The 72,089-nt window shown below is 39.0% G+C and overlaps 4 protein-coding genes, 1 long non-coding RNA gene and 1 pseudogene across 6 annotated transcripts; 4 read left to right on the top strand and 2 right to left on the bottom strand.

The window, feature by feature from the left end:
* Window positions 1–15,394: 15,394 nt before the first annotated feature.
* Window positions 15,395–16,522, top strand: LOC123879917. The gene is made up of 2 exons (XR_006799105.1): window positions 15,395–16,172; window positions 16,331–16,522. It is a non-coding gene; the product is annotated as an uncharacterized LOC123879917 (long non-coding RNA).
* Window positions 16,523–17,530: 1,008 nt separating this feature from the next.
* On the bottom strand, window positions 17,531–24,095 carry LOC123879798 (WW domain-containing oxidoreductase-like). The gene is made up of 6 exons (XM_045927691.1): window positions 23,944–24,095; window positions 23,069–23,201; window positions 21,731–21,984; window positions 19,837–20,016; window positions 18,210–18,477; window positions 17,531–17,752 (listed from the first exon to the last, which is right to left on the bottom strand). Exons 1-6 carry the CDS (start codon window positions 23,973–23,975, stop codon window positions 17,531–17,533), a joined length of 1,089 nt encoding a protein of 362 aa, XP_045783647.1. The 5' UTR covers window positions 23,976–24,095.
* Window positions 24,096–25,392: 1,297 nt separating this feature from the next.
* On the top strand, window positions 25,393–27,397 carry LOC123879797 (ubiquitin-conjugating enzyme E2 G2-like). Its single transcript, XM_045927689.1, has 3 exons — window positions 25,393–25,742; window positions 26,377–26,458; window positions 27,271–27,397. Exons 1-3 carry the CDS (start codon window positions 25,697–25,699, stop codon window positions 27,395–27,397), a joined length of 255 nt encoding a protein of 84 aa, XP_045783645.1. The 5' UTR covers window positions 25,393–25,696.
* A 5,047-nt stretch (window positions 27,398–32,444) lies between these two features.
* LOC123879962 (autophagy-related protein 13 homolog) lies at window positions 32,445–36,045 on the top strand. Its single transcript, XM_045927818.1, has 6 exons — window positions 32,445–32,878; window positions 33,299–33,650; window positions 34,209–34,395; window positions 34,656–34,821; window positions 35,064–35,189; window positions 35,483–36,045. The coding sequence occupies exons 1-6, from the start codon at window positions 32,687–32,689 to the stop codon at window positions 35,696–35,698; spliced, it is 1,239 nt and encodes a 412-aa protein (XP_045783774.1). The 5' UTR covers window positions 32,445–32,686; the 3' UTR covers window positions 35,699–36,045.
* A 6,832-nt stretch (window positions 36,046–42,877) lies between these two features.
* Window positions 42,878–61,341, bottom strand: LOC123879796 (annotated as a pseudogene).
* Window positions 61,342–66,798: 5,457 nt separating this feature from the next.
* Window positions 66,799–70,060, top strand: LOC123879965. 2 transcript variants are annotated; one of them, XM_045927822.1, is made up of 6 exons: window positions 66,799–66,998; window positions 67,131–67,331; window positions 67,590–67,769; window positions 68,542–68,788; window positions 68,998–69,030; window positions 69,613–70,060. In XM_045927822.1, the coding sequence occupies exons 2-6, from the start codon at window positions 67,131–67,133 to the stop codon at window positions 69,801–69,803; spliced, it is 852 nt and encodes a 283-aa protein (XP_045783778.1). In that variant the 5' UTR covers window positions 66,799–66,998; the 3' UTR covers window positions 69,804–70,060. The 2 variants fall into 2 exon arrangements, with proteins under 2 accessions (XP_045783778.1, XP_045783779.1); XM_045927823.1 differs by lacking the exon at window positions 67,590–67,769 and having other exon boundaries at window positions 66,800–66,998.
* Window positions 70,061–72,089: the final 2,029 nt, after the last annotated feature.

Raw genomic sequence — 72,089 nt, 5'->3', positions numbered from 1 at the left:
TAATTATTGTAATGTTTCTGGTTTACGGAGGTTTACTGACTGAGGGGACGCTGATGTCCGGTCCACTAGTGTTGAGTGGTTGAGGGGACATTGATGTCCAGGTTTAGAATGAGAAAGATGTTCATTGACAGTTAACTGCTAGTCAGGATAGACGAGCGGTATAGTGATTTTGTGGTTATGGTTTTGTCCTCACATGCTTTGTGACATTTAGCGTACGAGGACGTACGCAGGTCAGAATGGCCGTGTCGGCGGTACCGACTTTTAGCTGTCAATACTTTGCTCACTGAGCATTACGTCATCTCCCCACTGTCGTCGTTGGACTATAAAATCAGACACGCTGTGCGTAGCGAGGCATTATTCGTCCGGTTGTTGCCGAGGACACTTCTCAGTAGGAATAGTCTGTCGTACTGTAGGTTTTAGAGTAGTGGTTACCTAAAGTGGTACTGTTGGTTAAACGAGTTGTTATTATGGCGGTTAGGTTAGATGGTTGGTTTGGGACCGGTGTAAGGGGTGGAGGAGCCGGTCTAGGTAGGTTAGGTTAGGTTTACCTAGTTACGCTGGTAGTTGTGACATGCAGTAAACGGAAGTATTGTTCTTAACACGTCTGAAGATCGCCTAGTGATCGAAGCAGACCCTAAGGATCTCCGCCTGCCTTCATCTATTCTTAAACGATCCTCGGCTCGATCCGACATATAATACTAGTTTTTGCTCGGTGCGCGAGCTGCTAAAGCAGCTCACGTGACGTGGTAAGGTTAACTTTTTTATTATATAAAACCAAATTGATTTATTAAGATAATTCACCCCGAAAAACCCCATAAAATGACAGGCATTTCTATTTTTTGTAGAAAATGTAAGTCCGCAATCTTGGATTTGAAAATAAATGTCATTATCAAAATCAGCACCCTGGAAACCCTGAAAACGATATCCATATTATTTTTTGTAAATTAGGATAATAAGTTAGTAGGGTGCGTGGGTGCGCGGACCACTAAAGTGGTCCGCGAGCATGCAGCGTTTGTTCCACCGAGTAGACCTTCGGACCCTGATCATCTTTTGCCAAGAAACCACTCTTCCATCTTTTATAGCCTCCGAGATAGACACCGACGAAATTTGTACGGCGGCCATTTTGTTTTTCCAAAATTTTCCACTTTTTCTATTAATCGTTTAGTACATTCTTCAAAGATTGCGAGTTTCAACGAAATCGGTTGGAAAACAAAAGAGTTGCAAAAATCACGTCGGTCGCCATCTTGTTTTTCTGAAATTTCATAATTTTCCCCTACTCATATCGCGCATCCGAACATATCTCCCAAACATCAATGTATCGTTTTCCGTCTCTTTCTAGGAGAATGAGACATTCATAATCGCCATACAAAATGTATGGAAAAATAAATTCCGCCATTTTGAATTTTTTTTCTATTCATCGAGTAGACCTTCGGATCTTGATTCTCTTTTGCCAAGAAACCACACTTCCATCTTTTATACCCTCCGAGCTGGACACCGGTGAAATTTGTATGGCGGCCATTTTTTCTTCGCCATTTTGAATTTTTTTTCAGCTTTTTGGCAATTGGATGACGTCATGAATGACATTTGGTCGAGCACCCCCCACCTATCTTCAATACCTTGAGCGGACCCTTCACCCGTCTCCGACATCCTCGATCATCAGCTATTTCCAAATTTTTCCTCGATTTTTTTTTTGTTTTCTATATGAAACCATCAGTGAAAAAAAATAATTTCATACAAAATTTTACAGGAGGAGTTTTTGGGGAAAATCTCGAAAATTTCCCCAAATGTGGCAACACTGTTTACATATTTCGATACTGCTGGTTGAGTCACACAATCGATTGATACATGTCGACTTTCCAAAATGTTGCCAACTGCCTCAAAAACGTGATCAAAATTTCGGAAAATTTAAAGAAAATACAAAATGGCCGCCAAATCGTTTCACAGAAAGATTTTACACGCTTTCATAATTTTCCTATTAACTACAGGATATGCCGCTCCCGACAACGTTTCAATCTCTCCTCTCGCTCGCACCCACGCGAAAGGGGATTCCGTGAAAAAGACCGTGTCGAAAATCACTTTTACTTTGATAAATTCCAGTGTTGCCAGTCTCTGGTAACAAAAGTACCTAAATATCATTTGCACGAGCAAAACACATAATCGCTCATACTCGGATTTTGCTAAAAGTGCGTATTTGAATTTTTTACAATTTCCCGAAAATCTTGAAATTTCCCTAAAAATGGGGTAATTTTTTTCCTCCAATCTATACTTCGAGCCTATACGTACAACCGCTTCATAGAAGCCGAATCGCTCCGATGTTGCCAACTTTGAGATATTTAACTTTTAAAATTGCGTTTTTTCGTACCTCTAACTTAACGGCCGCCATGACAGCCGCCACCTTGAATTTTTAAAAACCACTCCGTTTTTGTCAAAATACAGGATAATCGTGGGCGAAACCAGAAAAAATAATTATCCTCGATTACCCCGTTTCGGATCTGTGGCGCCGCGGTTCGGGGTCGAAAAATGAAAATTTTGAAAACTCTCCAGCTCGGCCGCCATTTTGTTTTTCCAATTTTTTCGACATTTCCCATTAATCGTTTACTATTTTCTTCAAATATTGCAAAATTCAACGAAATCGGTTGGAAAACAACAGAGCTGCAAAAATCACCTCAGCCGCCATCTTGTTTTTCTGAAATGTCATAATTTTTCCCCAGAGGACTCCCGAATCCGACCACATCTCCCCTACATCATTATATCATTTTCCGTCTCTTTCTAGGAGAACAATTATGTCAATGAGTGAGTGAGTGAGTGGTAATCGAGCTATATATAGTATAACTAGTGTTTTGCTCGGTGCGCGAGCTGCTAAAGCAGCTCGCGTGACGTGGTTATGTTTACTTTATTATATTTAACCAAATTTATTTAAACCCACAAAACGACATCCATAACATTTTTTTCTTAAGAAGTGCATGTTTGCCATCTTGGATTTGAAAATGAATGTCGTTATCAAAACCATCACCCTGGAAAACTCTGAAAACGACATCCATTCATTTTTTTGTAAAAACGGGGTAGTTGAGGTTAATAAAGTAGGGTGCGTGGGTGCGCGGACCACTAAAGTGGTCCGCGAGCATGCAGAGTTTGTTCCACCGAGTAGACCTTCGGACCCTGATCATCTTTTGCCAAGAAACCACTCTTCCATCTTTTATAGCCTCCGAGATAGACACCGACGAAATTTGTACGGCGGCCATCTTGTTTTTTCAAAATTTTCCACTTTTTCTATTAATCGTTTACTACATTCTTCAAAGATTGCGAGTTTCAACGAAATCGGTTGGAAAACAAAAGAGTTGCAAAAATCACGTCGGCCGCCATCTTGTTTTTCTGAAATGTCATAATTTTTCCCGACTCCCATCCCGCACCCAAACATATCTTCCGAACATCATTGTATCGTTTCTTGTCTCTTTCTAGGAGAATGAGGCATACAATATTCGTCATACAAAATGTATGAAAAAATAAATTCCGCCATTTTGATTTTTTTTTCTATTCATCGAGTAGACCTTCGAATTTTGATCCTCTTTTGCCTAGAAACCACACTTCCATCTTTTATACCCTCCGAGCTGGACACCGGTGAAATTTGTATGGCGGCCATCATTTCTTCGCCATTTTGAATTTTTTTTCAGCTTTTTGGCAATTGGATGACGTCATGAATGACATTTGCTCGAGCACCCCTATTTTCCTATTAACTACAGGATATACCGCTCCCGATGACGTTTCAATCTTTCCTCTCGCTCGCACCCACGCGAAAGGGGATACCGTGAAAAAGACCACGTTGAAAATCACTTTTTCTTTGATAAATTCTAGTGTTGCCAGTCTCCGGCGACAAAAATACCCAAATGTCATTTGTACAAGCAAAACACATAATCGCTCATACTCGGATTTTGCGAAAAGTCCGTATTTCGATTTTTTACAATTTCCCGAAAATCTTGAAATTTCCCTAAAAATGGTGTAATTTTTTTCCTCCAATCTATACCTCGAGCCTATACGTACAATCGCTTGATAGAAGCCGAATCGCTCCGATGTTGTCAACTTTGAGATATTTAACTTTTGAAATTGCGTTTTTTCGTACCTCGAACAAAACGGCCGCCATGGCAGTCGCCATCTTGAATTTTTAAAAACCACTCCCGTTCTGTCAAAATACAGGATAATCGTGGGCGAAACCAAAAAAAAATAATTATCCTCGATCACCCCGTATCGGATCGAAACCCCGCGGTTCGGGGTCGAAAAATCAAAAATTTTAAAACGCTACGGCTCGGCTGCCATCTTGTTTTTCCATTTTTTTTCACATTTTCTCTTAACCGTTTACTACATTCTTTGACAATTGCGAGTTTGAACGGAGTCCCTTAAAAAACAAAGGAGCTGCAAAAATCACATCGGCCGCCATCTTGTTTTTCCGAAATATCATAATTTTTCCCCAGAGGGTTCCCGAATCCGAACACATCTCCCCTACATCATTATATCATTTTCCGTCTCCTTCTAGGAGAACAATTATGTCAATGAGTGAGTGAGTGAGTGGTAATCGAGCTATATATGTATAGTATAGTATATATACTAGTGTTTTGCTCGGTGCGCGAGCTGCTGAAGCAGCTCGCGTGACGTGGTTGGGTTGACAAGTATTAAAACGATAGTATTTATTAAGATACAAAATTAACCGCGAAAACACAATAAAACGACACCCATATCGATTTTTTTCTTAAAAAATGCATGTCCACCATCTTGGATTTCAAAATAAATGTCGTTATCAAAATCAGCAACCTGGAAAACTCTGAAAACGACATCCATATCATTTTTTGTAAAAACGGGGTAGTTGAGGTTATTAAGTAGGGTGCGTGGGTGCGCGGACCATTAAAGTGGTCCACGAGCATGCAGAGTTTGTTCCACCGAGTAGACCTTCGGACCCTAATCATCTTTTGCCAAGAAACCACTCTTCCATCTTTTATATTCTCCGAGATAGACACCGACGAAATTTGTACGGCGGCCATCTTGTTTTTCCAAAATTTTCCACTTTTTCTATTAATCGTTTACTACATTCTTTAAAGATTGCGAGTTTGAACGAAATCGGTTGGAAAACAAAAGAGTTGCAAAAATCATATAGGCCGCCATCTTGTTTTTCTGAAATGTCATAATTTTTCCCTACTCATATCGCGCACCAAAACATATCTCCCGTACATTATTGTATCGTTATCCGTCTCCTTCTAGGAGAATGAGACATTCAATATTCGCCATACAAAATGTATGTAAAAATAAATTCCGCCATTTTGAATTTTTTTTCTATTCATCGAGTAGACCTTCGGACCCTGATCATCTCTTGTAAAGAAACCACACCTCCATCTTTTATACCCTCCGAGCTGGACACCGGCGAAATTTGTATGGCGGCCATCTTTTCTTCGCCAATTTGAATTTTTTATCAGCTTTTTGGCAATTGGATGACGTCATGAATGACATTTGCTCGAGCACCCCTATCTATCTTCAATACCTTAAGCGGGGCCTTCACCCGTCTCCGACATCCTCAATTATCAGCTCTTTCCAAATACTCCCTCGATTTTTTTTTTGTTCTCTATACGAAACCATCAGTGAAAAAAAAAATTTTCATACAAAATTTTACAGGAGGAGTTTTTGGGGAAAATCTCGAAAATCTCCCCAAATGTGGCAACACCGTTTGAATATTTCGATATTGCCAACCAAGTCACACAATCGATCCTCACATGTCAACTTTCCAAAATGTTGCCAACTGCCTCAAAAACTTGATCAAACTTTCGAAAAATTAAAAAAAATACAAAATGGCCGCCAACTCGTTTCACAGAAAGATTTTACACGGTTTCAAAATTTTCCTATTAATAACAGGATATACCGCTTCCGATGTCGTTTCAATCTCTCCTCTCGCTCGCACCCACGCGAAAGGGGATTCCGTGAAAAAGACCATATCGAAAATCACTTTTTCTTTGATAAATTCCAGTGTTGCCAGTCTCCAGCGCCAAAAATACCCAAATGTCATTTGTACAAGCAAAACACATAATCGCTCATACTCGTATTTTGTGAAAAGTCCGTATTTCGTTTTTTTACAATTTCCCGAAAATCTTGAAATTTCCCCAAAAATGGGGTATTTTTTTACCAATCTATACCTCAAGTCTATACGCACAATCAATTCATAGAAACCGAAACGGTGCGACGTCGTCGACTGGGATCAATAACGTGATCAAACTTTCGAAAAATTAAAAAAAATACAAAATGGCCGCCAACTCGTTTCACAGAAAGATTTTACACGGTTTCATAATTTTCCTATTAACTACAGGATATACTGCTCCCGACCACGTTTCAATCTCTCCTCTCGCTCGCACCCACGCGAAAGGGGATTCCGTGAAAAAGACCATATCGAAAATCACTTTTTCTTTGATAAATTCCAGTGTTGCCAGTCTCCAGCGCCAAAAATACCCAAATGTCATTTGTACAAGCAAAACACATAATCGCTCATACTCGTATTTTGTGAAAAGTCCGTATTTCGTTTTTTTACAATTTCCCGAAAATCTTGAAATTTCCCCAAAAAATGGGGTATTTTTTTTTACCAATCTATACCTCAAGTCTATACGCACAATCAATTCATAGAAACCGAAACGGTGCGACGTCGTCGACTGGGATCAAAAACGTGATCAAACTTTCGAAAAATTAAAAAAAATACAAAATGGCCGCCAACTCGTTTCACAGAAAGATTTTACACGGTTTCAAAATTTTCCTATTAATTACAGGATATACCGCTTCCGATGTCGTTTCAATCTCTCCTCTCGCTCGCACCCACGCGAAAGGGGATTCCGTGAAAAAGACCATATCGAAAATCACTTTTTCTTTGATAAATTCCAGTGTTGCCAGTCTCCAGCGCCAAAAATACCCAAATGTCATTTGTACAAGCAAAACACATAATCGCTCATACTCGTATTTTGTGAAAAGTCCGTATTTCGTTTTTTTACAATTTCCCGAAAATCTTGAAATTTCCCCAAAAATGGGGTATTTTTTTTTACCAATCTATACCTCAAGTCTATACGCACAATCAATTCATAGAAACCGAAACGTTGCGACGTCGTCGACTGGGATCAATAACGTGATCAAACTTTCGAAAAATTAAAAAAAATACAAAATGGCCGCCAACTCGTTTCACAGAAAGATTTTACACGGTTTCATAATTTTCCTATTAACTACAGGATATACTGCTCCCGACCACGTTTCAATCTCTCCTCTCGCTCGCACCCACGCGAAAGGGGATTCCGTGAAAAAGACCATATCGAAAATCACTTTTTCTTTGATAAATTCCAGTGTTGCCAGTCTCCAGCGCCAAAAATACCCAAATGTCATTTGTACAAGCAAAACACATAATCGCTCATACTCGTATTTTGTGAAAAGTCCGTATTTCTTTTTTTTACAATTTCCCGAAAATCTTGAAATTTCCCCAAAAAATGGGGTATTTTTTTTACCAATCTATACCTCAAGTCTATACGCACAATCAATTCATAGAAACCGAAACGGTGCGACGTCGTCGACTGGGATCAAAAACGTGATCAAACTTTCGAAAATTAAAAAAAATACAAAATGGCCGCCAACTCGTTTCACAGAAAGATTTTACACGGTTTCAAAATTTTCCTATTAATTACAGGATATACCGCTTCCGATGTCGTTTCAATCTCTCCTCTCGCTCGCACCCACGCGAAAGGGGATTCCGTGAAAAAGACCATATCGAAAATCACTTTTTCTTTGATAAATTCCAGTGTTGCCAGTCTCCAGCGCCAAAAATACCCAAATGTCATTTGTACGAGCAAAACACATAATCGCTCATGCTCGTATTTTGCGAAAAGACCGTATTTCGTTTTTTTACAATTTCCCGAAAATCTTGAAATTTCCCCAAAAAATGGGGTATTTTTTTTCACCAATTTATACCTCAAGTCTATACGCACAATCGCTTCATAGAAACCGAAACGGTGCGACGTCGTCGACTGGGATCAAAAACGTGATAAAACTTTCGAAAAATTAAAAAAAATACAAAAAGGCTGCCAACTCGTTTCACAGAAAGATTTTACACGGTTTCATAATTTTCCTATTAACTACAGGATATACTGCTCCCGACCACGTTTCAATCTCTCCTCTCGCTCGCACCCACGCGAAAGGGGATTCCGTGAAAAAGACCATGTCGAAAAATCACTTTTTCTTTAATAAATTCCAGTGTTGCCAGTCTCCGGCGACAAAAATACCCAAATGTCATTTGTACAAGCAAAACACATAATCGCTTATACTGGGATTTTGCTAAAAGTGCGTATTTCGATTTTTTACAATTTCCCGAAAATCTTGAATTTTCCCTAAAAATGGGGTAATTTTTTTCCTCCAATCTATACCTCAAGCCTATACGTACAATCGCTTCATAGAAGCCGAATCGCGTCAATGTTGCCAACTTTGAGATATTTGAATTTTAAAATTGCGATTTTTTGTACGTCTAACTTAACGGCCGCCATGACAGCCGCCATCTTGAATTTTTAAAAACCACTCCCGTTCTGTCAAAATACAGGATAATCGTGGGCGAAACACGAAAAAATAATTATCCTCGACTACCCCGTCTTGGATCTGTGGCGCCGCGGTTCGGGATCGAAAAAACAAAAATTTTGAAACGCTACGGCTCGGCCGCCATTTTGTTTTTCCAAATTTTTCCACATTTTCTGTTAACCGTTTACTACATTCTTTAATAGTTGCGAATTTGAACGGAGTCCCTTTAAAAACAAAGGAGCTGCAAAAATCACGACGGCCGCCATCTTGTTTTTTTGAAATGTCATAATTTTTCCCCAGTCGAATCCCGCATCCAAACACAATTCCTCTACATCATTATTTCATTTTCCGTCTCTTTCTAGGAGAACAATTATGTCAATGAGTGAGTCAGTGGTAATCGAGCTATATATATATACTAGTGTTTTGCTCAGTGCGCGAGCTGCTAAAGCAGCTCGCGTGACGTGGTTGGGTTAACTTTATTATACTAAACCAAATTTATTTATTAAGATACACAATTCACCCCAAAAAACCCACAAAACGACACCCATATAAATTTTTTCTTAAAAAGTGCATGTCCGCCATCTTGGATTTTAAAATAAATGTCGTTATCAAAATTAGCACCCTGGAAAACCCTGAAAACGACATCCATATTATTTTTTGTAAAAACGGGGTAGTTAGGGTTAATAAAGTAGGGTGCGTGGGTGCGCGGACCACTTAAGTGGTCCGCGAGCATGCAGAGATTATTTCACCGATAGACATTTAGATCCTGATCATCTTTTGCCAATAAACCACTCTTCCATCTTTTATAGCCTCCGAGATAGACACCGACGAAATTTGTACGGCGGCCATCTTGTTTTTCCAAAAAATTCCACTTTTTCTATCAATCGTTTACTACTTTCTTCAAAGATTGTGAGTTTCAACGAAATCGGTTGGAAAACAAAAGAGTTGCAAAAATCACGTCGGTCGCCATCTTGTTTTTCTGAAATGTCATAATTTTTCACTACTTGCTTCCACCAGCCAAACACATCTGTCCTACATTATCGTATCGTTTTCCGTCTCTTTCTAGGAGAATGAGACATTCAATATTCGCCATACATTTTCTATGGGGAAAAAAAATCCGCCATTTTGAATTTTTTTTCTATTCATCGAGTAGACCTTCGGACCCTGATCATCTCTTGCCAAGAAATCACACTTCCATCTTTTATACCCTCCGAGCTGGACACCGGCGAAATTTGTATGGCGGCCATCTTTTCTTCGCCATTTTGAATTTTTTTCCAGCTTTTTGGCAATTGGATGACGTCATGAATGACATTTGCTCGAGCACCCCCCGCCTATCTTCAATACCTTAAGCGGGCCCTTCACCCGTCTCCGAAACCCTCAATCATCAGCTCTCTCCATAATTTTGGCTTACTAAGTTTTTGTTTTCTATCTGATGCCATCAGTAAAAAAAAAAATTTTCATACAAAATTTTACAGGAGTTTCTTAGTTGAAAATCTCGAAAATCTCTCCAAAAGTGGCAACACCGATTGCATATCTCCATACTGCCAGCCGAGATACACAATCGATTCATACATACTGACTTTCCAAAATGTTGCCAACTGCCTCAAAAACGTGGTCAAAATATCGAAAAATAAAAAAAAATACAAAATGGCCGCCAACTCGTTTCACAGAAAGATTTTACACGGTTTCATAATTTTCCTATTAACTACAGGATATACCGCGCCCGATGACGTTTCAATCTTTCCTCTCGCTCGCACCCACACGAAAGGGGATACCGTGAAAAAGACCGTGTCGAAAATCACTTTTACTTTGATAAATTCTAGTGTTGCCAGTCTCCGGTGACAAAAATACCCAAATGTCATTTGTACGAGCAAAACACGTAATCACTCATACTCGGATTTTGCTAAAAGTGCGTATTTCGATTTTTTACAATTTCCCGAAAATCTTGAAATTTCCCTAAAAATGGGGTAATTTTTTTCCTCCAATCTATACCTCGAGCCTATACGTATAATCGCTTGATAGAAGCCGAATCGCTCCGATGTTGCCAACTTTGAGATATTTAACTTTTAAAATTGCGTTTTTTCGTACCTCGAACAAAACGGCCGCCATGACAGTCGCCATCTTGAATTTTTAAAAACCACTCCCGTTCTGTCAAAATACAGGATAATCATGGGCGAAACAAAAAAAAATAATTATCCTCGATCACCCCGTATCGGATCTGTGGCGCCGCGGTTCGGGGTCGAAAAATCAAAAATTTTAAAACGCTACGGCTCGGCCGCCATCTTGTTTTTCCAATTTTTTTCACATATTCTCTTAACCGTTTACTACATTCTTTGATAATTGCGAGTTTGAACGGAGTCCCTTAAAAAACAAAGGAGCTGCAAAAATCACATCAGCCGCCATCTTGTTTTTCCGAAATGTCATAATTTTTCCCCAGAGGGTTTTGGAAACCAAACACAACTCCCCTACATCATTATATCATTTTCCGTCTCCTTCTAGGAGAACAATTATGTCAATGAGTCAGTGAGTGGTAATCGAGCTATATATAGTACTAGTTTTTGCTCGGTTCGCGAGCTGCTAAAGCAGCTCACGTGACGTGGTAAGGTTAACTTTATTATATAAAACCAAATTGATTTATTAAGATACATAATTCACCCCGAAAAACCCCATAAAATGACACGCATTTCTATTTTTTGTAGAAAATGTAAGTCTGCCATCTTGGATTTGAAAATAAATGTCATTATCAAAATCAGCACCCTGGAAAACCCTGAAAATGACATCCATATTATTTTTTGTAGATTAGGATAATAATTTAGTAGGGTGCGTGGGTGCGCGGACCACTAAAGTGGTCCGCGAGCATGCAGAGTTTGTTCCACCGAGTAGACCTTCCGATCCTGATCATCTTTTGCCAAAAAACCATTCTTCTATCTTTTATACCTTCCGAGATGGACACCGACGAAATTTGTATGGCGGCCATCTTGTTTTTCCAAAATTTTCCACTTTTTCTATTAATCGTTTGGTACTTTCTTCAAAGATTGTGAGTTTCAGCGAAATCGGTTGGAAAACAAAAGTGTTGCAAAAATCACGTCAGCCGCCATCTTGTTTTTCTTAAATGTCATAATTTTTCCCTACTCATATCGTGCACTTGAACATATCTCCCGAACATCATCGTATCGTTTCTTGTCTCTTTCTAGGAGAATGAAGCATTCAATATTCGCCATACAAAATGTATGGAAAAATAAATTCCGCCATTTTGATTTTTTTTCTATTCATCGAGTAGACCTTCGGATCCTGATCATCTTCTTCCAAGAAACCCCACTTCCATCTATTATACCCTTAGAGCTGGACACCAGCGAAATTTGTATGGCGGCCATCTTTTCTTCGCCATTTTGAATTTTTTTTCAGCTTTTTGGCAATTGGATGACATCATGAATGACATTTGCTCGAGCACCCCCCACCTATCTTCAATACCTTAAGCGGGCCCTTCACGTGTCTCCGATATCCTCAATCATCAGCTCTCTCCATAATTTTGGCTTACTAAGTTTTTGTTTTCTATATAACACCATCAGTGAAAAAAAAATTTTTCATACAAAATTTTACAGGAGTTTCTTAGTCGAAAATCTCGAAAATCTCCCCAAAAGTGGCAACACCGGTTGCATATCTCGATACTGCCAGCCGAGATACACAATCGATTCATACATATTGACTTTCCAAAATGTTGCCAACTGCCTCAAAAACGTGGTCAAAATTTCGAAAAATTAAAAAAAATACAAAATGGCCGCCAACTCGTTTTACAGAAATAAATTACATCGTTGTACAACTTTTCCAATAACTACAGGATATACCGCTCCCGATGACGTTGCAATCTCTCCTCTCGCTCGCACCCACGCGAAACGATCGCCCCTGAAAAAACACCACGTCGAAAATCACTTTTTTTTTGATAAATTCCAGTGTTGCCAGTCTTTGGCCACAAAAATACCCAAATGTCATTTGTATGAGCAAAACACGTAATCGCTCATACTCAGATTTTTCAAAAAGCCCGTATTTCGATTTTTTACAATTTCGCGAAAATCTTGAATTTTCCCCAAAAAATAGGGTAATTTTTTTCCTCCAATCTATACCTCGAGCCTATACGTACAATCGCTTGATAGAAGCCGAATCGCTCCGATGTTGCCAACTTTGAGATATTTAACTTTTAAAATTGCGTTTTTTCGTACCTCTAACATAATGGCCGCCACGACAGCCGCCATCTTGAATTTTTAAAAACCACTCCCATTCCGTCAAAATTCAGGATAATCGTAGACGAAACCAGAAAAAAATTATTAGTTTCAATTTCCCGTTTTGGATCTGTGGCGTCGCGGTTCGAGGTCGAAAAATCAAAAATTTTAAAACGCTACGGCTCGGCCGCCATTTTGTTTTTCCAATTTTTTCTACATTTTCTGTTAACCGTTTAATACATTCTTTAATAGTTGTGAGTTTGAACGGAGTCCCTTAAAAAACAAAAGAGCTGCAAAAATCACGTCGGCCGCCATCTTGTTTTTCCGAAATGTCATAATTTTTCCCCAGTCGACTCCCCCACCCGAACACATTTCCCCTACATCATTATATCATTTTCCTTCTCTTTCTAGGAGAACAATTATGTCAATGAGTCAGTGGTAATCGAGCTATATATAGTATAACTAGCTTTTGCTCGGTGCGCGAGCTGCTAAAGCAGCTCACGTGACGTGGTAAGGTTAACTATATTATATAAAACCAAATTGATTTATTAAGATATTCACCCCGAAAAAACCCATAAAATGACAGGCATTTCTATTTTTTTGTAGAAAATGTCCGCCATCTTGGATTTGAAAATAAATGTCATTATTAAAATCAGCACCCTGGAAAACCCTGAAAACGACATCCATATTATTTTTTGTAGATTAGGATAATAATTTAGTAGGGTGCGTGGGTGCGCGGACCACTAAAGTGGTCCGCGAGCATGCAGAGTTTGTTCCACCGAGTAGACCTTCGGACCCTGATCATCTTTTGCCAAGAAACCACTCTTCCATCTTTTATAGCCTCCGAGATAGACACCGACGAAATTTGTACGGCGGCCATCTTGTTTTTCCAAAATTTTCCACTTTTCCTATTAATCGTTTACTACATTCTTCAAAGATTGCGAGTTTCAACGAAATCGGTTGGAAAACAAAAGAGTTGCAAAAATCACGTCGGTCGCCATTTTGTTTTTCTGAAATGTTATAATTTTTCCCTACTCGCCTTCCCCACCCAAACACATCTCCCCTACATTATCGTATCGTTTTCTGTCTCTTTCTAGGAGAATGAGACATCCGATATTCACCATACAAAATGTATGGGAAAATAAATTCCGCCATTTTGAATTTTTTTTCTATTCATCGAGTAGACCTTCGGACCCTGATCATCTCTTGCCAAGAAACCACACTTCCATCTTTTATACCCTCCGAGCTGGACACCGGCGAAATTTGTATGGCGGCCATCTTTTCTTCGCCATTTTGAATTTTTTTTCAGCTTTTTGGCAATTGGATGACGTCATGAATGACATTTGCTCGAGCACCCCCCACCTATCTTCAATACCTTAAGCGGGCCCTCCACCCGTCTCCGAAACCCTCAATCATCAGCTCTCTCCATAATTTTGGCTTACTAAGTTTTTGTTCTCTATACGACACCATCAGTGAAAAAAAAAATTTTCATACAAAATTTTACAGGAGTTTCTTAGTTGAAATTCTCGAAAATCTCCCCAAAAGTGGCAACACCGGTTGCATATTTCCATACTGCCAGCCGAGATACACAATCGATTCATACATATTGACTTTCCAAAATGTTGCCAACTGCCTCAAAAACGTGATCAAAATTTCGAAAAATTCAAAAAATTACAAAATGGCCGCCAACTCGTTTTGCAGAAATAAATTACATCGTTGTACAACTTTCCCATTAACTACAGGATATACCGCTCCCGATGACGTTTCAATCTCTCATCTCGCTTGCACCCACGCGAAATGATCGTCCCTGAAAAAAGACCATGTCGAAAATCACTTTTTCTTTGATAAATTCCAGTGTTGCCAGTCTCCGGCGACAAAAATACCCAAATGTCATTTGTACAATCAAAACACATAATCGTTCATACTCGGATTTTGCACAAAGTCCTTATTTCGATTTTTTACAATTTCCCGAAAATCTTGAAATTTCCCTAAAAAATGGGGTAATTTTTTCCCACCGATCTATACCTCGAGTCAATACGTACAACCGCTTCATAGAAGCCAAAAGGCTCCGATGTTGCCAACTTTGAGATATTTAACTTTTAAAATTGCGTTTTTTCGTACCTCGAACAAAACGGCCGCCATGACAGCCGCCATCTTGAATTTTTAAAAACCACTCCCGTTCTGTCAAAATACAGGATAATCGTGGGCGAAACCAGAAAAAATAATTATCCTCGATTACCCCGTTTCGGATCTGTGGCGCCGCGGTTCGGGGTCGAAAAATCAAAAATTTGAAAACGCTACGACTCGGCCGCCATCTTGTTTTTTCAATTTTTTCAACATTTTCCGTTAACCGTTTACTACATTCTTTAGTAGTTGCGAGTTTGAACGGAGTCCCTTAAAAAACAAAGGAGCTGCAAAAATCACGTCGACCGCCATCTTGTTTTTCCGAAATGTCATAATTTTTCCCCAGTTAACTCCCCCACCCGAACACATCTCCCCTACATCACTATATCATTTTCCTTCTCTTTCTAGGAGAACAATTATGTCAATGAGTCAGTCAGTGGTAATCGAGCTATATATAGTATAATATAATAATAATAATAATGCCTCCAAGTTATCCAACAATGGTTGTGTTGGTGCTGCCTGCTGGATTCCAAAATACAAGATAGTCCTTCAATACAAATGCCCCCCTGAAACATCGGTATTTACAGGAGAGTCTATTGCTATATTAGAAGCTACCCTTTTTATAGAGTCCCATAACGTACAACAGTCAATTATACTGACCGACTCTTTAAGTTGCCTGCAAGCACTTAAAGGAAATCCCTTCCGTAGTAAAGCTCTGATCTCCATCATCTTTAAAATCAAAGAAACTCTATACTCCTGTCATCAAAAAGGTCTCTCTGTTACATTGGCATGGATCCCAGGTCACTCTGGTATAAAAGGTAATGAGAGTGCAGACTCCTATGCAAAGCTCGCCACTGAATCAGGTTCTCTAACATATTTTAAGAATCACTCCCAGGATCTGCGTGCTCTTGCAAAAACTGAACTTATTAATTCTTGGAACACATTGTGGATTGAATCAAAATCGGTTAAAGGTAAATATTATGCTTCTTTGCAATCTGAAATTCCTCGAAGACCGTGGTTCTTTTTTCATCAAAATATGGTTCGTTGGGTTGCTTCAACTATCACCCGGTTACGTATTGGGCACTCTTGCACTCCAGTCCATTTGGCCAAACTGAGAATTAGAGATCACTCTTTGTGCGAATGCGGTTTGGATGAAGGGTCACCCTCCCATATCCTCTTTTCCTGTCCAAGACTTGTATATAAACTTTATGATGTTCTCCCTACTAAGATCCCTCGCCCCCTAAGTGTTGAATGTCTCTTAATGTTTGTGTTTAGTTCCTATGTAAAATTTTTGTGTAAATATATTAAGTCTAACAAAATAAAATTGTAAATTTGTTAATCTATTAAGTTTAAAATATTCTGTATATATTATTGTTTATGTAAGTACATGTACATAATATTTTTTTTTTGTGTTGTTGTAGGTTATTTACTAACATCATAACCCATCTAGTCCAGTTACCACAAATCGGACTGGGATTGTCCAGAAAAGACTTGGGTGTAAATAAACTGTTCAGCCTCCTTTGTGTTTTCTCCAAACAACGCGTCTTTGGCGAAGTGAATTGTGCTGTGTGGCACAACAAAAAGCCACTAAAATAAACAACAACAACAACTACTAGTCTAGAGATAATAACATCCTACTCTATGGGCGAAACTATCATAATATATTATAGGTACCTATTCTTTGCTGATTTTATCTTCGTATAAACCACAGAGCAGGCTCGAACTAACGTTGTTTAGTAAAAAAAATCTCAGCGTTTTATCAAAAAAATAAATCAGTCTAGTAGGTACATTCCGTTACAAAGTTAACGGACCTCCATAGCTGTCATTAAATGTAATGCCTCGTTAAGGAAGTTAATGCCTCGTTTGTGCATGGTGGGACATTCATTTTCATTAACAGTCTGGTAAACCCATAAATTTAGTATGTAGGTACTAGCGTAATCGTAAGTCTATGGGTAAACCATTTCACAGGATGTTAAATTGGCAAACGGAGTATAGTGAAATTAGGGCTAAGTTAAATTGTATGATCAACACGAGGATCAACATAATATCATTTAATCAATGCAATTATTGTGTACATTTTTGTTTCTGATGGGTGGTGTACATAACGGAGCGTAGCAGCGGCAGATTTAAAACTTCAACTGTCAAATGACTAAATTCGTACTTGTATTTCGTAACTCTGTTTCCTTTTTCTCAACAAGTTTCTCAATTGACGGACCTATGGACTTAATGGACTTTCAACCAAAATACTCCAATATCACACTAATATTATAAAGGCGAAAGTTTGTAACTATGTGTGTGTGTGTGTGTGTGTGTATGTTTGTTACTCCTTCACGCAAAAACCACTGGACGGATTTGGCTGAAATTCGGAATGGAGATAGATAATATCCTGGATTAGCACATAGGCTACTTTTTATCCCGGAAAACCAAAGAGTTCTCCCGGGATTTCAAAAAACCTAAATCCACGCGGACGAAGTCGCGGGCGTCAGCTAGTTAATTGAATAATACTGACAACAAAGTGATCCTGTAAGGGTTCCGTTTTTCCTTTTGAGGTACGGGACCTAAAAAATGAAATACTTATTACAGCTTCAACTTTTTATATTTTATTACAAACATTCAGTGTCTTACATACTTTTACTAGAGTTAAAGGCACACATTAGTTTATCGAAATCATCCAGACGCTCACGTAATATTTCAAGTATGAGATCGTGAATTCTATATGACAAGTAATAATTTTTAGCAAGTACACTTTCGTCATGGGGTTTGCAGTCTTTAAAATATGCTGCAGTTAATCCTTTAAGATCCGGAGAGGTTGCACAATAAATGATCGTACTAGCGCCTTGTACCTGGAAACATCATTTCATCACCATCTTAATCATCTTTTTTTATTCAGATAGGAGTTAGCCCTTGACTGCAAGTGATGATGCAGACTAAGATGGAAGCGGGCTAACCTGGAAGGGGTGTGGCAGTTTTTATTAAGCCCATACCTCTTTGATTTCTACACCGCATCGTATCGGAATTCGGATCGCTTAATCGCTTGGCGGCACGTCTTTGGGTATTGGGATTGGGTACCTCCCGCTAACTGCGCCAGGGAGGTGGTCAAATCTTCGGCCAATAAGTAAGTAGGTATATATATGCGCCCAATATTGGACATGGACCACTTTTTAAACAGCGCCAACGTGCTCTATCTTCGACTTTTCACATCCAATTGATAGAATAAAATAGAAAAGTCAGTATTTTTACCTAGTTACTATCCCCAAAGGAAGTTGAAAAGGGGAAGAAAGTAAAAAAGCAGATACTCACAGCAGTCTTAGTAAATGGAAGCATAAGGTTATACAGTATTTCATAAAACCACCAGTTGCGACATAGGCCGGTTTTTATGAAGGAACCGGGATGTGCACAGAATACAGACTTGCCAGTGCTGCTCCATTGATTGCTCAAGTAGTGCATCAGTAGAACTCCACACAGCTTCGAAATATTGTACGACTTTATGGAAGTGTACTTATGTTTGGGTAGGGACAGATTTTCCAAAACGGGCGTAAATATATTTTCCGTTGGCCAATTTATGTTCCTAAAAATTGATTAATTTTATAAATAAATCATCATCATCATCAGTCGTGTCGTCCACTGTTTATGTCCGGGCGTGGTAGCCCTCCCTAAAGAGCGCCACCACACCTGCTCCTCAGCCTTCATTATCGTTATTATTGTCCTACCTATAAAAATCTAATTATCTTAATAAATAAATTGCCTTATTTTGTCATTTTAGCGATTTAGTATTTTAAAACCCGCAACGTTCGTAGACCTCTAGCGTCCGTCAGTCAGATGTTTTATTTGCAATATATTATATTGTGAACTTTAATGACATGACAAAGTCTGCTTCTTTGCAGTGAACTCCCCAGAATCGTCAACGCCAGCATGGCAGGCCGAGGCGACGAACGTGTGATGAATTAGGTAAAATAGGTAGTTACGTGGCCCGAAAAGACACAGAATAGAGGATGGTGGTGGAAAAACCGGAGAGAGGTGGGACAGTACAGGCTATTTGATTAAATTAGACTTAATTACATAACCGCGCCATCTCCACGGGCGAGAATATCGGCGATAGTATCGCAGTGCTACCAAATTCGATACAACTTATGTATATCTCCACAGAGCGATATGATCCAGGCGATACGACAAGCGACTGGACGCGTATAACGCGACGGACTCGTTGCATCTCGCGGCGATACCATTGATACCTAATTACACGTATTCACAATCATTACTATGAGGCCTCATGGTGAGACTCTGACTTTGCTTAGACTTAAGACGGAGTTAAAACGAGACAGTGTATCTCTCACATAAACTTGTCTCGTTTTAACTCAATCTTGAGTCTGAGCAAAGTCATAGTGCGCTCAATAAATCTCACTCTAATAGTACGCTCGAACGCACAGTGTAGGTTCCACCAATCAGATGACTGTGCCACGTCAATTTACAATGATTTGATTGGTGGAACCTACACTATGCCTTCGCGCACTGTGAGACCTCATAGCACACCTCATAGTAATTATTGTGAATACGGGCGTTAGTCTCGCGACGATACCGCCACGTTACGCCACAGTTGAGGCGCACGTCACGTGGCGGTCCGTTGAGGTTTCGTGGCGTTTCGTTGGCGTCACGCTGGTGGAATAATAGGCTACTTTTTATCCCAGAAAGTCAAAGAGTTCCTATGGGATTTCAAAAAATCGAAATCCACGCGGGCATAGCCGCTGGCATCCCCTAGTATATTTATAATGAAATGATAAGATTGTATTCATGATTGTATTATTGTACTTATTATTGCATACCGTAGGGTAGAATTAGGCAGAATAAAGATAATTAAATTGAATTGATAATAGGATGAGCTCGTTGCGATTCTCTCATCCATGAAGATAGCGATTAGGATGCTACTCACTTATGAGATTCGGCCGAGGTAAATACAATACGTGCATCAGGAGCGAGAAGATTTGTTACAAGAAGCAACAAATAGTACTGGCTCAGAAAATTTACTTGGAACGTTGTTTCAAGTTTATCCTCCGTCAGTGTCCAGGGTATACCAAATGTGGCTGCGTTCAAAATAACAATGTCGATTTTCCTAAAAATAACATCTTGATATAATTTTCCATCATAATTCATAACAAAATGTTGGTAAGTGCCTAGATTCATTTAATAAGAAGAAAGAAAGGAAATACGTGTTCAAAACGTTTATTTTGGAAGTTGTACCACATACATATCAATGACCACACATCATTAAGAGGGCTCTCTCCGTCACTCGTTTCATACAATCGTAGTTCCAATTTCATCTGAATATTAAACAACCAAAGTCCATGAAATTTTGCAGACATATTCTAGAAACTAATATCTGTGTCTGTGGTTTTCCAGATTTCTGTTAAAATATTCGGTTTCAAAGTTACGCGGTCTTAAAAATTTTCATACAAATCTTTGAGCCCCTGTAATTTTAAAACTACATATTTTTAGAAAAATCTAAAACACCACAGACACAGATATTAGTTTCTAGAATATGTCTGCAAAATTTCGTGGACTTTGGTTGCTTAATATTCAAATGAAATTGGAACTACGATTGTATGAAACGAGTAACGGAGAGAGCCCTATTAATGTTTAGATGCGACGGGTCTGCCTGCGAAAGTCAAACTTTATTTGGTTTTTCGCAATTTGTAAACTTATACGACAAAGTAGGCTTTAAGCAAGCAAACTACTCGACTAATAGTCGATATTATAGCTAATTTCATAAACTGGACCCTTTTAAGTAAAGATTTTTATATAAACACGTGGAGTTGATACTGTTATTGTCGCAACTAGAATGCCATAAGCCTACTTTGTCGCATTAGTTTACAAATTGCGAAAAACCAAATAAAGGAATTTCGCGGGTAGACCCGTCGCATCCACCTTAAGGGTTGGGTTATCCCAGCGCTTTCATGACTTGATGCTATCATAATCATCATGATCAACCCATCGTTGCGTCGGCTCACTACAGAACACGGATCTCTCAGTATGAGAAGGGTTTGGCGAGAGCCGACCACGCCAGTCAAGTGCGGATTGACAGACTTCACACACCTTTGAAAATATTATAGGGAACTCTCAGGCATGCAGGCCGCCTCGCGATGTTTTCCTTCGCCGATGAAGTAAGTGACATTATTTCATTGCTTAAAACACACAACTCCGAAAAGTTAGACGCACATACCCGAGATCAAACCTCCGACCTCCTGAATATGAGGCGGACGTCCTAAGCACTACGCTATCAAGGCTCTAGCTTAAACTACTTGAGTAGCCAAAATACCTCAAGCAGAAGAAGTGCCGGAACAAACTGTGTCATCTATACTAATATTATAAAGAGGAAACCTTTGTATTTTTGTATGTTTGTATTGAATAGGCTCAAAAACTACTAGACAGATTTCAAAATTTCTTTTACCGTTATTTAGAGGGATTCTTCCGAATCCGTATAGGCTATATTTTATCCCGGAAAATAGAAAAAATAAATGTCCACCCGTGCGAAGCCGGGGCGGGTCGCTAGTGTATGATACAACCAGTAACTACATAATAATTTATTAACAAACTAGCTGATACCCGCGACTTCGTTCGCGTGGATGTAGGTTTTTTAAAATTCCCGTGGGAACTCTGATTTTCCGGGATAAAAAGTAGCCTTGTGCTGATCCAGGGTATAATCTATCTCCATTCTAAATTTCAGCCCAATCCGTCCAGTAGTTTTTGCGTGAAGGAGTAACAAACATACACACACACACACACACACACACATACAAACTTTCTCCTTTATAATTTAGTGTGATTACTTTTCATTTTTAACTATACGACTTGCACACTCCTTAACTGAGGCCAGAGAAGCCAGGTTCACATCGTAGTAAATGAGTCGATCGCTTTTTTCGCAGATGCGTTTTGCGTTTTGCGATGCCTTGTAGATATTGCGGCAGGCCATGAGGACATTGCAGTCGCGCAAACTCAGACAGCGCGCCAACTGCATCCCAATACTTCCGCTTGCACCGGTTATGAGGCACGTTTTGTTTTCCAAATTTACATCTCTCACTACCTGAAATCAGGAATTAGGAGTGTTGGTTTATGTAACGCTTAGTTACAAAAATTAATCTTATTTTATTTTATGAATAAAAATATACTAAAAACTATTTTGATATTTAAAACATAATTTTGTTTTAAAAGTAAAAGCGTCATCCCTTTTATTCGTGTCAAGAACTGTGCTAGGCAACTGACATATTACTTCCTTGTTATAATAATTTAATTTGGCTAATATATATATTTTCCTGTTCGTATTCAGTGCAGAAGTCAATGAGTTGTTTCTTTTATTCCACACCAAATATCCTATTCTTAGAAGCAGATCCGCAGGATCACCAGAGCAATCAACGTAGAGTGAAGCTACACTATTAGTTGCGTTGGCGGTGCGGCGCCAGAGCGGTGCCGCTGCGTCATCCTACATGGGAACCGCTGTAGTTGTACCCCGTCCACACACTGCTCTACTCGCGCAATTAATCGTGACGCGCCGCCGCACTAGGTCACTTGCCTTTGCAACGCGATGGACGTCGAAACTGAGACAGCGTGCGCGCTATTGCATACTTACCGACAAAATAGGGAGCGATGGGTGTGAACGAGGAACACGCGAGCAACGTGGCCACACTATGTCTCTGCCTCCGTTCCTCGCTCCTCCCCATGCCACACGGGCAGTGTGTGGACGGGGGGTTACATACATCGATGGTTACATACCACACGATGCGTTACAACGGCTTTGAGACTATGTATTATTAGCCGCGCCGAAGCGCACCGCGTCGCTTTGCGCAGCGCAGCGCAAACGTTTTTCAGCGAGGCTTTTAGTAGTTACAATATGGCTGGAACGATTTCCATTTGTTAGTTTGGGCACACTCTTTTAAATTTTAAATTGAATTTATTTAAAAGAATACCTATTAGTCACGCTAATCATGATTAATACTCCCCTTTCCCTTCCAATTTAGCGAGCTTGTGCCAGGAGTGGGTACGACAATAGTGCAACGGTTTGAACGCGCCGACCTTTCGGAATTCAGTCGGCTCCTCCACCGTTGAGCTATCGAGGCTCTTAATGTAACTGAATTTCATTATGCTACTAATTTAAAATGAAAAGCTGTTACTTCTTCAGCGGATGGTCCGTAAAACCTTTTCAGTTCTATGTTTCTCGGAATTTCTTTAAGATAGTTTTCCAAAATATTACCCTTCCAAATTATTGTGCTTATATTAATCTTATGAATACAAGATGGCATTGGACTGTAACAAATAAGTTTATTACCTATACAATTTTCAAACTGAAAAAGTACCTAACGTGAAGTACAGCTATGCTATAATTTTGTAAAGGGCTTCCGAGACGGTCAAACGGCTTGACGGCAAGCACGTAAGTAGGTACCTAGTTTGGTTTTGCTTGCCCAAGCAGCTTGATGCGTCCGTCAAGCACTTGAGCCAGCAAAAAACACTTTTCTTCCGAACGTTGGGTCAAGCAAAAATATTAAATTGCATTGTAAACAGTTCACCTCTTTCCACCCTCTTTTATCTACAACCGCACCGCACGCTGCAATTAAACCCTCACCACCTGGGTGCCTGGTGCACATCGACCGTCCGTTGTGCCATGGTTGTGCCAGATCTTTTTTCCACGCACATGCAAACTGTGGAATCAACTCCCATCGGTGGTGTTCCTATTACATTACAACATGGGTTTTATTCAAGGGGCGGACCAACAAATTCTTGAAAAGCCGGCAATTCATCGGCGGTACCTCTGGTGCTGCAAATGTTCATGGGTGGCGGTAATCATTGTACCTACACCAGGTGACCCGCCTGCTCGTTTGCTCCCTACATGTAAAAAAAATAGTCAACACGCTTTGCTCAAGCAAAAATCTACGTGCTTACTGCTTACCATCAAGCCGCTTGACTTTATCGGAAGCATAGATACCTATATGTACTCGGAAGCCATTAACATAGAATAATAGTTGGTGATTTTTTCTAACTTTTTACCTACCGAAATAAATTGTATCTCATTGATTTTATCATTTCATTCAAGTGAAAATCAAGTAATAATATTATATATTCTTCCACAAAATAATTATTAACAATAATAAATTATCAACTTCCCTTCTTCTCTTGTTACCACTTGGTTACCACGTTACCTTACCATCCAAAGAGTATGTAATCACTACGTTTGAGGCAGAACTTCCGTACAAAAACGAAAATTATGAAAATGTATGAGATGGATTGCATGCTTTAATACCAACATTAAACATACATAACATACCAATAAATGTAAAGAAAAAAACAGTCATAGGGTTTATTCGATCGATTCATTTATATGTATGTTGCCTTGCCTATCAGATTTTCTCAATTCTCATTTGGTTTTGATTTTTGGGGTTTATTATTTACTAAGTAAATAAAAAATGAAGAGAAAATACGAGCGTTCATACTGGCTTGAGTGGGATCCTTTGCTTTCTTCCTGGATTTCCAGAGCTAAGGAGGATCCTGATGTAGCATTTTGCAAAGCTTGCAATTGTAAGTTAGTAGTTAACAAGATTGTCTGCGTTAAAAGATCATGTGTCATCCCAAAAAAGAAGAACAATTGGGAAAATGTGAGATGCAAATGGAGCTCCAAAATACCTATCCTAATATTGCAAACTTTGCAGAAGCTCACTTATGTTTTACAATGTCAAATGCATCATGTGAGAGAATATTCTGTCAAGTTACCTAACTTGAATAAAACAAAAATAACGAACAGGTTGATTCTTAAATAAACAAGTATCTGCATTAATTACAACAATAGAAGGTATTAAAGAACACGGAGATTGTATTTCTTTTAAGCCAACGAAAGAAATGATTAAAAAGATGTCGTTAAAATCATTGCATGATGAAAATAACAACCTGAAGAATCAGAAACAAATGTTGACGTAATAGTATTATATAACAGTATAATAATAATACAAGTAAAAAAATATATATATTTTAGGTTCGTTTAAGAATTTTTTAATACTTATTTTATTTATTCGTTCTAGTCCCAGGAAGTATTATAATATGATGGCATTTTCAGGAATCGAGTTGGCAGATTTTGGCAGATTTTTTGCCAGTGTCGGGCAGATTACTCATATTTTTTGAAACGGTCACACTGTCATTCTACCGCAATCGAACAGCTGATCCACTTCGTCTGCGATGGCGTTTGCTGGCGCGCGTGCTATGCTTGTTTGGAGTGTTTTTTTTGTTAAGAGTGGCTGGTTTTTGTGTTAGTTGGTGTGTTTTGGTGGTGGAACTGACTGGGAAGCGCTCCAAAGGGGCGCCGCGCGTATGTTGGCGGGCGCCGGCGCAGACGGAGTCCATACTTGTATAAATTCAATAACTTGAAAATATCACAAACTTGACATTGGCTAATCAGAGTAAAGCCAGATTTAAAGAAAAAAAAAAAAATGTCAATTGTCAAACTTTTGAGGTTATGACGTTGGCGATATTTTCTGGTGGGTGGTGGCATAGATCATAGATAATGCACTAGTTGACGACTGGATATTCAATTCCAAGAGTATGATTCAATTCCGATAGTTTCAAGTATAAATGGAAAAAATCTAACATTAATTACCTACTGATCAATTAAATAATTTCATTACGTTCCATAAACAGTTGATTAATTCCACTATCAAACGTACAGTTATGACAGAAGAGTAGGTAAAATATTGGTAAAATTAATTAAGTGTGTGATTAAGTAATTATTGGCTATAAATTCCAATAAATTCATCCAAATGATGGCTGGATCGGCATTAAGAAGGCTAATGGCCGAATACAAACGTAAGTATCACATAATTCTATAAGTATTGCATTCCTTCACCTTGTCCTACAATAAAAAGTTACTTAATCTTAATGACAACTAAAGTTCTTCTAGTACTTAAATTTTTCTTTAGAGAATTAACACTTAACGTCTTAACCCATCCGACTCCACTGCTCTCACCTTTTTAACATACTATAAAAACTTACTAAATCTTAATCTAATGTGTTATTTACTCACCTTTCCAATTCTTTATCCATCTGCAAGAAAAGTGCCATTATTTTACCTAAGTAAATGCAGTCATTCATATATTCTATGTCATTGTTAGTTACATTAATTTTTTGTTGGTGCTTATATGGTATAACGTTTGTCTTGGTGGTGTTCGTTGTTAGACCTGATTTTTGGCTCTCTGTTGCTAGTTGTTCATGTATCAAATATGGAGTGACTGGGTCCCGATAACCCAAATAGTACCAGGTTGTCTGTAAACTGCAGGTGTGACAGCTTACATCCATTAATATTATAAATAATAATTAACTGTCTGTTTTATGCAACTTTTAGAATAATTTATGTTATGTAAGTCCTTGTAGATTATTGGATGAGTTGATCCATTGAAGTGGCAGATTAATGAGATTCTACTGCTTTTATTTTTCTTTGCAGAATTAACACTGAACCCACCAGAAGGGATAATAGCGGGGCCGATTAATGAAGAGAACTTTTTTGAATGGGAAGCTCTAATAGCGTAAGTAATTTATTGAAACACTTCTGCGACTTCGCCCGTGTGGATCTAGGATTTTGATTTTCCGGAATAAAAAATAGCCTATGTCCATCCCTAGGATGTAGCTACCTATGTACCAATTGTCATCAAAATCTGTTGAACTTTTGGACCGTGAAAAGCTCGCAGACAGACAGACACACTTTCGCATTTATGATATTAATTATGGATTGTATGGATTACAGTGTAAACTCTTTACGTCGTTTATTATAATGAAAAACTTCCTATGAAGTTCCTTCTCGGTAGGAATGGCATTCTGTAAGTGGTAAATTATTTTGACGATTCAAAAACACTTGTAAAAGTTTATTTGAATATAAATCTATTCTATTCTATTCTCTGGTCTGGTCTGGAGGAAGACTTCGGCCGTGGCTAGTTAACACCCTACCGGCAAAGCCGCACAGCTATTTAGCATTTCTGATATAATTCCGTGTGGAAACAAACAGTTTAATAAAAACTGTCACACCTTTTCCAGGTTCCAGAATTAAGATGAAAGCAGGCGATGCTTTCATCTTAATTCTTAGACAGCATCATCACTTAACACCAGGTGAGATTGCAGTCAAGGGTTAACTTGTATTGAGTACATTGGTAAAACCTATGCAGTGCATTAGTTGAAATCTAGTGGGAACACTACTGAAGTATCAGATCTACAATTAATTGTAGGTGGATGTAACAAAAGACTTACAACAGGTTTCTGATATAGTACCATCGACATACAAACAGACAACTTGTGAATCGTGCATACAAAGTGGCTTACATTGTGCTATTTGTTGCATTCCCAGGGGTCCAGAAGGCACTTGTTTTGAAGGTGGCATTTTTCCAGCAAAGCTACTGTTCCCACCTGATTACCCCCTGAGTTCACCAAAAATGCAGTTCATTTGTGAAATGTTTCATCCCAACAGTAAGTGAATATCCATATTAATCTACATGTCCATATCTATAAGTCGTGTTACAGACACAGATATTAGTTTCTAGATTATGTCTGCAAATTTTCATGGACTTTGGTTGCTTAATATTCAAATAAAATTGGAACTACGATTGTATGAAACGAGTGACGGAGAGAGCCCTGTTAATCGGCGTTAAGTAGCGTTTCACTGCGCAAACGACTTTTGCTGATACGACCTATAAAAGTGATAGTACTGTAGAGTGAGGGAAAGAAAGGAGAATTATGAAAGAGAAGAAAGAAAAGTGTCAGATACCTAATGGTAGGCCAACAAGGAGGGGATATTTATTTTTGCTTGAACAAAGGAGAGATTTTAGGCTCCAGTACTATCCGATTCAGATGCCTATGAGGATTTTAAAAAAAAACAAGTATGAGTTGAACTTGCATGGAGAGAGTTTCGTACGATGGATTATTACTTTGCGCGCGTTTGGAATCTTCGTAGCCTCAGTTTTAAGTTTACGTAATTAATAAAATTATCACCATTATCAGCCATTGCCTAAATTCATCATACATATCCAACAATTGGCAGTCAAAAAGTGTAATAGAACATGACAGTTGGCACATAGAGCTGAAATGGCGAGTGAAATCTCAAAATGTATGCATTATACGTATGTGTTTTTATTTTTAACCCCCGACCCAAAAAGGGGGGTGTTATAAGTTTGACGTGCGTATCTGTCTGTGGCATCGTAGCTCCTAAACTAATCAACCGATTTTAATTTAGTTTTTTTTTGTTTGAAAGGTTGATCGAGAGTGTTTTTAGTTATAATCCAAGAAAATCGGTTCAGCCCTTTGAAAGTTATCAGCTCTTTTCTAGTTTTCTTATAGAGGTTTTTGTGTCGAGGGTTTTTCATATTTTAAGTTATGTCCTTGTGATTAAATATCTTTGACTTTGACTACGTTTGTTTTCAGAGCCAAATGACGAAAGCGGGGCGAACGTAGACGCAGCGAAAATGTGGCGGGAAGATAGAGAACAGTTCAATAAGGTTGCAGAGCGATTAGTACGAAAGACCCTTGGTTTAACAGCGCCCGAATAGGATCAGATTGATCTATAGATACTTTTGTCCGTCAATATACCCTTGAGCCTTGTGAGCCTTCAGTAAAAGTGGCGGTTCGTATGTTGACAACATTTAATTTACAATAATAATTTTAATTAGTGACATATATTGACAGTTTACATATTTTGACATACCTATTGATAACTGTATAATGTTAATCTTAGTATGTTGACAGTATTTATTATAATGAATAATAATTTATTAGTGGCATGCATTGATATTTTAAAGCTTGACCATAAATATAAAACTGGTACATGGTCTATGGTCACTAAATATAATTAATGATCTTGTATAAACTAGTGCACGGATTTTATTATTTTATTATTTGACTAATATTTATATTATAAAATAAGATATGATTTTTCGCAAAATGGCGAGGTATTTTATTTTCCTGACCAGGTTTTACTAAGTATTGTTTTCATAATGCCTTATTCATAGATACCAAATTAGTCTACAATAATAATAAAATTAGAGACTGGATTATATGCAACATAAAAAGCTTGTTAGGTATATGCATACAAATATGCATGAAAAATGCTTGAAATATGCACGAAAGTTGGCAGAATATGCCAAATTAAATGATAAAGTTTAGGAATCCCCAAAAAAAAGAGAAAAGTAAGTATTCATTTTTTTAATTTCAAAATCAGCATACAATTAGTAAATTATTTTTTGATAGGCGATAATAACAAAGTAACATTATATGACATTAAAATTATTTAAATTTTTTGTAAACGTAAGCAATCAAATATTTTACTAAATTCTCAGTGGTAAGATTGTGTCTACGATCATTCATAATAACAATCATAATCATTTGTTTGCTCAAATGATATTTTACATAGATTTTACAATTTATTTTACCACTTGCCGTGTAATGGTGTGCAAATATTTTCATTTTTTTTCTCTCTCGTCTGGCTTTACAAAGATTAGCCAATGTCAAGTTTGTAGTTATTTGTAACAAGTTAGGGAAACTATACAAGTATGGACCCCGTCTATGCCGGCGCTCGCCGACATACGCACGGCACCCCCTTAGAGCGCTTTCCAGTCAGTTTTAACAAAAAAACGCTCCAAAAAGGCAGAGCACGCCCGCCAGCTAACACCAACACAGACGAAGTCCTGCAAATATTTTACATAAGCAATATAAACTGTACAACTAAATTTTTTAAATGCACATTGAATATGCTCAAAATACCTACACATTACAGTCATACATATACATAGTCATAAATAGGTCTGATTTCACAACACCATCATTACTGTTCAATAAAATATAATTTAAAGCTCTTAAAATTAAAATGTTAATAATTTAATAATTCATTTATTATCTATGTACAATGTCAACTTTAATGTCACTTAGAACATTTAGAATATTTTTGTAAGTGGGAAAGGTTCAAGAGCGTCTTCAAATAGAATGTTTAGAGTTTTATTAGAAATGACAATTAATTTATTAATATGCTTACTGTTATTTTAAAAAATGAAATGTAATGATTAATGAATTTTTAAACAATTTTTGTAAGTATAGATTTTATATGTATTTGTAAATAAATAATTAATATTTTTTATGGATAATTACAATTATTGGCGAAAACGACATGAAATTGTTTTTTATTTATCATCATGATCAACCCATTGCCGGCCACTACTGAGGACAGACTCCTCTCAGAATGAAAATGGCTCAGGGCCATACTCCACCGCGCTGGCCGTGCGGATTAGCTGACTTACACACCTTTGAGAAAATAATATGGAGAACTCTTCGACAAGCACTTTCTGGTATGATGGTTTTCTTTCCATGTTAAACCAAGTGCGTTTTAATTGCTTAAAACTCACATGACTGGAAAGAACCCCGACAATGGCAGCTGTAGGTATCATCTTCACAGGATTACTTATGAATCTTGAAAGTGTTCAGTTCAATATAATTTTTGTACGACAAAACATCCTCAGCTACAAAAAAATCGGTGATTTCCATGACAGGCCAACTAGAAATCGTAATAAGCTCGCAACTCCTACGCTCCGCCTCAGAAAAGTGGGAAAGTCATTTGTGGGAATGAGTGTAATATTTTATAATAAAATTCCACAGTCAATATTAGACTTGCCTTTACCAAAGTTTAAAAAATCCATTAAAAGTATGCTCCTGGCAAAAGCATATTACACAATCGAAGATTATGTAAATGATAAAAAAGCATGGATTTGACTCGCTCCAGCAATGCGCGGGTCTGCAATTGCTTGTATAGTATAGAATATTATTGTAAATTGCACAATTGAAAAGAGCAACCGCCGAGTTTCTTGCTGGTTCTTCTCGGTAGGAACGGCATTCCGAACCAGTGGTAAATTATTTGACGATTCAAAAGCACTTGTAAAAGTTTTGTAACGTGGTGAAGCAGTCGATGGTTCGTCGGCTACTCCGCCACGTACATTGATTAGGATTTACCCTATCGAGGTTTCGGGGAACGGGGGTGTCGAGGAATAAAACCCGGATTACTATCTAACGGGCTTATTTATTTACAACCTTAACCTATCTTGATACAGGCTAGTTTTATCTACACTAGTTATCGAACACGCGGGTATATCGGCGCGGCGATCCGAAATGCTACCGTACGGAACCTACCACCCTTCTTGCGGTGCGGAACTCTAACGAGTCGCGGGACTCTAATCAACGGACGACCGAGGGTGGATGTCGCGCGCGCGAGGGGAGAGACGGCGGAGCTGGTTACGGGGCAACGGGTTGCCGCGTACTCCAACACCTCCAGCGTCTATCCTGTGGTTGCGTCTGCCCGAGTTCCCGCGAGCCGACACAGTGTCCACAGAACGACTGACTGCAGTCGGCGGCCGCGGGCGTTATATACCCGCCCGCGGGTGTCGGTCGGCGGGAGGGCAGCGCGGTGTCGTCGACGGATCACGCATTCGCGGCGTGACTGGAATTTTCCATCATATCTATCGGTGCGGGTACTTCGTGCTTGCTTCGCTACAGGCGGATCATGCATTCGCTGTGTGGCTGGAATTTTCCATCATATCTCGTCGGTGCGGGTACTTCGTGCTTGCTTCGCTACAGGCGGATCATGCATTCGCTGTGTGGCTGGAATTTTCCATCATATCTCGTCGGTGCGGGTACTTCGTGCTTGCTTCGCTACAGGCGGATCATGCATTCGCTGTGTGGCTGGAATTTTCCATCATATCTCGTCGGTGCGGGTACTTCGTGCTTGCTTCGCTACAGTTTATTTGAATAAAAATCTATTCTATTCTATTCTATTCTAAGAAAATAGTCAAAATAATGAGTTTGACATGAGTTACTCACTAATTAGTTGATACTATAACTAATTTCTTAACTGGACCCTTTCAAGTAAATATTTTTATATAAACCTGTAAGCATGATACTGCCATTGGCGCAATTAAAGTGCCAAGCCTACTTTGTCGTATTATTTTACAAATTGCGAAATCCAAATTAAATTTGAATTTCGCGGGCAGACTCGTGTCATCAAAGGCGATTCAATTACGATTCCGAAAGGTCGGAACTTCCAATTAATTTTACACCTTCAAATCCGATGTCGGCTCCGATAAATTTTAATCGGAAGTTATATCGGAGGTTGAATATGATGATGCTGCTTAACTTCACTACCAGGGGGTAGATAGGTACTGTTGATTTTAGATTCAATTTTCGATTCGATTTTTTCTTATTTTTAACACCCAGGTATACACCTATCTGTATATTTTTTTTAAACTGATAATAATAAGAATATAATTCATGAATTATGTGTGTAATTTTATTTTCTCACATCACTCTTCTCTCTCCGACTCCGATTCCGGTTCCGACTCCGGTTCCGGTTCCGACTGATATGATTAAAAACTCCGGGCTCCGGCTCCGAATTCAGTTCCGATTTAACCACTTCCATAACAATAGCATCCCTGGTGGTATATTCCTCTATTACTATACTTTATTACTCTATGCCTTGCTCTTTCTTGATAATTGTTTGTCTGTGAGTGTTTTTGTGGTTTTTGTCTTGGAATAAAAATTATTATTTTAGATTTTAATTTTGGCTAATAATGACTATATTTGTGCCGTGTGCTAATAAAAATAAATGAATCGGGACTATTTTAAAATATGTAATAAAATGTAGTTAAGTGATATCAGGTTTGACTGGCTAAACGTGTAGGTACTTAATTTCTTCATATTTATAATCTTTCCTTCAATAATATTGTAATCTGTTTATGAAAACGTATAGAATGGCCTGCTCTACTTCGGAGATGCAGGATAGGGTAAAATTGTATAAGTTCACGAAGATTTTGACTTTGAAAGTGGCACAGATTGTAGTGCAAAGCAGGCAAGGGAAGAAAATTGGCCATGATATTAATAAAGGGAGCGACGAAGGCCCGCCCGCATCTCTTCACACTTTGCAGTGGGTAAGATTCCTTTATTCTAGTTCAGGACAGGAAACATGTAACGAAACGTCGAGGCTTCAGTTACACTGGCAGCCATCAAATGTTACCCACATTTGACGCTAGATAGGCTATGAAACGACTAGGTATCTTTGACTTCACGTTACCCTTATACATGTCACACGTAGATTCAGGATCAAAGCTGAGAGTTTCCACACTCTAGTTCACTCTGGGAGCATTGTGTAGACGAAGTATACATAACTCTAATGCTTTGTCCTATGGGCAATAGATGCCATGGCCCTGCGGCGACATAAGTTTAATTTTCGTTATTGTCGTGACAGACACAACATACACACCGACAGACAGACAGCGAAGTGACCCCATAAGTGTACCTTTTTTCCTTTTGAGGTATGGGACCCCAACAAGTGTTTTGGTTTGTTTCAGTTCAACCTATCAATACCTGACATGGCAGAAGTGAACAGTGATACAAAACGAGTGCTGAACGGAGAGGTGGTTGAAGCGCTTAGCAACGTACTGTGCATCGAGATAGTTCTACGAACAAATGACGGCGATGAGATGGTCCTAGAAGTGTGGACGGTTAGACTCACCCCGAGTAACTCTTCCGAAAGTGTCACCTCAGTCTCCAATATATACTACAGAATGAGCATCATGCTTAAGTCTACGTTGAGCATATCTAGGATAACACCAGCTTATAAGCTGTCAAGATTACAAAATAGAGAGTCATATCAAATATCCTATAAAATTTATGGAGGACATCCTAACCTAGAATTTTTAGGTGAGTGTTTTTAAATTAATTTATCACGTTCAGCATCACTTCATCCTTAAATGCAATAAGTTGTTTTGGGTTCTTTTCAACAAATTGAAGTCTCTTTTTAATTTTGTTTTTCCTGTTATAGTTTTAAATCAAAATGTTACTAATGACAACAGGGTCTTCAGCCAAACGATTGGTAAACGGGGTATCCTGGTATCTGGAGACCTGGCTTTCTTACCTGGGTGAAGTGTAGGGCAACTTTGTACCCTGGTGAAGAGCTTTTAGCCAGGATTTCACCGGCTAAGGCCCCCTTCATCTTGGCTTATAGCCCATAGCCTGACTAGAAATATAAAAAGCTTACTCCGAGCGTGCCACTAGTATATGGTCTGTGATCACTAAGTACTTATATTAATATGGTTTTGTATAAATTAGTTCCACAGGTTTTCTGTAATATGGCGAGATATTTTATTTTTCTGGTCAGGCTTTAAAGAATTGCACTTCAAAAGTATTTATCCCTATAAAAAATCTCTACCAATGGTGCTTGGCAGTGAAAACGGTCCCTTATTAAGGTTTATCTTTCAGGGGAGAACTCTAAATCTATAAAAGTGAGTGAACTCCACACTCCAATAGGGACTATTCAGATTGAAGTGGCATACAGGACAAAAATGAACATACTACCAGAAGACCACAAGCCAATGGAGAAGAATGTTCTACAGACTAGCAACAATATTATGATAAAGAGTGATCATTTTCCCAAGGAAAGTCCAAGGTACATAATGACTGTGAACTGGCAACATATCTTATCTCTGTTTAACGAAAACACTGTGCTGTTTCTTACATTGGACACTTTGCATTTTTACAGTTCAAGACAGCTTAGAACAAAAATTTGAAAATCACATAATATGTGAGCGTGTTTGCTTTATAAAATTGTTATATAATTGTCTTCTTTAACAATAACCTCCTTTGGTGTAAGACTTATTAATATAGCTAACCTTCACCTGTTAGACAGTAACTTAGTTTGATTTGTAGGAAAAAGCTGAAGGAAAAGAAGGCATTGGATCTATCAAAGCCATTAACTGCAGGAGCTTTTGTGGACTGCATCCAAATACAGGAACTGCATGACACACTGAGCGAACAGATTCCCCCTGAGCCGCCCATGATGTGGCTGCTTGCGGAAAAGGACAAGCTGGAAAAGGTTTGTATCTAAATATATAAAAGAAAAAACTGACTGACATTTTTTATTTATTTATGGACTAGCACTTGGGTGCAATTAGACCTGCTGGCAAGTGATGATGCAGCCTAAGCTGGAGCGTGCTTGTCTAGAAGATGCCTAATCACTCTTGACTTAGAGGTATCCATATTAAAATTGGAGAGGAAAACTGATGCTGGGTTGAGGTACAGAACCTGTAAAAATAATAAATTTGTAATGCTTAACAGAAAATGCAGCGGTTGTCGATGGGAGAGTCAAGCGAGGCAAGCATGAGTGAACAAGCGTGTTGTTCGACCGCCGCCAGTCGCGCCATAGACGTGCCACAGTCCAGCGACAAGCACGACAGCCTGATGGTACGTCTTATACATTCCATTTCATCACAAAACATTCATGATTAGTTGGTAACTCAAAATACTTAACGCCCACAGAGATTGATGTCTCTCTCATTTGTATGGCATTACGTAACCGAGAGCGCGCTATGCTAATTTCTCTGATTGGTTAGTGACTCAAAACGATTGGCTAACGCCCACTGATTTTATGTCTTTTTCATTTGTATTGGATTACGTAACAGAGAGAGCCCTATACTTCTCTCTGCGGATAGGGTAAAGACACTTCCACACTCTTATTGTTGTGTCGTCGTGTTCAGGAGTTCCCGTTCGCGGACGGCAGCCCGATCGCCGAGCTCGCGAATTTCTACCGCGAGTGCATGCAAGCGCGGTCCGCCGCCAGCGGCGACTGGGCGAGTACCGCCGCGCCGGTGGATCGCGCGACCGTCGCCGCGCAGTTGCGCAAGTGCGAGGAGGCGGTGCCCGAGTTCGACAGCCTGGTCGCGGCGCTGTGCGGCGACACGGAGGACCGCTGATCCACGACTTCTGAAGCTGCGTATACACTGATGAAAGGTAACATGCTATGTAACATGGAAGGAGCATCAGTGTACACCTACAGTGAACCGAACGTGTACTTGCTCGCATCTGTTCCCGGCGTGCGCGCGAACGTAGCGTCAGTCTGCTGAGAACACGCGAAGAGAACGGAGCGTGACGATTAATTGCTGTCGACGATTGTCAGTGCTACATTATCTTGTTAGAAGGAAAAGCCATACATTATTTGTATGTTAGGAGTTTCCCTGAGGGATGAGATCCGAAATGAGGAGATCCGCAGGAGAACCAAGGTCACTGACATAGCCCAAACTATTAGCAAGCTGAAGTGGCAGTGGGCAGGCCATGCCTGTCGTAGAGGTGATGGCCGTTGGAGCCGGAAAGTCCTTGAGTGGAGACCGCGTTTAAGCAAACATAGACACCCTCCAGCACGATGGACCGACGATATAAAGCGGCTGGCGGGAAGTGGCTGGATGAGGAAGGCTGAGGACCGGGTGTGGTGGCGCTCTATAGGGAAGGCCTATGTCCAACAGTGAAGGTCCACAGGTTGATGATGATGATTTGTATGGCTTTTTCTTTACTCCTTGGTCCGCAGCTGTGTCCATACCTGGTTCAGTTCGTGTTGGCGCGCGTCTCATCACGACCCCTCGACATTGGCGCTCTGAGCACACTGCGTGCCTCTTTGTGTTCGTTCAAAAACTGACGAATCGCGGATCGCTCTGAAATGCTCGTAGCGAGCGCATGAAATGTTCGCGCGTGCAAGATGTCCAGACTATGAGAATTTGTCACAGAGTGCACTGTAAACTGCACTAATGTGGACGTCAAATTCTTTCATTTCATGTTATATTGCATGTTACCTTGCGTCAGTCTATACGCAACATAACGGGGTGTGCGTTCCCCGATTTACATATCTATCGCTACTACTTAAAGTAAGTCGTCAGCAACATTCTAATTTTACAGGAGAGCAAAGATAAATTATGTATCTATTATTATTTTAATTAAATCGTAAACAGCTCAGCTTGTATAGATGTTCTATTTCACGCAGTCTCCCTCAACCTATGGGGCAGTGGTCGTGTCGGAAGTGGTCGAATTGGAAAGAAGTGGTCATAACGAATCGAAACGGTGTCTGAAGACCAAAGCCTTTGAACAGTGTGTTGACAATGATGATATATGGATCCGATCAACCGAGACATGGCAGCTAATTATGGGCTTCATAAGAAAGCTTAGTTGGCGTTGGAAAAAACTATGCTTGGAGTTTGTCTACTTACTTCCTCAAATCAATAATGAGGAAGTCCACAGGAGAACCTGAGTAACCGACATAGCTCAACTAGTTTCGAAGCTGAAATGTCAATGCGCAAACCGTTGGACATTGGAGTCCCAATTCCCAAGGTACTAGAATGGCGAATTCGCCCGGAAAGCGCAGCGCAGAAGACCTCCACTGGTTGGACAGACGACATCAAAGGAGTCGCAGGGAGATACTGGATTCAGGCGGCGCAAAACCGTGGCGTGTGGGAGTCCCTACAAGAGAACAATATCCAGCTGTGGATGTCTGTCAGCTGATAGTGAGGATGATGATCATGGCAAGGCCACAATCAATCAGTATAAAGATAGATTGCTAATGGTGACGAAATTACCCACAAAGTCTTGCGTTGTATACGATCCATCAAATGGTAAGAGAATAAGTAAGAAATTGCTTCCAGAATTGATATGATGACTTTAATAAAAAGATTTACAGGGTCGATGACATGTCATGGAAGGATGGTCCAAGCTGTTATAGTCTCATTTCACATTTGGGCCGTAGAGATATGGCGAAATGACGCTAAACACCCAAATCTCGGACACCAAGAAGCCCTTGCTGATTGCTCGTCACAAAGCTCGCGACATCTGGAAAGATTGGCTGCTGAACTTTGGTCGACGGTTAACTCAGACAAAAGATCTACTACTTCCTTTGTTTGCGTCAACCGCCGATTAAATTCGGCAATTCCATGAAACTACTGTTATAGTGAGTTAGTTCGTTTCAAAGGAACGCAACATCTCTGAAGGCAACATCAAGTATCCAGCTGGGGATTCCCCTGCTGAAGAATCCCCGGCTGGATATTTGATTTTGCTTTGGAATTATCCAAGGCGACATTAAGGCCACCTATTAAGGTGGCAACATGAAGTACCCTGCTGAAACCAATGAAAGCTAGAGAAGGGAATATTATGAGATCACCTTGCGTGAATACTCTCTGGAATTTGATAACGCCCGAGCGTCAATGAAGAGACACGGAGAGTTTCGGTGTCTTGATCGTGAACACGGTCGTGGCCAGTTTCCACGATTGAGTCGCTTTCAGAATGAAGAACCTGACCGATAGCCTTCTGGACTACACATTGGGCAACAATGTGATTGCAACAAAAAATCCACATTGGTAGATTTTTCTAGCGATCACATTCTTGATTTGAAGAATTTTTCCAATATGATAAAAATTGATTTTAACATTCTTTTTTAACAAATTTTATTAGGGTGCCTATATTCGTTTGGTTTTTTGGAATAGTTATTACCCGTACTAAGTTTAATTGTATTATTCCCTGTATTTCAATATATTTTTTATACATAGTAAACTCAACTGTCTACTATATTAGTACGCCGATATGGCTAATGTGCGTTAGATGCGCTATGTTCCTTAGATTTAGATTAGATTTTAGTAAGGAACATAGTGTGTAAGTACACACATTATGCAAAAAAGAATTGCATTCTATTGCACGAAGATTGCTTGCATCAGCTATAGATAGAGTCAAGTGAATTTCCTCGGAGGAGGCTTTTGTCCAAAGGGGGTCCATACAAAATAACTACGAGTACTTAACACTATAATATACCTACCTATCTAACCATAATTTAATTTGTAATATGAACTTACTAATCAACAACCTGTAATAACTTTCTATGGCATTAAATAAAGCCTTATTTATTAAATAAAAGTATAATGTGTGGGGCTGCACATGTGATTAATTAGCTTACCAGAAGTGTCAATTTAATAATAGGTTAAAGATATATATTGCGGACAATATTGTATAGGTAGAACTGTAAATTACACAAAATTGCATTAGTTAATAAGTAAGACAAAATTATTGTAAATAAGTAATTACGTAGACATAGTGTTAATATTATAGTAAAATTAAAATAGTATCACACGCGTCTGTGTTGGTACAGAAATGTAAGTATATAATCTTAATGTAAGTGCGCAGTATGTTCACTGTTTGAGAATAAATTTCTGTAAACTGATTTAACGGAAGACTTTGTGGGTAATTTCGTCACCATTAGCAGTCTGTTTTCATACCGATTGATTGTGGCATTGCCATCATCATCATCCTCACATCAGCTGACAGACATCCACAGCTAGATATTGATTTCTTGTAGAGACTTCCACACGCCACGGTTTTGCGCCGCCTGATTCCAGTGGCTCCCTGCCAGTCTTTTGATGTCGTCTGTTCAAATAGTGGAGGTCTTCCAACGCTGCAGTTTCCGGGCGAGGTCGCCATTCTAGTACCTTGTGTAAGGTTATTTTTAAAAATTGATTTGAGTTGTCAAAAATAATATAAAATTATTAATTTATCTAATGCAGGTTGTTTGATACGAGTAAAATCGATATTTCGCTCATTCGATGTCATACAATCTGTTGCTAGGAGGCCAACAAGATTGAACTTGCATAAATACGGGTGTTTCGAAGGTTTTAGTTTAGTCTCCTTCTGAGATTCGGAGCGATATCGCATATTTTCGGTATTTTGGATTGTGAACTGAATAATTAGATGTTGTGATAGCAATCACGCTCTAATTAAATAATTTATTTTGGCATTAGTTTTTTTAGATTAAAACTCTCGGATAACCTTACACATTAAACTTGTGTTTTTTTGTGTTGGTTTTGGAGAGGACATTCCAATAATTCGATAAAAATATTTAAATAATACCTGCTTTTCTGAGTGACGCCAATACTTGGGACCCTAACGTCTATGGGTTTTTCGAACTATGTGTCTTGCCCATTGCCACTTCAGCTTCGCAACCCGTTATATCGATTACTCTAGTTCTTCGATGGATCTCCTCATTTCTGATTTGATCACGTAGGTACAGAAACTCCAAGAAAGCTCTGTCCACCGCCAGCTGAGTGACTCTAAGCTTTCTCATGAGGCCCATAGTTAAAGATCATATCTCGGATGAGAGGGCATTTTTTGTTACATCCAGTGCCATAAAAATCACAGTCGGGTTTACCGGACACTGCGTTAAATTATTATAGTTATATAATAAAACTATAAAACTAGCATAATGACAAATTGGTAAGGCAGGTACGCAATGATATACTTAATCTAGTGGGTAGGTAAGAAAAATGTGCAGCTCGACGTGTAGCATCGTGAACATCGCTGCCAGCGAAACCGGTCGCAGTGATCCATACTTAATTATTATTACACACTAGTTGAAGAGTTCGCTTTATTAGGGTTCCGTACTTCAAAAGGAAAAACGGAACCCTTATAGGATCACTTTGTTGTCTGTCTGTCTGTCGAGTCTGTCAAGAAAACCTATAGAGTGCTTCCCATTGACCTAGAATCATGAAAGGCAGGAAGGACATTGGATACTATCAATTTCTGACGCGCTCGAGTATGTCCACGCAACAGTTTTTTTTTACATATTTGGAAGGCTATAGCCGCTTTCCCCACCGATGAAAAGGTATACATTATATAACATTTTTTTCTTCTTATCATCTAAGCTTTGCATCGCAATAGGTCTCTATGACGCTCGAGTAAATCCCCATTTAGCATCGTGGGCTCTCCTACTATTAGTTGTCCTATACCTACATGAAATAAATAAATACTATTGATTTGTAATTTTTATGATAGTGTTTTACCTACCGCTAAAGGCGCTCCCGGGAGAGACGCAGGTACGAATGTTTTAGAGACGAACTACGTTTGTATGAAGCGAGTGACGGAGAGACCCCTCTTAACGTTGGTGGGGAGTAAAATCTTGTACTGAGGGTACTGCGTGCAATACCCAGGCCCAGGAGAGACGCTAGTTCGAATCCTTTGATACGAGTATGCATGTTTGATATGTATTTAAAATTGTTTTGATTCGATTAAATAATAAAAATTTACATACAAAAGTTAAAAGTCATTTTTATTGTTTGCCCCAAATATGCCCACTCTACTGGCGCGCGAACGCGACGCCTATTAGAAAACCTAGTCTAGTTGTAACAAAACATCGTAAGAACCAAGAAGTATTATAAAAAGCTGAGTCGGTCAAGCAAATTGATGGCAAGCACGTAGATTTTTGCTTGAGCCAAGCATGTTAGCCGTTTACAAGGTTTACTTGATGCGAGTCAAGCATTTATGAGCTTGGGCGTTAAATGACGTTTCGACTGTGTTCGAAAAATGAGAAGAGTGGCTTTTGCTGCTTGAGCAAGGATAAGGAAATTACCTGCTCGCCATGGAGCCGCTTCACCATCTCAGAAGCTCTTAAGAGCCAATAAGCATTATGAAGGGCTGAGTCGGTCAAGCAACTTGATGGCAAGCACGTAGATTTTCGCTTGAGCCAAGCATGTTGGCCGTTTACAATGTTTGCTTGATGCTTGAGTCAAGAATTTAGGTTTTTCGGAATTTAGGTATAGTTTGGTTGTGTGATCAACTTCTAGTTCTCATGCAGCTCACCTATGGCACTGTTACTGACTGTTCAAGATGGAACGCGATACCCTGAAATCTTTGTTGGATATTAGTACAGAATAGAAATAGTTTTATTCAAACAAATTCAACTCCCCAAATCTGATTATGGTGGGAAGGCCGATCGCAGATGGAGTTATTGGAAACGAAAAACAAAAAAATTCAAACAAATTTTAACCGGTGTGAAAAGTCACTCAATTATGAGAAATAAATCTTGGCATCGAGTAATAATAACTAAATTAGATCTATATATATTTTATTTAATGACTAATTGGGAGATTTGGCATCAATGGTTGATTTCGACTTGCTTCTGTGCGGAATGCTCCGAACTTTCACGTACTGGCCGGTCAAGTTCTAGAATGAAAATATTAAACTTATTAGAGTTTTATGGTAGTAACTACTAGCTGATCCTCGAGAATTCGTTTGTGTGGATATAGGTTTTTTAAATCGTGCGAAATCTTTGATTCTCTGGGATAAAAGTAGTCTGTGTGTTAATCCAAGGTATATGTCTATATCTATTCCAAATTGAAGCCAAATCCGTTTAGTTGTTTTTGCTTGAAAGAGTAAAAACATGTACACGAACATATACGAACTTTCGCCCTTAAAATATTCTGGTTTAAGACATTTATTGTTCCATAATGTCCACCATCATGCGAAGGAAGCTCGCTTTCTTTGGGCATTTACAGAGAGGAGGACAATTCTCATTCCCAAGTGTTGGAAGGGAGAATTGCAGGCAAAAGAGCTCAAGGTCGCTAAAGACGCAAATGGTTGGACGATATAAGGGGGTGGACAGGGCTTAGTTACCCGAAGTTGATAGAGGCGGCTTTAAATAGAGAAGCTTTTCGGATGATGATCGCCAAACTTCGTTTCGAAGAAGGCACGCGATGATGATGATGATGAAAAGAAATTTTCACTTAAATGGAACTTACAGGCTTTGTTATGAAACTATGTATTAGCAGGTAAGTACAAAATTACATGTTAGTGTGATTGATTAGGTAATCATTAGGTCAGCCGACGGAGGCATGTAGCGAAGCAATCCTGTGGGATGACAGGGGTGAGACGGAGTAGGCAGCGGCGGTCTCTCCAGGTTACGGGCGTCGCGGCGTTGCCTCTTTAGCCGGATATGGCCGCGGGGAAGCGCTTCCCCGGTAATATTGCCTAAGCCAATTATATGGATGACTAGCCGATGCCCGCGACTTCGCCCGCGTGGATTTAGGTTTTTCGAAATCCCGTGGGAACTCTTTGATTTTCCGGGATAAAAAGTAGCTTATGTGCTAATCCAGGATATTATCTATCTCCATTCCAAATTTCAGCCAAATCCGTCCAGTAGTTTTTGCGTGAAGGAGTAACAAACATACACACACACACACACATACAAACTTTCGCTTTTATAATATTAGTGTGATATAAGTTGCACTAACCAGGTCGTCTAGCGGCGGCTCATAGGTAGGAATGAGGGTGTGAGGGAATGCCACACGCAGGGAATGCGGCGCCTGGTGCGGCAAGTCATGTGACCGCGACGTGCCCGAGCGCGCAACGCAACGTACCTCCCGCAGTGCATCCAGAGCATTGTTTAAACGCACTTTAGCTAACAATGCGTACAGTGATTTCTCTTCGCAAACGTCCTAAAGGACATAAGTACACAAACTTTGATTAAAAAAAGGATTGCGCTCCGCGGCACTCTAAGGTTGAAATATATAGAGCGCACTTTGCTTAGACTTAAGGTTCAGTTAAAACGAGACAGATTTATGCAGCGGTATAGCGCTGTCCCGTTTTAACAGTGTCTTAAGTCTGAGCAAAGCCAAAGTGCGCTCTATAGATCTCCGCCTAACCCAGTAGACTCAAAAGGCCGATTCACATCAAATGCGTATACGTGACACGTGCGTAATGACGCGCGTAAACCCCTAACAAACCGGGTTACGCATACGTCCACGCTTTACGCAAGCGGTGTGCCATGTTTCATACAGGTTCATACATTACAACCCAATGGTACGCGCTACGTCTGTCGCTTACGCAAAGCTTATGCAGCCTGTGTGAACGAGCTAAAAGTAGGTAGAGCTTGTCTATTTTGAAATGACGCGCCCCACCACCGCAATTTACACATCACTACTACACAAAATTATGTAGTGGGGCGGGTCATTTCAAAAAAGACAAGCTCTACCTATCTATATTACATAAAATACGAATGCTGTCAAGTTAAAAAAAACTAAGAACGGTTTCAGACTAGCATTTTTAGCATTTTAGTAACATCTAGGCCGCATATAAGCGCATATATTGTATGCCAAAATGAACGTGAAACGCGCAATAAAAACGATACCTAGTCTGAAACCACTTTTGAACGCATAGCCCGATGGGATGGAAATCCGACGCGACAAGAGAAAGATCAGGCGCAGGACCGATGCTTTAAGTGCGTATCTACGTACATTAAGATGTTTACTTTGCCTTTGCTCCTGTACTTAGTGGCTAGGACAGAGTTGACGCCTGACATAAAGTAAGAGCAAATTCTAAGTTCTTAACATTTAGCTTGAGATTTTTAGAGGGTTCTATCAACTTTAACTTTCTTTGTTCAAACTAATAAAATACCTAAATCAGTCAAGATTTTATCCTTACCATGAGTTTACAATGGCGAAACATAAGTAAATAAAAGTAGAAAACTAAAACCCGACTGCGATCGTCTTACTAAACGCAGAAATATTTTTGTTTTTCTGTCGCTTGGTATATTTTGATGTTATACATTTATTTTCATGAACTCAGAATTTTTTCTCTTTCTGATTCTGATTGATGATGAGATGATGCTGAGATTCTGTGTTTTCCACTGTAGCGCCTAAACTGTTGGGCCGATTTTGATGAATGAGGTGGCAATTGATTCGTTGTAAAGGTCCGGGTCCTATGTCACCCGGACCTTTACAACGAATCAATTAAATAAAATATACTCTATATTTTATACGAAAAATTAACTTAACGGATGCTACATCAAAGAAGGACTGGCCTCCAAATTTTTTTGCCACTTTATCGAGTGGGGTGTCAAATGAAAGAAGAAAAAATTCTGAGTTCAAGAATGTAAATGTACTACAAAGTTAAAGTATACCAAGCTACAGAAAAATAACTTTACTATAATATTTCAGCGTTTATTAAGACGATGTAGGCGGGTTCTTACATACCCTTTGACTATGTTTTTTTAGCATTTCTTCCTGTTGCCTTTTCACTTCTTTTGCCCATCCTCTGAAACGGACAAAATTCATATTTCTTAATTCGATTGTTTTTAATTTAAATAATATTATTCATTATTTATACAATATTAAAGTCATCTTTTAATCAAGAGGGCTCCATCTTCATCACTTGCCAGAAGCTTGCTGGCACCCAAGTGTTAGTCTAGGCGTCTATATCTATAATATTGATGATGAATATAATATTATATATAAAAAATTTCTTCCCTGGCGATGTGAATATTTCCTGTTCGTACCCCCATTAAGTATGTCTACCTATCTATTAATAAATCAATCAAAAATATAAAAAGCATACCCGTTAATTTGAAGGAACTCTTCTAAAACCTCTTTGTCCTGTTTCAGTAAATCGAAACATTGTACCTCAGCTTCGGCCCACGTCTCATTGAGCTTCAGAGTCAGGTAGTGTGAGCAGAGGACAAGAATTGTCTAAAAATAATAATTGATGGTTATTAGGTGGCTTAGACACGACGGACGGACGGACGGACAGACGGAAAGACAGACAGAACCCTAAAAAATCGTGAGGAAACCAGCATGCCTGAGAGTCCGCCATAATGTTTCCAGCCAATCCGCACTTGGCCAACGTGGTAGCCTATGGCCAGAAATAATTTAACTTGTAATAAATTATCTCTGACTAAGGCCAAAACTCTTCTCATTCTAAGATGAGACCCGGGCTCTGTTTTGAACTGGCGATGGGTGGATCATGATGAACGAGGTTGCGGGCAAAAGCTAGTGATGAACAATGTAAAAGAGTCAAGAGATATAAGTATACCTCTTCGTCGAGTGCCAGTTGTATGTTCTTGTACAGATTGTATGCCTCGTCTGCTATTGATACTTTATGTTGTAAATCTTCTGAAAGAATATGTAGAAGTGCAAACGCCTGAAAAACAGCATCATAAAAATATTTACATACTATTTCGTACGCCATTGATCTCTCTCTCCCTCTCTCTCTGCATCGTCATGAGGGTTTTGGCCCCTTTTTAGGGTTCTGTATCTCCAGAGCAAAAGGAACCCCTAGACTATAGACAACGAAGTCTCAATCTAGGCCCCAGAGTCGAGTAAGTAGAGTAGTAGAGTAGAGTAAGAGTAGAGTAGAGTAAGGTAGTAAAGTAGAGAGTCTTTCCAGACTCGTCAAGGGAATCAAAACATATACCCTAGAATAGTATAATACCCTATAGCAATGTCTTGTAGAACATGTAAAAATGAAAACCTGACAGACGGACAGACAGACAACAAAGTGATCATATACCTAAGGATTACTTTTTTCCTTTTGAGATACTGAACCCTAAAAAGTAGCCAGCCAACCTTAATATCTTCTACATTATTTTTAAAATATGCAAATCGGTCCGGAAACCTCGAAAAATCGGCGCAATTTTTCTTCTGTGTTATTGTAAGCACAAGGCTTACATGAAAGATTTTTTTGGAAAATCCGCGGGAAAATACAGTTCCCGCGGGACGCGGACGAAGTCGCGAGCATCAACTAGTGGTGTTATAAAATCCGGAAGTGTGTTTGTCTGTCTATCTGATGATGAATATAATGAGAACCTTAGACATCCGAGAGCCAGCCATGTCAGCAACTGCTAAACACAAATAAGGTCGTCCACGAGGAGCCTCACAGAAGTCTGGACTCTTCAACTCATTGCGAACCTCCGTCGACATAAGAGGACAATCCAGATCTGTTCAAAGAAGGGTTTTTATTTTTTATTCCAGTATGTACTTCTCACCTAATGGCAAGTGATGATGGAGTCTAAGATGGAAGGGGTATGATAGCTCGTTCAAAGAGGCTGCGTAAGCGTAGACGTAGCGCCTACCATTGTGTTGTAATGTTTGGAACTGTATGAAACATGGCACACCGCGCGTAAAGCGTGGACGTATGCGTAACCCGGCGTGTTAAGGGTTTACGCGCGTCACTATGCACGTGTCTAGTGTACGCAATTGGTGTGAATCGGTCTTAAACCCGTAACTACCCCCGATCGGTTCTATGCGGCATCGTACCGGGACGCACGATTGGCGGCACGGTTTTTGCCAGTAGGGTGGTAACTACCCACGGCCGTCCCTGAACAGCGCTGCCGCATCGTTGCTCCGCGCTTCACTACGCATGGATTCTGAAAATGGTAGTAGATATACCGATAACTGTACCCTGTACGACGCCGCGGTGGTCGAGTCGCACGCCGCTCGCGAGACAGTCGTCTCTGAACATCGCCGCCAACAGGCTCGCAATCGTTGCTCCACGCTTCACTACGCATGGATTCTGAAAATAACAAGGAACAAGTAGACGTTTGGGAGGCTGCAGCCGTAGCTATAGGTACTCTATCCTATCCACGGAAAGAAGTTAGCCTAGCGCTCTCTCTGTTACGTAATCCCATACAAATGCCAGAGACTAAAATCTCAGTGGGTTTTAACCATTTTGAATCACCAACCAATTATTTTTAGGGTTCGTACCTTAAAAGAAAAGACAGAACCCTTATAGGATCACTTTTTTGTCTGTCTGTCCGTCTGTCGTGTCTGTCAAGAGAACCTATGGGATACTTCCAGTTGACCTAGAATCATAAAATTTGGCAAATAGGTAGGTCTTATAGCAAAGTAAAGGAAAAATTCGAAAAGGATTATGAAAGGGCTGTACATTCTAAAACAGATTTTTATGCGTCATATTTTTTGATTTCTCATGCAAAATGTCGGAAAATACCCGAGTACGGAACTCTCGGTGCGCGAGTCGCTCGACCGATTTTTTTAGTGATGTCAATTGTAAATAGGGATTTGAGCTTACCGCATTGGAGGCGCCATAGACCGGCGCGCCAAGTGACGAGCTGCGCGACTGCGACTCCACTGCGCGCCGAGTCGCAAAGCAGTGCCATAGCCAAGCACTGTATCGCGGGCTTGCTCATCTTAAATATAGTGAAAAGGCTATAACTCAGAGCCGTGAAGAGTTTTCTCGTCTTACATACAGGTTGTAACCAGAACGCTAACAAAAAAGTTCACAATATATTGCAAATAAAACATCTGGCTAACGCTATGAGGTCAACGAACGTTGCGTAAGTGGGCCACTCTGCACGCTATTCATTGCTGGTTTGAAAAATACTAAATCACTAAAACTACAAAGCAACGCTAAGTTTTTGCTAGCGTTCTGGCTACACCCTGTATACATAGATTTGAAAATGTAGTCAGGCATCAATCTTTTCATAATTTTACGTCGTTGAATCGTCTCGTCATAATGCGGGTTGCTCTTACATCAAGTAGGAAGTCACTTAAGAAACTCACTTAAGAGTGCTCTCCATGATCTCTTCAAGTCGAGCGTGTGAGCATGGCTATTGCAATCAACATTTACGGGCAGGACATACTCAAGAGTGATGCGTGACGTGATGCGTGGATATGTTTGGTATTGAGTTAATAATTGTTTGCAAATCAATTAATATTTTTCAACAAATTAAAGACATTTCGACTTATTATCACTTAAATAAAGTTTAAGTTAAAGCCAATAATTTTTCAATTTCGAAGTTTCTTTATATGTTTTATTTACACATGAAGTTTGGCTTTTAATATGCCCGAGACTTCGTCCGCGTGGATTAGGGTTTGTTTAAAAATCCCGTGGGAACTCTTTGATTTCCCGTTTCCAATTTTGAACTTTATCTTGTAATACTATAGAGTACTTAAACCTCCAGAATTTATATGCATTCACTAACTGTTATCATATCTAAAAGATTGTACACGCCATTTCTCATTACGAATTTCTCCCTGTATTCCTTCCTCCATATGATTGCTTCCCAAATGAAGTTTAATATCGAAATAAGCCATCTGAAATTATCATTTCGTAGTTTTAGCCATGTAGGAGAAAAAAAAAAATATTTAAAAAATCGACTTTCAAAACCATTACAAAGTAAAAAAGTAATTTCTGTTTCTACATAATAATTTGAGTATGTATGTATGAAGTTGGGCGAGCCCTAATAATGTGCTTAAAAGTGTGTGAAGTCTGCCAATTGACCTATAGCGACTATGTCCATCATTCTCACCCTTCTCATTCTGAGATGAGATCCGTGCTCACTTGTGAGCCGATTGATGGTTTTATTTTTATTTTTTTATTCAGATACAAGTTAGCCATTGAATGCAATCTCACGTGACCAGAAATTTAGAAATTAAAAAATTCCAAACCCCTGCCGAGAATTGAGCCCGAGACCTGATCCCAATAATAAGACCACAGCGCTCACCACTGCGCCTGTGAGGCTGTCGAAAAATAATGATGATAAATGAACCTGTCGCTAAGAAGTAAGTGTTTGTCGAGGGAGTACAGCGCGATGTCGAGCATTTTCGTCGCCAGCGTGTTGACGGAGGCGGGCCACTGGAGCTGCGGGTAGACGCAGCAGGCGAGCTGCCGGTCGGCCTCCACCGCGCTGGTGAGCAGGCGCACGGTCAGCGCCAGCACCACTTGGCTCTTCTCCACGGGTGGGCAATGCTGCTCGAGCAACGTGTAACAAAGATCTAAGAAAGATATAGAGTTTTATGGTCTATGGGAGAACCCAGTGCGGTCAGAAAACTTGTGTTTTAGGGTTCCATACCTCAAAAGGAAAAACGGGACCCTTATGGGATCACTTTGTTGTCTATCTGTCTGTCGTGTCTGTCAAGAAAACATATAACGTATTTCCCATTGACCTTGAATCATGAAATTTGGCAGGTGGGTACTTGGGTAGGTCTTATAGCACAAGTAAAGGAAAAAATCCGAAAACAGTGAATTTGTGGTTACATCACAAAAAAATTTCAAAGTAAGATAACTAACCAAGTGGGGTATCATATAAATGGGCTTTTTTATGAAGATCTCTTATAGAAATAAGTGCCTTCCTGTCCATTTTTTCTTTCTTTTCTCTTTATTGTTACAATTTTCTGGTACAAATAAAAAATAAATTTAATTAGGAACAGGTGTGAGCATGCGCGCTTAATGCCATGAAAACCAGGAAAGAAACCACTATGTATGAACAAACTGCCTATACTCTGTTTTGCGAGGACAAGCAAACCGCCGTTCCTGCAGAACTGAACGTCCAATTTCCGTTGCGGGCAGAATTCATCATCATCATCATCATTGGCAACACGATCTGTCCGAAGACTTTGGTCTTCAAGCACTGATGAATTTTGGACCAGAAGTCATCTCGAAGCTTCCCGAACGCTGCACAGCCGAGAATGAGCAAAGCAAAAGTATTCACGCATGAGTATAATGATTCCGTGTGTGTCGAACAGATCGCGCAGAGAGTCGGCTCGCGTCGGTTCGCTTCGGCTACGGATGGCCGCATGCAGCAGCCGCACGCACCAGTACAGCACTGGTAGCTCGTACGGGTTCTCAGAGTACCATTCGATGTACCACATTATTCTGCGGAAAAAATCTTAGAGATTAAAGAGGTCTCTCTAAAAGGAACTGTACGTAAAAAGTCTTAGTCTGCGGTCCAGGTGGGCGCGGGTGCGTCAAGAAATTACAACAAGAAGAAAGGGTTTACAAGGAATTGGAAGGAAGACGCGCGGACGTGTCCTAATCGAGAGCGGGTGCCGAACGGCATGGAGAGCTGGCCGCCCCGCACGCTGCACCCGTTCCCTGCTGGGCCGCAGACTTAGCAGGTATAGCTTACTACTGGCTATATAGGTCCCGGCACTGATCTAATAGCAGGACCTTGAATGCGTAGAATTTATACTATAGGTATATTTACTATATATACTACCTACTACATGTATCTCTCGCACCTATTAGGAGATGATCTTCCTGGCGCTGTGATAAGCGCTGTGGTCTTATTAGTGGGACGTCCCGGGTTCGCTTCCCTGCAGGAGTTTGGAATTTTATAATTTCTAAATCTCTGGTCTGGTCTGGTAGGAGGCCTCAGCCGTGGCTAGTTACCACCCTTCCTGCAAAGCCGTGTCGCCAAGCAATTTAGCCTTCCGGTGCGATGCCGTATAGAAACCAAAGGGGTGTGGGGGTGGCATGTAGACCTGAGCTGCGCATTTAATCTATAGTGAACTATGATGTCTTTTGGAACAAATTGCAATTTGCAAGCGACTTAGTTCCTGAATGAGATAGTAAGTCTGCTGAGGTACTGGTACACTCGGAAAAATAATTCGCTTGGCAGAGCATACTAATGCGCGCGTATGTATAACACACAAAGATACGACCCGATGCTATCCGATAATAGATACACTCACACTTACTACACTCACTCACACTTCTAGATAACCTTACCAGTCGTATAGGGTTGCAAATTTCACATTCGTCAACATAGTTCTGATGGCCGAGTGGTAATAGTGTTGAAGTTCTTAAATATGGCGTGAGTTCTAATCCTAGTGGGGGATTGCTTTTTTATTTTTGCAATTATTTATTTTGTCTTCTTTATACAGTCAAAATTATCATACTTTCAAACAATATAATTATAAGCAAGAAAAAACAAAAATAATAACACTTTTCTATTTTAGAAGTTATTTATTTGTCTTTTGTGCAGTTCATAAATTATTATAATAAGCAAGAAATAAATAAGACGCTTGTCAAAAAATTAACACATCAAGTTTACAGAAAGTATACAAAAGAGGAAAAAAAATTGACATACTTTATCTACTCCTATTACTCCTATAGTAATTTAAAACCAATATCGATGTGAAGTATGCTAAAAGTCGGTCAAGTATGAACGTAATGTTTTATTTACGTTTTGGGTTACTTTTAGGTTTGTGAGATGAATCAACATGTTAATTACTTAGTTAGAAATCAAAATCAATTATAACTTCTAACTGCAATAACAATAACATCACTCTCAAATAGAATTAAATTAATTACCTATACTTTATTTAATAATGTATAAAGGTAGGCCACCCTCGTAAGCTATTACTTTTTGTAATCGACTCGTCATGTTAGTAACCATATTCCAGCAAGTCTATGCTGCCCCACAGAGACTCCCAGGTTGAAGTTACCACTTTATTCAAAGTATAATATATCGTTTACCTGTTGTTCTATTATTATAGTATTTTACGTCCATCCTTGTCCGACTCAAAAGATTTTTCATTATTAAAAATAACAACGTAATTACATCAGTCAAAGTTTATATATTTCATTGCAAAATGAAAGTCTATGGTCCTGGTGCAAACCATTCGTAATATTTTCTTCGTAATGTATTCCGGCCGCACGCAAATGCTTCCGCACAGTTTGTAGAACTACATTGTGCTTGGTCGCTGTCAACCAAATTTTTAAAAAGGAATCCACGCTATGCATTGCAACGATTTCTTGGTGGTGATGTGACTCCATCTTATAAGCTGATGGTTTGGGCCCAGGTCAACAATTGTCTACATGCCCCGTTTCTCCGTAGTGACAGACCCACAAGCGCACGGTATTCATCTGTAAATGATTATATCCTGGATTAATACATAGGTTACTTTTTATCCCGGAAAATTAATGAGTTCCACGGGATTTTTAATAACCTATATACACGGGAATGAAGTCGCGGGCATCAACTAGTATTTAGTATATTGGTTACATTGTTATATTATAATGCGTCTGATTAAAAGTATTAAATGGACTAAAAACATTACGCTAACCTTTAGAAAATACTAAATGCACATAAGTAAAACCATAAACATAATTTCAATACGAGTAGGTTATATTTGTTTACTTACCGATATCATCGATTTCGGTTATCGAAATATTCCGCTCAAATAACAATCTCTGCTTTTTAAACAAAGATAAATAAATGTTCCATGGTGGTGAGAAGTTCAGTAGTTATTCAGTGTGAAAAATAACACAATACACCATAAATGAATTCACTACTAGGATCTATTAATCCGCGTGCTCAAGTTCTATTTGACAATAATTTATAAAATAGGTAGGGTAGATTTAAAAAATGGGACATCAACTTGATATTGCCATTCTGTAATCTATAGGTATACCTACACCGCATAATTTATCGTTTTGTGGGTTCGAAACATTTCAGTGATGAATAGACCTTAACTGTCTTGTTTTAAAGCTTAAATTCGTCCACATATCTACAGCCAGCACTGCAAGTGAAAACTGCTAATTAAAGTCGTGAATTTTAGACGTTATCTCAAGGTGGTTTAAGGCCATTTTACTCTGACATAATTGTGCTTCGACGATCGGATTCTATCAGCGTGGGTAAGCGGCAATACTACCTAGTGCCTGCTGTGGGGAAATCAGCGAAATATGTAATTTGTAATTATTGCAAGTAGGTATGGTGAAAAGAGACCGACAATTCATTAAAGAGAGATAGGTGTAAAATAATAAGTAAACGAGTTATGCACACACATAATGCTTCGTTGTGTTGGCTGCTTACCGATTTGTTTTGCTTTGGGGTCAAATTAACCACGTGTGAAGAGGTTACGCGACCTGTAGTGGCTACAGGCCAGATCGCGGGGTTCGCCAAGGTGGATTTACTCTCCGGGCTTTCTCAACGTTTATATCAATGATCTGATACGTGAGCTCAGGGGCAGTGGAATTGGCTGCCACCTTGGAAATGTTTGTGTTAACAACTTGAGATATGCAGACGAGATGGTGCTCCTGAGAGCTGGTCTATCTGGATGATTCTGCAGTTCGAAAGGTGCCGCAATTCAAGTATCTGAGGCATTTTCTCACCGGTGACCTAGATATGAAAAGAGAGAGGAGCCCTTTTGGTTCAGCGTAACATGCTTGCTCCCAGATTATCTAAAGATGTGAAATTGTCACTATTTCGTGCATTTTATCAGTGTTTCTATACCTGTCAATTATGGACGAAATAAAACGAGCAACAATGCCATTAAAGTGCAATATAATGACGCATATCGCATCCGAATGAGATTGCCAAGATACTGCAGCGCGTCAGGCCTGTTCGCCGAAGCGATATAGTCAGTGATTATTCCCAATCGTGTAGCCTCTTTCTGGCATAGAGTACGATAATTCAATAACGTCATACTTGAGGTTATCGGTGAGCATATGACTGGTCAGATATATTTAACCATTGGCGGCGTGTACATCGGGACGCGAATAAAAAGTAAGGATAGAATCAAGATTTTACTTTTGACTTCGATTATATTTATTTTATTAATAAATATTATTTCATACATTATATGTATATTTATACTTACTGGATTTTATCTGATTTAAAGAGATTATTATAAACTGAATTTTGCATACCGTCTTATTATATCATATTCTGCGACCAGTTTAGAAGGCATGAGGTGTATCGTACACACTAAAGCTTGGAGTGCGCTTTTACGAATGTCTACGAAAAGTGCTGGAGACCAGCGCGCTCTGAGGTCACACAAGTTAGGGTCCAGCAAAAACATCAGACCTAGGAGCCAATACTGGGATTCCACCATCTGAAATGCCACGATATTTTCAGTCCACTAGCAACGAAACTGTAAATTCTCTGAGAAAGGGGCGTGCGTCCAGCGTTATGACTACGGATATCAATGGATTGTGATTGTTAAGAAACGTTGACCAAATCGGCTATTATCACTAATATCTGATACTAGCCGGTGCCCGCGACTTCGTCCACGTGGATTTAGGTTTTTCGGAATCCCGTGAGAACTCTTTGATTTTCCGGGATAAAAAGTAGCCTATGTGCTAATCCAGGATATTATCTATCTGCATTCTAAATTTCAGCCAGATCCGTTCAGTAGTTTTTGCGTGAAGGAGTAACAAACATACACACACATACACACACACACACACACACATACAAACTTTCGCCTTTATAATATTAGTGTGATGTGATTACTGTAAAACCTAAGAGTCTAGATCTCGTTCTCTTAGTGAGTTATATGCGGAAAGATATGGCAAACTCATCATCATCATGATCAATCCATTGTCGGACCACTACTGAGCACGAGTCTCCTCTTAGAATAATCTGCCACGCTGGTCCGATGCGGATTGGCAGACTACACACACCTTTGAGAACATTTTAGGAATACTATTTTTATTTGTCAAAACTTTACAATCAGGCTGCTTAGATAGCAGAAGAAAAAAATAGAAGAAGAAAGAACAAAAGCAAAACTTACAAAGCGATTACAAGGGAAGGTTTTAAGCAAATCGACGGAGAAGTAGATGAGAATCTTCTTAAACTGAACATCTAATTGAGAAGTGTTGAAGCCTACACTTTGTATCCAGATTTGTTTTGGAGGGACCTCTGTAAGCACTGATAGCGACATTATATCTGAAATCAATTATACAAGGTCACAGACAATATCCGTAACATCCCTGCAAACTGATTTAGGACCGATGTGTCAAAAGAATAATGAGTCTCTGAGCGTAAGGCCTGTGGGAGAAATGAGGACTTAAAGAATTAGTTTAAAACTTCAATGTAACAAAGAAGTCAGAACTCGTCTGCCCCAGTGGCAGATATTTTATAGGAGACTAGGTGATGCTCGCGCCTTCATCCGTACTCCGTACCTATTCAGTTTTTTTTTTAAACCCATGGAAATCTTTGATTTTGCTGAATAAAAGTAACTTAAAATTATAGTAATAGTAGCATATACAATACATGTTTTAAATACGATGTTAACTACGTCATGAAACTTCTCCATTGAATCGTAAGGTGAAATGTAGATGACCTGGCATCAGCAAAGAGCAGAATGCCTCAAGCCGGTCACCAAAGCAGCTGAGCAGCGCATGCGCTATCACGGTCAGTGTTAATCTCTCGTGTCGGCGGCCTCTCGCACGGCACTCGTACCGGTACGCCCATAAGAAACACCTGTGGAATGCAAAGCGATTTATAATTGTACTAGTTTTGGATGACTTACCGGGCGCTGTGGTGAGTGCTGTGATCTTATAATTCTCAATAGAGACATCCACCGCCTCCATGACCCCACCGACCTATCGGTTATATGGGCCGAATCGCGAGAGAGCCCCCTAGTAGGTACTTGCTCTTGGCATGGTTCCCGGGAGCACCTTCTTGACTGCTAAAAGTTATCTCTGTTCTTGTACCTTGAGTCTTTCTCCCTTTCTGGGGCAGACGTTCACACCGTGCAGATCTCCGCGTGTCCAGCGTTCCAGATCTCTCAAACACCTGCTGGTCCGCAATCACGATGCCAAGCTGTTCCTCCCCTTATGTCATTGATGCACGCACTCCCGTAGCTACCAAAGCTTTCCGCCGAAGTGACGAGATCCTGAGGTAGAAGACTGGACCCTCTTCCCCGCGAACGATATCCGTCATGTGCCGGTACGGGCAATATGGTAATTTATAACTTTAAAATTGGTGGTAGTGAGTAGCAAAGGCCATGGCTAGTTACCTCCGTACTGGCAAAGCCGTGCTGCCAAGCCATTCAACGTTCTGGTACGATGCGGCGTAGAAACCGATCAAGGATATGAGTTTAACGAAACTATAATACCCCTTCCAAGTGAGCCCATCTTAGACTACATCATCGCTTATCACCAGGTGAAATCACAGTCAAGGGCTCACTTGTATCAGATTTTTTTAAATTCTTACCAACGAGCACTAACCTTTGAGAGTAATAATCTGGACAGGGAAACTTCCTGGCGACAGCAGGGTTTTCGTCAAAAAAACTCCTTAGTGTTTTGAGCAAGATCAAGAGCAAGGATAAAGTTGTTGACATATAAATGCTGCTTGAGCCTAAAATGAAATAGACGAAGCTTTGTATTTGTAAAAGCTTTTTTAAATTAAAAATATCGAGCAAACGAGCAGGCTGCGGGTAACCTTTTGTTAAATGATTGAAATTACCACCTTTCATGAGCATTTGCAGCACCAGAGTAATGATGTAGCAACGGTGATGTCTAGGCAGTGGCGGCCTTAGGGGGTGGCGAACAGGGCAATCGCCCGGGGCCTCGCGATGGGTAAGGCCGCCTCTGTGTCTAAGTTAAGGGACCAATTACCTACAGGCATTACATCATTCAGACGTATTATTACTAAACGATCAACTAATTTACGTTTGCAGCAGCCAAAACGATTTTGAAGGAAACTAACTAATTACATGGACCAGGACCGACCGTGAAGTATTTACCGAGTTTAACGTTGAAATCCTGTGGGTCTAAGGGTGTCTCTTCATAATCTGGCAAATCTTTCATGGGAAAGTAGGGGTTGAAGCGGTAGAGGATGGATTCAATAATATTTTCCCTCATTAGCTCGATACCTGTGAACAATCAAATAGATCGATGTGTTAACTTGTTAACGACCACTGAGTTGCTAAAGGTGAAGTTTCGCGGAAGATGGTAAACAAAGTTTTTTCATTCTTCACTTCCAAAAAGGAGATGGTTCTCAATTCGCCCAGTATTTTTTAAGTATGTACACTGATTTTTTCGAGGTTTCATATCTGAGGAATCCAGTAGAAGTTTCCGTGGTGGTCCCATAAAACATTCTGGATCCAACTCCTTGATCCTGATACTGCAGGGTTTCTGCCCGTCTAAGTTATGAAGATTCAGGAAGTGTTCATAAATAATAATAATAATATACATAATATATACATACAATAATAAACATACACGTATAAAAACAAAAAATATTTTTAATATATTTTTTATTAACTTTAAAGTTGAATTTCTTAAAACAAAGTCTAGTTTGGATACATTTCCCGCAGCAACGTCCGATTGCCAGAGCGTACTGACCTCGTGCTGGCATCATGAGGTAAGAATGCTCTATCTAAAAAGATAGACAGAACTTACAGAAATCGGTTGAGTGGCACGCCAGCAGCAATGCAATCTGTTGGAAAGTCGGGAAGCGCTCTGGTGTGGCAAGAGCGAGCATTCGCACGGTGGTGATGAGGATGTGGGTCCCGCCGGTCGTTAGTACATGTCGTCTTCGCAAGGTTCCCGACCCGCGTGCTTCGTCCGTAGCTGATAACTGCCAGAGGATCCCTCGCGACACCAGCTTGAACAGATCACCTTCTTCCACTCGTAGAAGAAGATACCCTTAAATCAGTAAAGGCCTAAATTAATCTCGGTATCAATCCATCAGCCTGTAATCTGTATACCTCCACTGCTACACATAGGCAATTTCAAGACTGCGGCAACAAAGAGGATCCTCTGCCTTCCTCATCCACCCGCTCCCCGCCAACTTCTTCAGGTCATCGGTCCAGGGGCAAGAGGTCGTCCTACACTGCGTTCCGCTTGTACTGTTATGCGGTCTCCACTCCAAAACACATCTGCCTCATCGACCGTCGGTTCTGCGACAGACATGACCTGCCCATCGCCTCTTCAGCTTCCTAATCCTTTGAGCTAATATTTTCTCTTTCCGGATTTTACCCCCGAGAGTGTTACCCGACATATAAAAACCTGTCCTAGGTATTAACGCACAACTGAAATCGTGATAGGCTAGTGGTTAGGACGTCCGCTTCTAATACGGAAGGTCGGGGTTTCAATCCCGGGCAAGCTTTTTACTTTTGGGAGTGTAAAAACACTGGGCAAATAGCACTGGCGGTACTAACATGTGCAAATAGCACAAACCCTCAGTGCACTGGCGGATCACTGACTGTCTCGTGCCGGCATTGACGTGTGCAGATAGAGCTATCCGTCCATCCGTCCGTCCAACCATCCGTCTGTCTATCTGTATGTCTGTCTGTCTGCCTGTCGGTCCCGAGTACGGGACCCTCGGTGCACGAGTCTGACTCGCACTTGGCTCACCTAAAAATCCGATATAATTCCTAACAGCTTCTAGTTGAGTAATAACATCGGACGCGACTGTCAACAAAATCGGTTTGTTCATATTGCGCAAGAGCAGAACCAACAATTCTTTCAGGCTGGGCTTCTTCTTCAAGTTCTCCACCAAATAATCCAGTACCGTGGTAAGACTGTTCAGAACTTCGATTTTCTGTGGTATTATAGGTCTCTCAAATAAAACCATACTGACCAACTTTATATTGTTATGCGAAAGTGTGTAAATCTGTCAGCGGTGATACTCTTCCTATTTAGGTAGAGTAGATTTAGATGTCAGCCCTTAGTCGTGTGGACCGGGGTTCGATCCCGGGCATGCATTTTCGGAGTTATGTGTTTTCAACAATTAAATTTCGTTTGTTTTAATAATGCTGGAGGATAACAAGGTTACGTAACCTGCGTGCCTGAGAGTTCTCCATAATGTTCTCATAGATGTGTGAAGTCTGCAGTCAATCCGCTCTTGGGTTCTGTACACGAAGGGTGCCAACGGGACCCTACTACTAAGCCTCCGCTGTCCGTCCGTCAGACCGTCTGTCTGTCAGTCAGCGGGCTGTATTTCGGTAATGAATTCTATTGCCGTTATAAAAATCACACTAATCACACTACCACACTAATATTATAAAGGCGAAAGTTTGTGTGTATGTGTGTATGTACCTATGTTACTCTTTCACGCTAAAACTAGCGGACAGATTTGGCTGAAAAGAATGGAGATAGATCAAACCCTGGATTAACACATAAGCTACTTTTTATCCCGGAAAATTAAAGAGTTCCTACGGGTTTTTTTTAAAAACCTATATCCACGCGAACGAAGTTGCGGGCATCAGCTAGTCAACTAGTAGGTAAATAATAAAACAATGAAAATGACTGCCAAGAAAATTAAAAAATTAAAAATTTGTTTCGTGTATGAGCCCAACTCGCACTATGCTGATGTTTATTTTATCTTAGTAATCCAATTTTTAATCAAAAGTGTATAAAACAAAGGATACATATCCGAAGCGAGCCAATACGGCAAAATCACGTAGGTGAGCTTCCAGCCTCTCAGTATTCTGGTGACCCACGGGATCCTTCACCAGGAACTCCAAAATGGCTGCCAACTCCCATCCGTACAGCGGGCATCCTTCGCCCCACTTACTATCTGCAATTATTAGGAGTTGTAATAGACTATTTTTTTTTGCTGGGGAAAATGCACTTACGCATCCTAGACTCTCTCTATAGTCGTATTCCTTAATAATGAGGGTCGTGAACCCTTTCCATTAATTCTCTTGGGATAATAATGCGGTGGGTTCCCAGATCCTTCTACATACACATCCTTTACAAAAGCGGGTAAGTACATGGGGCTCACTGGTACCGTCACGGGAGCCCTACTAAAAACCCAGTTGCACAGACTGCATAGCATGGTATGAGGCGTATCAGGATCTCTGGTATCGGATGCGACTGAGTCGGCTCGCGCGCCATCGTTGAGCCTATTTCATAAATATATAATAATAAATAATCCATGATATACAAAGAATCAAAAACTTAATTTGATATAATCCGCTAAAAAGGCAAATCTGTATCAACATGCAGCATGCGACATGCAACACCCGCTCTCCCACTGCTAAGCATGCAGGAAAGCCAGCCACCAAGCAAGCCCCAAGTACAGTTAGCAATCAAGCTAGGTTATAGTCCATAGTCGATGTACTGGCGGGTGCAAACCTAGCTTTATTGCTGACTGTACCACAACGCAACACCACACAAATCAAGCTTTTGATTCTTTGTTTACCTATTTCCTGAGGTGGGAAAAGGTGAGGATAACGTTTCCTTCTTCCCCTCGGTAACCTGGGTGGTCTACTCGGTTTCTGGAGGGAGCTTGGTTGGCTGGAGTAAAGACTTCGGCGGGGTGGGGCAACACAACAGACGAAAACATTTAAATGCGGAAGTCAGCCCAGAAGAAAGAAAGAAGGGGTGGAGAACGTCCCCTTCTTCCCCCTGTCTTCTTCTGCGGGACGGGAGGAAGTCAGCGCCCAGATCTCATTTCCGCTCCGCGGCCTCCTTCAGTGTTCTATACCTTCTACTTAGTACAAGAAACAATAGGAAGGTTTGCAGGTTAAGAGTGCGGACGTGAGAAATCTGATGAAAATAGGTAGGTATACCGTCAAAGGGAATGTGGGCTAAGGAAAGTTTAATTTCAACTGCAATAGAAGGACCTGCGTATTACTTTTGGTAGAAGGTCGACGCGTAAGTATATCTGGAGAAATTATCGGCAGTACATCATTTGATAGACATGTGTGAACTTCATTGCCTTATTTATTATACTTCACCTAGTTATAAGTTGGTAGGTGGTGCCTGCGACTTCGTTCGCGTGAATTTAGTTCCTAAAAATCTCGTGGAAAATATTAACTTCCGTGATATAAAGTCTTAGTTACTTAGTCTATTTCCGTTACAGGATGCAAGCTATCTCTTTACCAAGGAGATGATGTTCATATTCATATTCGTATTCTTTATTTTGCATTTCACATTACACATGAGACCTTGTAACGGTATGGCAAAATATATAGATATATATTAAAAAATGGTACATTAAAAAATGATGACTAGAACTTCGTTTAAATGTGGATTTAGCTTTTAAAAAATCCCATGGGGACTTTTTGATTTTCCGGGACCTATAGTCCTTTCGATTGTGTGTATCACTTCCTTGATAAAGATTAATGTTTTCCCTATCAAAGATTATATTGTCATTGTTAATATATTGAGAAGGCACTGTGAGTATACTGATCTCTTTAAACTTATCATGGAGGAATTCGCGTGAACATATTAAGCACCTGTAGGTATTGGGTCCAACTCCTTTATTAAGTTTCTTCTGAGCTTGGTCTTTTCAGTGTACTGTTTCCCTTCGGGGCCGTGTACACATTGATATGTGTCAGAACTTCCCGAAATTGATTCCGGGATACCCAAGTATTCGTCGGTGGTTATTCTTGTATACGTATCTTCAAACATCTTCCGTCTGAAAATCTGTGTGTGTGAAGAACTGGCAGAATCTGCGCAGTCACCTTTAGCCTTTTTTGGGGGGTCTTTTGCTTTGTTCTTAGCTTGAGCTTTGGGTGCGGATGAAGTGTAGGTCGAACGCTTTTTATCCATGTTAGAAACGGATAACTTTTTATTTATATTTAAAATAAATTATTAATAAATTATTATTATTGTTACAGATAAGATTAATTGCTTGTTTGTATAGTCCGTAAGGTCCGTACAAATGAGTTCTCAAGCGCCATTTCAACTTTTTGTATCAACTGTCATGTCAATAGTGCGGTTCACCTTTACAACAGGGACTTTATCCAATAAAATCGTCTTTTGACATGACAGTTGACACATTAACTTAAAATGCCGCGTGAGAACTCATTTTGTTTGCATTATATTTGTTTGCATTTGCCATAGCATTTGCCTTGCATTTGCATAAATATTTTGACAACTTTGACGACCCTTTTTTTCTTTATTTTTTAAAATAAAAAATAAAACTTACTAAAAATCGTATTATAACTTCTACTACTCTACAATCTCAATGAGTTCTAAATTATACCCATAGCTTTATGAGCGTAGCGAAAAATTCGTAAGTCTATGATTATACCTCACATGCTACTAAGAAAATTAAAATTTACCCGGCTCCTTTTTTTTGTATGGGAGCCCCTAAAATAGAATTTAATTGAATTTCTAATTCAATATTCGGTTTTCGGTCAATCAAAATTTCAGGTTTGTATTCACTCGTTTCATCTACAAGCTAGTCTCGTGGCACGCGGACAGACAGACAGACAGCAGAGTGACATTAATAAGGCTCCGTTGGGTACAGAACTCTTATAGTTATACTGTGATACTGCGGGTAATAATATTGGTAGTAACACGGGTAGCGAAGTAGAGTAGTCATAGGCTAATCTCGGAAAATTACATAGTTCCACAGGGATATTTGATTTTTGAATCTTGATTTTTTGAATTTAGGTTTCGATATACCTGTTGGTTACGGAACCTTAAAAATTGGACGTTGGTACTGTCGGATAAAGTCAAAGTCAAAGTCATTTATTCAAAGTAGGTACAATTGTACTCCTTTTGATGGTCGAAATTGTTAAACTTGTACGATATAGTGGTGATAATTAATTACGTTACTTAAAACTAAAGCTACGAGGGTTACAAATGCGCCAAAGTCTGAGAGAGCCCACAACAAACTCAGCCGGGTATTCTTTTTTTTTTATTATCACCACTTTACAAACTCACATAAACTTATTAGAACTATGAAAGCTGACTGGCAACTCATTCCCAAGCTTTCGTATCATTTAAATAATCCTTTACATTATAATAGGATTTTCCGATCAGTTTACGTTTTACGAAAACTTTGAACTTATTGAGAGACATCTCCAATATGTCTTCTGGAAGCTTATTATAAAAAAGTATACAGTTACCAATAAATGACTTGGTAACTTTACTTAGCCTAGAGGCGGGAATTACAAGTTTATTTTTATTTCTAGTATTTACATTATGACAGTCACTTTTTTTAATAAATTTATCCATATTTTTATGGACATATAACCCAAAAATATATTGATTATGCACTGTCATAATTTTAACTTCCTTAAATTTAGTTCTTAACGACTCTCGTGGTCCCATCCCATATATGGCTCGAACAGCCCTCTTCTGCAGCACGAAAATAGAATTAATATCAGCAGCATTTCCCCATAATAATATACCATAATACACATAATGCTGTGAAAGTAACTAAAATACACTAATCGCGCCGTTTCTATGTCTGTCAACTGGCGAATCTTTTTAACCGCATATGCAGCAGAACTAAGTCTGCTCGATAAATTATTTATATGAGGGCCCCATTGGAGTTTAGCATCTAACGTTATTCCGAGAAAAACAGCGGTGTCCACTAAATCCAATTCCTCATTATTAAGTTGTTCTGTGGTTTGCACCTGTATTTGGTAATGTGAATTTGATACACTTTGTCTTTTTTCCATTAAGTAGTAAGTTATTAGCTTCAAACCACTGTACGGTGTACCACCTTCGTGAGAGAATTGTTTACTTTGTCAAAGGTTTTTTGATACCGATTAATAGGTTGGATAGCTCGTGATGTAACGTTTAACAGAGCTCTCTCCGTCACTTACTCCATACAATCGTAGTCCCAATTTCATTTGAATATTAAGCAACCGGAGTTCATGAAATTTTGCAGACATATTCTAGAAACTAATATCTGTGCCTGTGGTGTTTTAGATTTATCTAAAAATATGTAGTTTTAAAATTACAGGGGCTCAAAGATTTGTATGTGAATTTGTAAGTGACCGCGTAACTTTGAAACCGAATATTTTAACGGAAATCTGGAAAACCACAGGCATAGATATTGGTTTCCGGAACGTTTCTACAAAATTCCATTGAGTATTATTGCTTAGTATTCCATTGAGAGACGAACTACTTTTGTATGGAGCGAGTGGCGGAGAGACCCCTCTTGAGTATCAGTGGTTTAAATGGGACCGAGGCGAATCGGTCAGCCGGTAGCCCGTGCGCGCGCGCCGCTCACAACTGCTCGCGTGAAGTCATTGATATAACATACCTACATTTCTAGATATGTAGTCCCGCATAGATGAGTTTTCGAATGTGGGTAAAAAAAGACTGTCCAATAACGACAAACGATTTTAAGGGTTCCGTATCCGAACGGTGCCAACGGGACCCTATTACTAAGCCTCTGCTGTCCGTCCGTTCGTCCATCCATCTTTTTAGGGTTTCTTAATTCGTACCTCAAAAGGAAAAACGGAACCCTTATAGGATCACTTTGTTGTCCGTCTGTCTGTCTGTCTGTCTCTCCGTCCGTCGGTCCATCCGTCCGTCCGTCCGTCGTGTCTGTCAAGAAAACCTTTAGGGTACTTCCCATTGATCTAGAATCAATTTTCAATGTAAGATAACTATACCAAAAGGGGTATCACATGAAAGAGCTTTACCTGTACATTCTAAAACAGATTTTTATTTATTTTTATGTATAATAGTTTTTGATTTATCGTGCAAAATGTTGGAAAAAGTACCCGAGTACGGAACCCTCAGTGCGCGAGTCTGACTCGCACTTGGCTGTTTTTTTTAAATTCTATTACAAGTTCGTCCTGAACTGCAATCGCACCGTGGTAAGTGATGATGCAGTCCAAAATAAAAGCAGGCTAACTGCTGGGGTATGGCAGTTTTTATTAAACCCATACTTATCGGTTTCTACACCGAATCAAATCACGGTCGGATTTGACTTTCTGGTACGTATTGTACCAGAACGTCAAATCGCTTGGCGACACGGCTTTGCCGGTAGGGTGGTAAGGGTAACCAGCCACGGCCGAAGCCTTCCACCAGACTAGACAATTCAATTTAGAAAACGGATTAGGATCGGAAACGGAATAGAACATTAGGCCACGGATACTTCTGTAAGTTTTATTCACTTACATGATTAACTTACGATTATAATACTAATGTAAACATTCTTATAAGTACATTTTCATTAGTTATTTATTTGTCAATTAATTACGCAAGCTACTTTAGTAATCGCGGCCTTGTAAAGAAGACACAGACTGCGTGTTGCCAACTTTCTAGTTCAGAATACTTAGTTTGAGAGAGATAGTACATCTTTGGTTTTCAAATCAACGGTGAGGACTGAGGACCAACGCGACGCGACGCTCACTCGCCGTGTTTCTACTTTTAGAGATTTCGCCCTATTTAAGGCTGAAAAGACCAATAATATTTAGGTACAGCTTAGGCCTTTTTAATGTTGATTTAGGGTTATGGTAGATCAATTTTTAGACCCACTCAATGTAAATTTTATATTTTATTTATATAATAATAATAATAATAATAATAATAATTTATTTATTTAGGAACAATTTTTACAAATTTTACAAAACAGGTGTGTACATAAACTTGATCAGTTTTTCCGCACACCTGTTATAGGTGTCGTCGACAATGTGTAGTGCACGTAACAATAATTTAATCTAGTATTTAACAATTTCTACTAGTACTTACTACTAAACTTATAAACTAACATTAGGCTAAATATGGGTTATCAATAAGAATTATGAATATATGTAGGTAGATAAAAAAAAGTTGGTAGGTAGGATGGTGCAAATAGCGTAAGACGTGGTAAAACCAGTTGACGCTCACTCACACTACTTCATGTAATATGATATCTTACTAACACTACTTCGTGTGTGATTTATAACTTTGGTACAGGATGATTTTGTTTTGTGTAAGTGCAATGTTTAGGTCAAGTAATTCAACTATCAATTATGATGCTAAATATTGCTTGATATTAGTATATGTTAGTGGTAAGTTAAGTTGTTAGTATTATTATTTGCAAATTATAAGTATTATAAGTAAGTTTAGTTGTTAGTATTATTAGAGAATTAAGATATTAATATTATTAGTAAGTGTTAGTTATAGTAGCAAGTAGATATTTATTTCTAAATTCAATATTTCGATAATTATGGCACGTTATTTACAAAATTAAATAGGTACAATAATTAAACTGCATAATATACAGTTTAATTATTATACTTCGAAATTATAATTTGTTGGTAATATAAAATGGTGTTTGTTTTGGCACCCCTGGGCGCCAAACGAACGCTCTGGGCGAACTCTCGTAGCTGCGATTAATTATTATCACCATTATCCCATCACTTACAAATCCAACAAGTGACAGTCAGAAAGTGTACAATGTTTCCTATTTTGGTTAAAAGTTTGACTTTGACTAGAAAAGGCAGAATAATAGCATATTTTTGTAAATACAATTACTTATCATGATGATTATGTGATAATTATCAAAGGGCATATTTAACTTGATAATTTAAAAATCTATCAATTTTTATTTATTTATTTTATAATGCGCCCTAAATCAAGTTATTTCGAAATCTTTTTAGGTAATTCAGGGCGAATCCCTACAGAGAATAGGGTAAAACCAAAATCGTAAGTGGAAACACTGAATTGAGCAAACGTGAAACATATACGTAAGTACGTAACGTAAACTCGATTTAGGAATTAGGTAGTTTTGCTTCGGCACCGTTGATCGGTGGTCGTGTCGCGTGTCAAACAACCTCTCGCCGTTACGTACCAACCGTATAAATACAATTCATTTAAGTTTTCCTTTCCGAGAAAACCAAGTGAAATAGCATAAAATATACGCCAATAGGCTTTCTCAGTGAATTTCTACCCATAAAGTGATCAGTTTAACGGACTTTTGATCGAGTATTTTTTCGGTAAGTGATATAAATACTATTTAACATATTATTTTGTTTGCGTTGCGCTGCAAGCGTTCGTTAATTTGTTGACATTTACGTAGCTGGTGGTAATTCAATTCACATTGATTTGAAATACATAATAGACGTAGTTAACCTATAAGTATCTAGTACGGACCTGCAGGCCTATTCTGTATCTTTGAAAGTTTTCGTTAGACACTGAGTCCAGTTAGAAATCCATGAAATTTAGGTCACGTGTTTTTCTATTCCGTATCGAATGCGTGGCTAACTAATTACGAGTATCTAACACTTGGCAGTTGGCCAACATTAACATAGTAGCGTATTTTATCGACTTTATATGGCCAAATTAAATATCTCTGCCTGACAGGTAGCGTAGTAGAAATGTAAGACTTTTTAAATTGTACGACTTCGACTAGTTTTTAATTATTATCTATGGACATTTGACATTTGCCATTGACAACTGATAACTTTGACTTGAATTTAAACGGTTTTGTGTTTTGCATAGATTAGTGTTTTGTAGTACCTAACTTTGAATTCGAAAGTAAGTAAAAACATATTAATCGCTATGACTATAGAATTACAGTATTCTTGAGTGCTTTTATTGTGTACCTACCTAATTATTCCTTCATCACACAATTTGAACGAAATCATGAAGCATATTTTGTCTATTTAGATGCCTCCAAGAAGAAAAGTCTCTGTGCGCCAATATGAACTCTTGGTCGAGTTTGCAGAGACCCATCGCGATATTGCGATGGGTCGATACGCTGGAGGGCCTCTAGGGAACCAGGCTGCACGACAGGCCTGGCAAACCCTTGCCCTCCAGCTAAATGCAGTTGGGGAAGGAGTTTCCAAAAGCGCCGAACAATGGCGAAGAGTAAGTTATTACCTATTAGTATACAAAAAATATATCTAGTCATTTCATAGGTACATTATAATTAAATAATTAAGTTGGTTGTCATAGGTACACAGCATGCTGCATGAGAGATTAACCTAATCATAATATTATGTCACCTTACATAGAACATTTGACCCTAAAATTAACCACAAGTAAACTCAGTCTTATAGGTACCTATTATTATGTTGATAGAAGAGTTTGAACAATACATTAAAAAATTATATCTCTCTTCTGTAGTACTGGATTGAACTAAAGGCAAAAATCAAAAATAAAGCGGCTGACTCCAGGAGGATGGCTAGGGGAACGGGTGGAGGGCCCAATAGGCTGCTACCTTTAACTCCTATAGAGGAAAGGATCCTCTCCATTATAGGGAAGGTAGCAGTTCAAGGATTGGAGGGAGTCCAAATTCCACTGGATGTTAGTTTTTCTTTTAATACTTATTGATAAATATTGTCCATAGTACCTAATTGTATTGCAATCTTAAATATTGTGATATTTAAGACTGCAAATAATTTGTGATATTTATTTTTAATCATCATTATTGTCATCAAGGTTAATTAATCTATATTATCATTTATATTTATCGTAATAGGTATATACTAAAAAGCTGTTATTGTCTAAAAGTACACATGCACATACTTACAGTGTTATTTTGCATGTATAGAGTTGGCATGCAAGAATACTAAGAAGAGTATTAAAAACATGGCAATCAGTAAAGCCAAAGACACAGATACTAGTTTCTAGAGTATGTACAACATTGAATTTGATCCAAATAAAAATCAAACATAAACTAAACATAATGGTTTGTGTGGGGTGCACTTCGGCTTGCTAACTTGAATGTGACTTCATGCATTAACATTATTGCATACTAGCTGATGCCCGCGACTTCGTTCGCGTGGATGTAGTTTTTAAAAATCCCATGGGAACTCTTTAATTTTCCGGGATAAAAAGTAGCCTATGTGCTAATCCAGAGTATAATCTATCTCCATTCTAAATTTCAGCCCAATCCGTCCAGTAGTTTTTGCGTGAAGGAGTAACAAACATACACACACACACACACACACACACACACACACATACAAACTTTCGCCTTTATAATATTAGTGTGAAGTGTGATTGTATATTATACCTTTCTACATATCTCTATAATTTATGAATGGCTTAGTTTATTTCTATAAATATTTTGCAGGCTCCAACAACGAACATGGAGGAAGAAGACAGCCCATCAATATTAGGTGTTATTGACATAACACCTAATATTGATGGGCCAACCATTGCAATTATGGATCAGAGAGATTCTGAGAGAGGAGACGAGAGAAGTCTCATCTCTCAGAATCACTCAGTGGTCAACCAGTTGGTGGAGGACCACACTAGCCAGGCGGAAGAAGCCACAGAGCCAGCAGAGGACCGGGCCAGACAGCAGGACAGCCAAAATAGTAAGTATTAAGTTAGGTACCTATGTAAGTCTTTTTAGTTGGGTCTATAGAATGAGGCTATGTTTATTGAGAAAGATACAAATATTATTTACAAAATTCAACTCCCAAGGGGGTAAACTAGGAGTTTGAAATTTGTGTAGTCCATGCGGATGAAGTTGCAGGCATAAGCTAGTTATCTAGCAAAAATTAAATAGATTCAATATTTTCAGGACAAGCTACAACAGCCAGAAATTCAAGACCAAGTAAGTATTTAATTTATACCTAATCATACATCACTTCATATAGATAACACCTTCAATTCCCAGGGTGAAATAGCCATGGCCAAATGCTGATTGATAGACTTCACACAACATGGAGAACATTATGGAGACAGGCTTACATGGTTTAAATGGCATAAAGGTTTCCTCACAATTTTTCCCTTTTGCCTTAATGGTTTAAGGCAAGTTATATTTTAGTTACTTAAAATGCACCTAACCCAGAAAAGTTTGTGGTGCGTGTCTGGGATTCGAACGCACTGGGATTGTCACAATAGGAGGCAAGAAAAAACCCATTAGGCAGTCACTGCTTTTTAATAATTTAATTTATGTGAAAAAAAATCGCTACAACTTTTACTTTTATTATTAAGATTATTGACAATGTTTTATTTTATTAAACCCTTAATATTATAAATATGAAAGAGTGTCTGTCAGTGTGTCTGACAGCTCACTTGTTTAACTGATTTTGACTAAATTTGGTACAGAGGTAGTTTGTGGGAAGGGATATAGGCTACTTTTGGTCCATTTTTTTTAACTTTTTTAATATAATGTTCACCTTTTTCATTTCAGTTCGCCAGGATGTGAATGTCCCCAACTGGGCATACCAGTTAGAGACAAGGCGGCTAGAGAACGAGGAGCGGCATACGGAGACGCTTAGCAGGATGGCTGACTGTCTAGTGCAGCTAACAGCAGCTGTACGAGAAATAGCTGATGGAGTAGCAGAAATTAAAAATCTAATTTCGGAACTCCATCAGCCATGAGAATCGAACCTGGGACTGAAGCTCTGTTCAAACTGACAAAGTCTTTAAACTTGGTACAGATACCTTCAATATCAATCAATTTATAACCGACAGTTTCTAAATGAGTATTGAAGGTGAGGTCCCCTGCAGTGTCAGGATTGAGGAGTTGGAATCCAATTTTTTTATGAAACAATGTCACAAAGTTCCTCTATCGATTAAAAAAAAATTACGCAAATCGGTTCAGAAATCTCGGAGATTTCGGTGTACATAGGTAGAAAAACACAACTCCCTTTTTGAAAGTTGGTTAAAAAAGTAGCCTATGTTACACCCTCCAATCATCAATGTTATGTCAATCCTCTACTTATCTGTGAAAATCTCGTCAAAATCGGTTCAGCCGTTCCAAAGATTAGCCTTTTCAAACAGACAGACAGACAGACAAAAATTTTAAAAACGTGTGATTCCGTGTTGGTATCGTTCAAATAACCATATGAGCTTAATATGAGGTAGTTATTTCGAAATTACAGACAGACACTCCAATTTTATTTATTAGTATAGATATTAGAGTTTACTTAATTTATTTTAATGTAAAAGAAGTAATCTTATGATGATTGTGATTATTACTAGGTATTATTACAGGGATATTTGTAATAAAAACAAAGTTCCTTTTATTGTTAAGTCAGAGTTTATTTAATTAATATTTTAATGTAAAAGAAGTACCTACATATCCTATAATGGTTGTGATTATTACTAGGTATTATTACAGGAATATTTGTAATGAAAACAAAGTTCCTTTTATTGTTAAGTCAGAGTTTATTTAATTAATATTTTAATGTAAAAGAAGTACCTACATATCCTATAATGGTTGTGATTATTACTAGGTATTATTACAGGAATATTTGTAATGAAAACAAAGTTCCTTTTATTGTTAAGTCAGAGTTTATTTAATTAATATTTTAATGTAAAAGAAGTACCTACATATCCTATAATGGTTGTGATTATTACTAGGTATTATTACAGGAATATTTGTAATGAAAACAAAGTTCCTTTTATTGTTAAGTTAGAGTTTATTTGGTTTATTATTACAGGAATATTTGTAATGAAAACAAAGTTCCTTTTATTGTTAAGTCAGAGTTTATTTAATTAATATTTTAATGTAAAAGAAGTACCTACATATCCTATAATGGTTGTGATTATTACTAGGTATTATTACAGGAATATTAAATAACTTGACCGTAACTGGAAGCTTTATATTGAGAGTAGCATTTCCGTTTCCGTCGATTTCATGCCAGTTTTCGTACTTTTATTGATGTCATATCCGGTTTTGTTGCGCCACCTGGCGGGGTCGCGCTCAAAGTTTTCGTAAATTGCTCAGCGCGGCCATGGCTTCATTGGCGTTTTGTTTGCCGTCGAAGCAACTTGCAATCAGTCAACACGAAACGTTGCAAGATATTTTATTTTATTTTATTGTGTGGTACTTTATAAAGTGAATTTGGTGAATAATTCGCAGTAAGTACTTATTTTTAATTTATATTACATTATGTAAAATGTAAAATATAATAATATGTACGTGATCAATATTTTTAACGGTTTGTCCGTTCGGATCACAGTACTTTATATTTATTTGCCAGAAGGTAGTTATTAAAAACTTTTCGTACTTGAGACGATGTAACAATTAGAAACCGATTATTAGAAATGAATTTCAAATATTTGAAATTAATATTATTAGCTAAAATTTACCTTTTAAGTCTGTTACAATATGCTCATTTTATTGAGAGGGTACATGACGATAGTTATGACCCCGATTGCATTTTGAAATGAATCCTCTCGGATTTATACGAGAAATTCTTTTAAGATTATGATATGTCTTTTCTAGTTATTGTTATTGTTAATTCAAATTGTTACATCGAATAGTAATGAAATTACAGGTAACCTTTATAAAAATAAAAATATCACACCTGACGATCATCAGGATGAAATCGAATAACAAAGTTCGTGTTTAGATTTTACTTTCAACAGGTTCTAACCATTAATTAACCAGTTTCCAGGTTTTTCAGGTTTAGCTAGCGCATCTTGGTTTTTACGTGTACCTACACAGTACATTAAAGTCTTTGATAAAACTCAAGGTTCATAGACCTAGAAACAAACAAAGAGGTAAAAAAGTATGATACCTTGCAATTTCTAGCAGATAAAGCTTATGCAGCTATCACATACTGCATAAACAAAAATAAGCCTAGGTTTTCCTAAAAATTGTGCTTTCTTGACTTTATTTTTATTCGTATATAAATTAACTGAAAATCAATATTAACT

The sequence above is a fragment of the Maniola jurtina genome, chromosome W (genome assembly GCF_905333055.1).
Source record: "Maniola jurtina chromosome W, ilManJurt1.1, whole genome shotgun sequence".
NCBI lineage: Eukaryota > Metazoa > Arthropoda > Insecta > Lepidoptera > Nymphalidae > Maniola > Maniola jurtina.
The sequence above is the reverse complement of the archived record's forward strand: the minus strand, read 5'-3'. Positions and strand labels throughout refer to the sequence as shown.

Coding starts and splice junctions, on each gene's coding strand:
- LOC123879797 (XM_045927689.1), top strand. CDS start 25,697: ATGATGGCTGGATCGGCATTAAGAAGGCTAATGGCCGAATACAAAC. Junction 25,743..26,376: donor GCTAATGGCCGAATACAAAC/GTAAGTATCACA, acceptor TTTTCTTTGCAG/AATTAACACTGAACCCACCA. Junction 26,459..27,270: donor GAATGGGAAGCTCTAATAGC/GTAAGTAATTTA, acceptor TTGCATTCCCAG/GGGTCCAGAAGGCACTTGTT.
- LOC123879965 (XM_045927822.1), top strand. CDS start 67,131: ATGCCTCCAAGAAGAAAAGTCTCTGTGCGCCAATATGAACTCTTGGTC. Junction 67,332..67,589: donor GCGCCGAACAATGGCGAAGA/GTAAGTTATTAC, acceptor TCTCTTCTGTAG/TACTGGATTGAACTAAAGGC. Junction 68,789..68,997: donor ACAGCAGGACAGCCAAAATA/GTAAGTATTAAG, acceptor CAATATTTTCAG/GACAAGCTACAACAGCCAGA.
- LOC123879962 (XM_045927818.1), top strand. CDS start 32,687: ATGAAAACGTATAGAATGGCCTGCTCTACTTCGGAGATGCAGGATAGG. Junction 34,822..35,063: donor AAAAGGACAAGCTGGAAAAG/GTTTGTATCTAA, acceptor AATGCTTAACAG/AAAATGCAGCGGTTGTCGAT. Junction 35,190..35,482: donor ACAAGCACGACAGCCTGATG/GTACGTCTTATA, acceptor CGTCGTGTTCAG/GAGTTCCCGTTCGCGGACGG.
- LOC123879798 (XM_045927691.1), bottom strand. CDS start 23,975: ATGATAAAATCAATGAGATACAATTTATTTCG. Junction 20,017..21,730: donor CGTATAGTTAAAAATGAAAA/GTAATCACACTA, acceptor TGTTATTTTTAG/GAAAATCGACATTGTTATTT. Junction 17,753..18,209: donor TTCCATTTACTAAGACTGCT/GTGAGTATCTGC, acceptor TGATGTTTCCAG/GTACAAGGCGCTAGTACGAT.